This window comes from Zootoca vivipara, chromosome 1 (genome assembly GCF_963506605.1).
Source record: "Zootoca vivipara chromosome 1, rZooViv1.1, whole genome shotgun sequence".
Lineage (NCBI taxonomy): Eukaryota > Metazoa > Chordata > Lepidosauria > Squamata > Lacertidae > Zootoca > Zootoca vivipara.
The window spans coordinates 79407523-79468470 of NC_083276.1; the positions used below are offsets into that span (position 1 = coordinate 79407523).

The 60948-nt window shown below is 42.9% G+C and overlaps 1 protein-coding gene across 1 annotated transcript; it reads left to right on the forward strand.

Annotated features, from left to right (window-relative positions):
- Nucleotides 1–33876: 33876 nt before the first annotated feature.
- On the forward strand, nt 33877–55873 carry LOC118089045 (acyl-CoA (8-3)-desaturase). Its single transcript, XM_060276925.1, has 12 exons — nt 33877–34170; nt 40481–40591; nt 41887–42084; nt 43763–43864; nt 45442–45570; nt 46257–46314; nt 46862–46938; nt 47823–47920; nt 48968–49064; nt 53085–53164; nt 53849–53974; nt 54567–55873. The coding sequence occupies exons 1-12, from the start codon at nt 33940–33942 to the stop codon at nt 54616–54618; spliced, it is 1359 nt and encodes a 452-aa protein (XP_060132908.1). The 5' UTR covers nt 33877–33939; the 3' UTR covers nt 54619–55873.
- Nucleotides 55874–60948: the final 5075 nt, after the last annotated feature.

Here is a 60948-nt window from a genome sequence, read left to right on the forward strand (position 1 = left end):
TAGTCTTTAATAAATACTGGGACAGAATTATGGAAGAAGATATATACACGAATCACTCTCTCATCAATGAAAAAAATATTTTCCAGCAATCACCAAGTCCTCCTTTCACTAGTGGGTGCAGAAACAACATTCCTTACTTCCGTTGGGCGAACGAAAAGGGCGTGGTGCTCCTATTCTCACTGTAATCCTGCAGAGACAACTCTAAAGGGAGGGGAGCCTTTAATATCCAGGCTCAGCAATGTAGCTCCAGCTCTCTTCAGGCAGTGTGCTACAGAAAATGCATGCATATTCATGTTCTGTGACAAAAACTTTGTTCAATGTTCCTGTTTTGGTTTTTCATATATTTCCAAAGTCTAGTTGCCTGGGGAAAACAAGGGTGCTTTTTTTAATTAAGGGATTAGTTGGAGATTCTGGACCGTTTGGGCAACTGTGGCCAAGGGGATCAGAGTTTTGAGAAAGAGAAGAGAAGTGGAATGGTGGGCTAGGCAGGAAGAAGAAAGTGTCATGAGTCTGTGAAGGGCATCCAGTGAGTGGGGACTGGTGGCAAAGTTCTGGGAGTGACTGTGGTTGATAGAGATGGACTGAAACAGTGATGGGGGGCTGAAAGGCTTGTATGGGTTCAGGGGGGTCCAGTAGCCTGTGATGCGAAGCATAAGAAAGTCATCTCACAGGAACACTTGGGCAACACCACCGCATCATAAGGGACTTGACTGACGCGTTGGATTATTCTGCAAGAAAGGATACTGTCTCCTCATTTATATCAAAAGATGTTTTAAGAAAGGTTGTTTGTGTAGGCTTTTTGAAGAAGAAAAAACCCTGTTAAGCTTAAAAACACCTGTTGCCAGTGGGCATTTGCGATACCTGAACATTAAGTCTCTGTCTGGAGGACAATAATTAGTGGTGGCTCAGACAGAAGAAGCAGCTAAAGGGGAAATCGCTCTGTAGCAGAGCCTGACCTGTGAAAATGTGATGCTTCTTTCTGTTACTTGAAGCCGCTTATGTGCTTATTTGCGCTGAGTTAGAGAGGAATGGAATAGAGGGGCCAGAATTCCAAACAGGAGCATTGCAGGTCTTCTGCGTCCTTTATAGCTGCGGAAACGAGGGAAGATTCAGCAGCTTGTCATTAAAGAAGGCTGGTGCAAAACATGGTGTGGCGCTGCTACCACAGCCCTTCCTCCCCACCCCTTACTTTTAAAGCGTTTTGCTGTCAGCACAGGAGCAGCACTGATGGTCTTGCTGCATCCCCCTCCTCTCTCCCTCACTCTGAAGAAAAGGGTACAGTACCTCCGCAGAGTGAGGCATTCTGGGTGACATGGCTTTGGAGAGAGCCTTCACCATCACTGTTATTCTGCAGCAGTAGCTAGAGATTATCTTTTAAATTTAGTTCAAAACACCTTAGTCACTTCAAAGTGTTAGTTAATGTTTAAAAAGAATTTCCAGCCACTGTAGAGAAGCAGGCACTCTCCATGCCTTCCTTTCTCACAATGTTTGAAGTAGCTAGGATTTTCTTTCTATAGTGTTGCCTGATTAACAAACTGGAATCCATATGACATGTTTTAAATTAATTATCATATGCGAAGGGGAAAGAAAATGCTAACCATTTGCACCTCTCCACATTATCTTAAGGACTGCACCCACAGTGAGTGACTTGGTGGAACACAGCTTCCAAACTCTCCTTCTTCCCACAGGTAGCTACAATCCTAGACATAGCTTCCCTCTACACCCCCTTAGTCTTTCCAGCGCCACTTCTGTACTAATGCCACCAGCCTGAAATTCACCTACCCAAACTAGAAAGAAGGATGATCTCTCCCTAAACGGCCTCAGTCCTGTATACCTGAAGGAGCGTCTCCACCCCCACCATTCAGCCCGGACACTGAGATCCAGCACCGAGGGCCTTCTGGCAGTTCCCTCATTGCGAGAAGTGAGGTTACAGGGAACCAGACAGAGGGCCTTCTCGGTAGTGGCACCCGTCCTGTGGAACGCCCTCGCAGCAGATGTCAAGGTAATAAGTAACTATTTTACTTTTAGAAGACAACTGTTTAGGGAAGTTTTTAATGTTTAATGCTGTACTGTTTTAATATTCGGTTGGAAGCCGCCCAGAGTGGCTGGGGAAACCCAGCCAGATGGGTGGGGTATAAATAATAAATTATTATTATTATTATTATTATTATTATTATTATTATTATTATTATCCCTATATTCTGCTGCTATGACAGGGAGACAAACAGAACAAAGTACCCCTGGTCAGGGCAACAACTCACTGGAAAAGAACTAAGGCCCATATTTCTGCACATATATGAGAAGTATTACATGTTTGGCGACAGAGCTTCCCACACTGCTAGGATGAGTCTGCTTTGTGCAGCAAGTCACATCGCTGATTTATTCCTGCCAATTTCAAAATCCCTTCTTTTGAAATACTTTCCAAAGGCTATTTCAAAAATCCAAATACATTACATCCTTTGTTTAGAAATAGGTTCGACGGCTAGCATTACTCAAGCAATTACTGTTGCAAAATTAGAATGAAAGCATTACAAAGAGTGTTTGACTCATGGTAACACAAAACAGCTAGCCCAAAGCAAAGGTGGTATAGCGTTGGGTCAAATACGACAGGTGAGACACCTGAGAATATTTGTTTGATGGGAATGGATCTCAGGCAAAGATAGCATGCAGCAGCACCAGTGGCATAGTTAGGTAATTCTAGACTCTGGACTTAATGAGCTTATTTGGTTATAATGCTCTTATTTAGATCGTAACTTGCATTGCTTCTTCTACTTTGAAAGGCAGTAAGCCAGCTCTGCTGCATTTCAGAGTTCTCTTGCTCATTCTATTACAGTGTTTTGGAGATCTGCCCAAAAGTCATACCCTGAAGCCACCACTGCACCACACAGTCCCCATTGGGCCAAATTTGCCATTGAAGAGAGGCTAAGACTCGGGTTATTTAATATATTATAAAGGTGGTGTTTTACAGAGGAACATGAGAAAAACAGGTTCCTTCCTAAGGAACATAAACTCTACCTCAGGGGTCAGCAACATTTGGGAAAATACTGTGATCACCAACTTCTCTGGTCACTTACCTGCCATTTTGCCTGAGACAGAAGGGGGGGGGAAGCATGCATGCATGCATGCATGCACGCACTTTGATATCCCAAGGGATCTGGGTAAAAATCAGATCCAATGTTCAAGAATGTCGCCAATGTAGGGGCTTCCTGTTTCTGGCGGTGAGAAATGGCTGACTCCCATACGATCAGACCCCAGCAGTGCCAGTAATTCAGGGCTGATATGGGGGTAATTAGCCGTGGCAGACTCCCCAGGGTGGGGGAGGACTGTCTCGTAGACCCGCAGATTGTCCGAGATTGCTAGCTTGCAATGTGCAAGAGGCAGGACACTGGGTCCCAGAGCACGACACGGCCGGCACTCTCCGAAGCCACTCTCATAGCTGGAAATATCTGTTTGATAAAATAATCAGATTTGGACAACAAACAGACATAGTCTGGACCGAAGAAGACTGAGGAAAAACCTGCAGAATTGTACAGTCCTTGGCGTTTAAGAACAGACTTCAAAGAGATTCTCATCATGGTGTTTGGATTATGGAGGATTGGTATGTTCTTTTTTCTTCTTCTTCTTAACACTTATAATTGGTCTTCTACGCCAAGCCTCATTAAGACAGTGTTTTTCAACCTTTTTTGGGCAAAGGCACACTTAATTCATGAAAAAAAATCACGAGGCACACCACCATTAGAAAACATTAAAAAAATTAACTCTGTGCCTATATTGACTAAATATAAAGTAATTCTCTTGAATAGGAAGCAAATAAACACAAAGAAAGTATATGTATATGATAACAATGAAACTTCAAGCTTTTTGTATCCAAGCTGACAGTGGTTTGAGATCTGGACCTGCTAAGCCCAAAGCCCCTGGCCCAGTCCCTGGCGCTGTGCTGCTTAACAAAGGCAACAAAAAGGCCACTTGCCTTGATGTCTCCTGCTGTCCTGGGCCGGGCCTTTTCCTCCTCCTTTTTCTAACAGTCAAGGGGAAGGCGGGACTAGGAGGGAGGTTGCTCGGGGACGCTGTTTTTCGGCTGGCTGACAAGCCAAAACTACAACGTCTTCTGAGGGGGTGGGAGGGGCGGCCACGTGCGCGCGAAGGATCCTGATGAGACGCGAGTCAGCCCCGGCTACGCCTGCCTCGGAACTCCGAGCGAGGCGGGCGGCGGCTCAAGAGAGCGTTAGCTTTTTCCTCAGCAAGGGCGAACCTCCTGACTTGCCAGCGGCCGGACGCAACGCCAGGGACTAGCGCCGTGGCCAGTTTGAAGCGGCTCGCCGAGGAGTTTCTGCGCGCATTCGCCGCCGCTGCAGCGACAACAAAGGAATTGGGGAGGTGCTTTTCGCTGGGCCTCTGGGCGCCGCCCGCCGCCTGCGTTCGGAACGGCACACCAGGCAACATCTCGCAGCACACTAGTGTGCCACGGAACAGTGGTTGAAAAACACTGCATTAAGAAACCTAATTTATTTTGAGAAGTACAGATGGACTTCTATTTATAATTAAGTATTCAACTGCGCAGCTTTACTTGGTTTGAAAAACTTGATAAAGAACAGAAGAAACAAGATGGCGCTTGTGATGCAGCACAGAAAAATGAGAGTTCCTCCCTGTTTCGAGAGAAGTGGGAGATGCTTGCTGGTTGACTTTGTAGTGATTTGAGACAATAATTTGGGACAATATTCAGTGCATCTCTTTGCAGAATTATTCCATTGTGCGAGAGAGAAGACTAAATGGATGTCTAGCAGCCCCCCTCCTAGGGCCGAGGAGGGGGGATTGTGTGGTCTCCGAAAGCTGATCAATCGTCAAATGATTTATAGCTGTGGAATACAGTTCATTTACATTGCAATATGCACAGTATGCCTAACATCAAAGACAGACTTGGACAACAGCCCGGATGAGAGTAACTTAACAATTTGCTGCATCATTAAACTTTAAACGAAGACTTGGATAACAGCCTGGATCGGAAGATTGGAATGAAGTCAGGAAATCTGCGCTGGCAAATAGACAGTTGGGGGGGAAAATATGATTGAGAATCATATAGCCAGGAACGGAGAACTTTAAAGTGTTAAAATCGGAATATGGAAAATAGGGGAACAACAAGAAGAAGGCAGGAACGAGACATGGGAGATACACTTCAAGAGGTCCAGACTATGGGAAGCCGGTGGGGGGATTAACAATTTGGACTGCAGTTTGGTCTTCTTCTTCTTTTAAATTGGATTATTATGATTATATGTTATTGGCTTTTTGTATTGGAATTAATAAAAAAAAATTAAAAAAAGAATGTCCCCAATATAGAGTTCCTAGCTATCTTTGCAGAGGTTCAATAAAATCAACAATAAGTCTATTGACTATTGGCACTCCAGGACATGGGCGTAGTGTCAGGGAGAATTCGGAGGAGGAAGTGACAGAAGAGGCGGAGCAGGGGCTCGAGGATGGTGTGGAGTCTTTCAACTGGCCAGAGACAGAGGAAGCGGAAGAGCAGGAGGAGATTAGCCACGAGGAGGAAGGGCTCAGGGATGTTGCAGAGCCCTTCCACCGCCCAGAGGAGCTCAGAAGGGAGCTCAGACTCTGGAAGGGAGGGGGCTTTCAAATCAGCACAGCCAAGGAGGGAAATGAAATATAAGGGTCAAAGACATCTCGCACGATTCTCCCGCCTACTTTGTTGGTGCGGGGATCGAAGGAAGCCAGTCCCTGAATCTGACTCAATGGGTTCGGACGCGTAATCCTGAACTGTCACTGTTTCTTGTACATATGTAATAAGGACTGTAAATATCAAGCTGACTGTGCCGGGGTGTTAATGTGAAGGGGAGACACCACCTTTACATGTAGCCAGGATTTTTGTGGGGGGGGGGACAGAACCTCAGTTAGCTATGTATTTTTATTGATTGGGGGGCAGCTTCCCTTCCCTGCCCTTCCTTGGCTATGCCCATGCTCCAGGAGACTATTTTGTTCTGCTAGTAAAATCCACAATAACTTCAAGATGTTGCTTACACCTGCATACTTGGAGATCCTTTCCTTCGTGAAGGACAACAGGAGCTGCATCCCAAGCGATATTGTTCTTGAAGAATCCACTGTGGTCAAGACACACTGGCTTTGGAGAAGAGCAGAGTATTTTGAGGGATGCCAAAGTAAGTTGAGTGAGTGTGAGGAGGATCAACATATGCTATGAGAAGAGTTTTCCACCTTGGAATTCAAGAGTATTTGATCAAGGCAGGTAAATATAGTGGCTGTGTTTTAGAAGAAGAAGAAGAAGAAGAAGAAGAAGAAGAAGAAGAAGAAGAAGAAGAAGAAGAAGAAGAAGAAGAAGAAGAAGAAGAAGAAGAAGAGTTTGGATTTGATATCCCACTTTATCACTACCCGAAATTGTCTCAAAGCAGCTAACAATCTCCTTTCCCTTCCTCCCCCACAACAGACACCCTGTGAGGTGGGTGGGGCTGAGAGTCTTCAGAGAAATGTGACTAGCCCAAGGTCACCCAGCAGCTGCATGTGAGGAGCAGATTTGGGAAGGGTCTGGGGCATGCATGGTGGGAAGAGGGAGGGATGGTTCTGTTGCACAGGCATAAATCCCTGCGCTGATGGAATAAGGTAGTTGGATACAGCCCATCATTTGTTAAATGGGAGAAGAAGAGATCAGCAGATAATGTTGTTGATGAAGGTGGGCACATTGGCTTAGATTATGATAGTAATAAGTACTGGTATTCAGCCCTTAACAGAGCCTAGGGATGGTATTGCTGAGTACTGATCTACTTGTGTATGATAATTATTTTGCTGCTTCTAACAGTTCAACACAAAATATGTTCAGTGTGCCACACCATTTTGGAATCTGAATCAATCTATGGCGAGTAAATCTATTTCCCCAGTCTGACTGTTCACCAGTGTAACTTTAAAAATGGGAAGTATGCCTGCACACAGTGACAACATTAATGGGCAACTACTGAAAGCATTCAGAAGAGTATGGGACCAAATCCACGCATGTATTCTGGATGCTACCTTAACGTTCATCCCATTTCATGCTTAGTTGTGCTGCAGGGTAGGACTTACGAAAGAACTGTTTTCAAAATGCCGTTGAAAAAACAATCAACCATCTAACATAATTAAGCTTTGCCAATATCTGTATTTTCCTGCTCACAGTTTCTGAAAACAACTCACCTTGCGACAATTACCTGCAGAGAAGTTAGCTGACAGCTAAGATCCAGAGAAGTTGCAAAGGAGAACAATTCTGAGGTTATGCCATTTGATGAGTTTGGACTTAAATTTATGCTAAGATTTTCTGTACAGTATAATTAAATAGTTTCAGTAACATTAAAAATAGAGAACTAAATAAGTTATCCCCAAAATATTGTATGTAAGAAATCTGTTTTGTGCTTTTAAAAATGTACTTCTTTTGTATTCAAAATGCAATCAGCGTAGGAAAAAGTTTTCTCTCTCTCATTTCAATGGGCTAAAGATATTTCCTGACTCAGTACAGTCATACCTCATGTTATGTCCGCTGCGGGTTACATCTTTTCAAGATACGGATGCGCCGAACCCAGAAGTCCTGGAATGGGTTACTTCCGGGTTCGGCGCGCACGCATGCACAGAAGTGCTAAATTGCACTTTGCGAATGCGCAGAAGCACCGAATTGCAAACGGATCCCGTTCGCAACCAGAGGTACCACTGTACTGCATCAGCTCAGGGTCTGCATCATCATTATTTTTTAATTTAAATATTATTCTGCATGCAGTGCTATCACATTGTAGCAACATACATATATTGAGGTAATTCTGCCGAATCTTTAAGCACCATGATATTAATTATTTTCATATTATGATTGCATTGCTTTAGGGAAAGGGTTGATCCAAGCAATAATGATAAATTATTTTTCCTCTGAGCTGCTAGATTTAATTATCCTTTTGCTGTGATCAGCAAGCTTTTGAAATGAGCCCCATTGCTACTAATTTTCCTCAAAATTAATTGATATGTTGCTCTTTGTATAAATCTTGCTTTATACAGGTGTCTTTATACAGATGTCCATTTAAACAAAAGCATGTTATCTAGGAGGATACTTTTGATACAGTGCTGATATTTGGTGTGTTTTATGAATGAGGGCAAAGAATGAGCATAGAGAGAATCTATAAGCAGGTGAGATAACCAATAGATCATGGATCTTTTGAGTGGGCTCAAATTATATTTGTGAGGGAGACCAATGTCAACATTTCCGTTAGAATTTCTTACTGTGCTTTCTGCCTCTGTGCTTCCTGTTCTCTGACTCTCAAAGCACACCAGGTCCTGGGAGAGAAGGGGTCAGGTATGCTGTCTAAAGACACTGAGTCTGTCGGCTGTCTGTCGGCAGGCTCAGGCAGTATGTGGACCGAGAACTCCCAGAAGTGCAAGCTGGATTTCGAAGGGGCAGAGGAACCAGAGACCAAATAGCAAACATGCGCTGGATTATGGAGAAAGCTAGAGAGTTCCAGAAAAACGTCTACTTCTGCTTCATTGACTATGCAAAAGCCTTTGACTGTGTCGACCACAGCAAACTATGGCAAGTTCTTAAAGAAATGGGAGTGCCTGATCACCTCATCTGTCTCCTGAGAAATCTCTATATGGGACAAGAAGCTACAGTTAGAACTGGATATGGAACAACTGATTGGTTCAAAATTGGGAAAGGAGTACGACAAGGTTGTATATTGTCTCCCTGCTTATTTAACTTATATGCAGAATTCATCATGAGAAAGGCTGGACTAGATGAATCCCAAGCCAGAATTAAGATTGCCAGAAGAAATATCAACAACCTCAGATATGCAGATGACACAACCTTGATGGCAGAAAGTGAGGAGGAATTAAAGAACCTTTTAATGAGGGTGAAAGAGGAGAGCGCAAAATGTGGTCTGAAGCTCAACATAAAAAAAACCAAGATCATGGCCACTGGTCCCATCACCTCCTGGCAAATAGAAGGGGAAGAAATGGAGGCAGTGAGAGATTTTACTTTCTTGGGCTCCTTGATCACTGCAGATGGTGACAGCAGTCACAAAATTAAAAGACGCCTGGTTCTTGGGAGAAAAGCAATGACAAACCTAGACAGCATCTTAAAAAGCAGAGACATCACCTTGCCTACAAAGGTCCGTATAGTTAAAGCTATGGTTTCCCCAGTAGTGATGTATGGAAGTGAGAGCTGGACCATAAAGAAGGCTGATCGCCGAAGAATTGATGCTTTTGAATTATGGTGCTGGAGGAGACTCTTGAGAGTCCCATGGACTGCAAGAAGATCAAACCTATCCATTCTGAAGGAAATCAGCCCCGAGTGCTCACTGGAAGGACAGATCCTGAAGCTGAGGCTCCAATACTTTGGCCACCTCATGAGAAGAGAAGAATCCTTGGAAAAGACCCTGATGTTGGGAAAGATTGAGGGCACTAGGAGAAGGGGACGTCAGAGGACAAGATGGTTGGACAGTGTTCTCGAGGCTACGAACATGAGTTTGACCAAACTGCGGGAGGCAGTGCAAGACAGGAGTGCCTGGCGTGCTGTGGTCCATGGGGTCACGAAGAGTCGGACACGACTAAATGACTAAACAACAACAACAACAATCTGAGTTGAACATCTGTTATGTCAACATGGCATCACAAACACACAAGACCGCACTGACAGATAATAATGAAGTGTATATTTCTGTTGTTGGAACTTTGTGCTTTTGCCGACAAAAACTCCTGGTTTTGGAAGTACAGATTGTGCAGCTGGAATGTCAACCTCATTGCAGAATTAGCCTTTGCATCACAATCGCTGAAGAGGTTGTGGGGGCAGAGAGTGAGCTGTCAATGCAAATGTTGCTTTGCGTGCTTTCTAAAATTGATAGTCACAACAGGTTGGGTGCCCTAAATCCAAGGAACTTCATGCCTGGTCCCATGTCCAATTACTGGACAATCCTCTTTGGACACGGAAGGGAGATTTAGAAGTTTGTGGTAAGGTGTAACTATTTCCTTGCAAAAGAAATCCACTGGGATGTCTAAAGTAGCAAGTTGGATTCAAGTTGGCATATTCTGTCACCCCAGATGATTCTATGGTATCATCTAAAACAGTGATGACCAAACTTGGCCCTCCAGCTGTTTTGGGACTACAACTCCCATCATCTCCAGCTAACAGCACCAGTGGTCAGGGATGATTGGAATAGTAGTCCCAAAACAGTTGGAGGACCAAGTTTGGCCATCACTGATCTAAACTATGGACTTTTTTCTTGTAGAATTCTAAACGTACCGGTAAGTGTTTAGACATAAATGTTGATGGGCTTTGATATTTTGCTCTTAATTTGAATTATATTTTAAATGTTCTTAATTACTTATTTTTAACTATTGTGTATTGATAATCTTAACATTTTAAATCTAAACTACTTAAAGCTTTTATCACTATTATTATTATTATTATTATTATTATTATTTACGTTCCATCTTTTTCCCCAGAACTAGGACTCAAGGTGACTTTACAATCAAGTGGCATATACATTTTGTTTAAAAATAAATACATAACAGTGACACTGACTGCTATTTGGATTTGAGTCTGAACAGCAAGAAGCAATTCACTAGGCTTTGCATGTACCTTATTTTGATGTTGGCAGTACTGCAGAGAGAGAGAGAGAGAGAGAGAGAGAGAGAGAGAGAGAGAGAGAGAGAGAGAGAGAGAGAGAGAGAGAGAGAGAGAGAGAGAACATATGTTCAGAGTGGATACTACAATGAAGCTTATCTGCACATATAGTTGCTTCAATCTCTTTGTTACAGCAGTATTATTATGTGTACTGATTTTGGTTAAAGATGTGTGTCAATAAAAAGAGATACCGTAAGCTAAGGAAACAACAATGAACCGAATTAACAGCTGAACCCCACAAACGCTTCTTTGGTATCCCTGTTGAGATGGGGTGACCAGAAAAAAAATATGCATGCAATATTTTACTTCTGTGAACTTTACGTAGTGGCAGTTGTCAACTAAGATTTGTTTGCACCATGTAGGGGAAAACTGCAGTCAGAACTCCATGTGCCAGGAATATTGCCAGGCATATTCAGATAATTAGCTGTGATAGTGTGGGAAGCTAAACCTTGAAGTGGACTTAGTTTGATGTGGTTGTGATTGTGACGCTAGTCTAAACACGCTTCTCTTAAAAGAAGTTTTATTTTCCACAAGCCTTCCACAGGCATTTGGACACTACAGACTATCCTTGGCAGATAGATATGGTTATATCCAAGTTACATTTAAAACAGTCTGTACTGGTTTTTCTTTGACAATAGGGGGTTGTTGTGTTGTAGAAGACTTGTGAATTGTTTTAAAGGGGAAGTGTATAATTTTGGTTATACATGGACAATATCCTTGGTTTGCTGAATTATCCTCATGACTAGAATCAGTTGCTATTGGTTCTTTCCACTAGCAAGAGCCCCAGCCATGCCTGTCTTGTTCTGTGTGCCATGCAGATATATTCCATTGCAACAGCCGATAAATACTCTAGAACTTTTGTCAGCCTTTCATTTCTCTTCTGGTCATTAGAGCCATCACATCATACCCTCCTCAGAAGAAAATGTGAACATTTTGTTCTACAACAGTGTCATCCCTCACCCTGTGACCCCCTATGTATGCACACTGTTGGTGGAATATAGGAAAAGGGTGGGGCTGGCTGAACTGCCCCAGTGGGACTTATTTTTAAGCAAACACGCATGGTTCAAACTGTAAGCTCATACCCTCCAACATTTCCTGGCTGAAAGGGACTTGCTTGTTGCAACATCTGTTCTCGTACCAAAGAACCATTTTGCAAAACTTCCGTTTTACATGCCGTTTTCATGGTTTGCAGCTAGGTGCTGCAACTGTGCTTACTGTGAAACAGTCTGTTCTCCATGGATTAAAAAGCTCAAAGGGGTAATGTCTCTTTTGTTTAAAGATAGCCTTGAAAAAGGTAGTTGTTCTACAATGGCCTAGTTCAGGGGTCAGCAAACCTTTTCAGCAGGGGGGTGGTCCACTGTCCCTCAGACCTTGTGGGGGAGAAGGACTATATTTTGAAAAAAAATATATGAATGAATTCCTATGCCCCACAAATAACCCAGAGATGCGTTTTAAATAAAAGCACACATTCTACTCATGTAAAAACACCGGGCAGGCCCCACAAGTAACCCAGAGGTGCATTTTAAATAAAAGGACACATTCTACTCATGTAAAAACGTGCTGATTCCCGGACTGTCTGTGGGCTAGATAGAGAAGGTGATTAGGCCGGATCTGGCCCCCGGGCCTTAGTTTGTCTTCCCTTGGACTAGTTCACACATAATGCTGAAGCAAACCAATGGCTTAGTGCAAAGAAGCAATCGTGTGGGTTCCCAGAGCAAAGGGGGGCAAAGGGGAGCAAAGTGCACATTGAATGTGCACCAGACATGCCCCCCCACACTCCAGATCTTCCCAGCTAATACCATGGACCTGGAAAAGGGCACCCAAAATGATTAAGGGTTTGCAGCAACTTGCCTACTAAGGAGAAAGTTCCCCACATGTGGAGCTTCACAGTTTAGAGAAAAGGAGAAGAATGGGGTACGTGACAAAAACATAAAAGTATGCATGGTGTAGAGCATGTGGATAGAAGTTTTTCTCCCTCTTAATACAGGAACTCAAAGCCACGCAATGAATGTTGGAAGTTTCAGGACAGGCAAAATAAAGTACACTGGTACATCGCAAGACGAATTTAATTCATTCCGCGAGTCAATTCGTTTTTCAAAAAATTCGTCTTGCGAATCGCAGTTTCCCATAGGAATGCATTGAAATTTCTTTTTTTGCCCATAGGAACGCATTAATTAAATTTCAATGCATTCCTATGGGAAACCACGATTCGCAAGACAAATTTTTTGCAAAATGAATTCGTCTTGCGAGTCACCATCAGATCGCAAGACGCATTCGTCTTGCAAAAAATCCGTCTTGCAGAGCATTCGTCTTGCAAGGTACCACTGTATTTATTTGTTTAACCGCTTCACATAGCACATAACTGAACTGTGGATTTCTCTCCTGCACAATGTAGTGATGGTCATCAGTGCCCTGGAGGATAAGGCTATGAATGGCTACTAGCCACAAGGGCTACATTTTACTTCCACCATGGAGGCAGTAAGTGCCTCTGAATAACAGCTGCTTAGGAATTGTCAAGTGGGGATAGTCACTGCTGTTGAACTCTGGTCCTGCTGGTGGACTTCCCATTGGGGCATCTGGACGGCCACTGTAAGAACAGGTAGCTGGACTTTATCAGGAAGAACAGGAACAAGGATAGAAAGCTTTGGCCTGATCCAACAGGGCCTGATCCCCAGCTGCCAGAGTCCATAGTCTAAAATTACTTAGTTGCACCACTGGCCATGGTAAAGAGTCAGGAGAAGGGTGTAATCTTTATGCCCTCTTTTGTGAAAGCAGGAGGCACCTGTCTGATTATACTGGATCTTGGTTTGTTCCAGCTTACGTTCTTAGGTTCTTGGTGGCTGACTTCACAGGAACCACAGCAGATGGCAGTGTGAGAAATTATTAGGGAAGTTTTTAATATTTAATGCTGTATTGTTTTTAATATTCGATTAGGAGCCACCCAGAGTGGCTGGGGAAACTCAGCCAGATTGGTGAGGACTATACGAACGAGCACATTATTTCAGTGGTGTTTTTAAGTGAGCCAAACAGAGCTTCGATATGTAGTGAACAATGTCTCTTAAATAAAAGATTGTTTCCGAAAATAGAAAGGGATGAATAAAGCTAAATAACCTATATTTTACTGGGAATTCCACCCCACCCCTGCTACTATGGATCATAATTTAAAATGACTGTTCAAACCTCCATCATGGGGCCATAAAATCTTTATAGAGATTTGGCTAGTTAGAGTAGGAAATGGGTAGATTTCAACGGAGCGATTTATTATGCTATTAAAAACAAAATGCACCACAGCCTGTACTTTGAAGAAACGGAAGAGTAATGATGGCATTCCCTGAAAAACTAAGCAAAGTTGCATTGAGGAGGCGAGGAGGCCAAGTCCTCTGCCCAAATAATTCATCTTTTTTTGGAAAATGGGAGTAGAGGGTCAGGCAGCCACCATGGCTGTCTGACTGGAAGAAGCACATGGAACAACGCCAGCTCATCCACCTCCCTGAGCTTGACAGCAGGGCTGTGAGAGGGAAACAAAGCCTAGTAAGCACCAACTAGGCTTTGGGAAGCAGACTCCTTCACAATGCCACCGCCGCCCCAGGAGCTGCTTCCAGGGGCCCCTTCCACTGGCGGGAGAAATTGGGACTTTCTGTGATCAAGTCAGAAGCTGTGATGGGAATTCCGTGACTGTCCCAGCAAAATTGGGGCACTGAGAAGGCATGTTATATAGCTGGCATAAAAATAATGGGCTATAACAGGATGTAGCAATTTGAGCCTGTAATAAACTTCAGAGCATGGAGCTGGGTTGCTTGTTGCAAGACAATTCCGTCTCATTCAGCAAAAACACATGATGTACCTCCCAAATACAGCATTGGGAGGCTCTGTGATGATATCACCCCTTTAAGACTGCTTTATGGGAATGGGTTAGAACCTCAGAAATAATGAGCTTACATACAGCTGTCTCCTATTAAGGCTTGAAGGCCAGTGTCACAAGGTAATTGGGTGGAAGAGGTGAATGCGCATGGTCTAAATTCCCATAAAGCTGGTTTGGTGGGAACTCTTGGCAGCTAGCCAAGCCAAGGTTAGCGTCTATTTGGGCCCTTGAAAGCATCTTGTTCCTTTGCTCAGCCTACTGAGATTTAAGTGTAAGCGTTTATGTTAATTAGCTGGATAAGTTAGTGTTTGTTGTTTTCTTACCCTCTGAGCTATTTTAATCTATTTTATTATTTGGAGTTTTTTCTCTCTTGTAGAGTTTTGTTTTAGTAAAGTCTGTGTATGGTTTTATGAAATTTGGTCTGTTCTGAGCTCCAGGGATTGTGATCCGAAACTATGGTGTGGCGTTTGCCCATTCCTGGGGAACTACAACTGTGCAGGAGTGGGAAAAGGATTAATAGGCTGACCAATAAGAAGCCGGAGGTGGAGCTTAGGGGCTTTAAAAACTCAGCCCTGAAGCAGTTGAGTTGGGGCAGTAGAGGCTGGTGGTTGTGAGGGTTGGTGTGGAAGTGTAGCTAGAGTGAGATTCAGACAAGGTTATGAGTGAGAAAATGGGGTAACAGTGTAACTAATACCTGAAGCTTGTTGGCATTTAAAATAAACACTTCTTTCTTTGTTTAACTTAAAATCCTGACCGTGACTCAGTGATTTACCAGGGGAATCCTGGTTGGTGGCAGCGGAGCAGAGGTGGCACAGGGTCAATTAGTCCGTGAAACAACTGGGGGCCCTGTGTGAACGCCACATATGGTATTTCCTGTTTGCTTCTAACATCTTACAACATAGACCAGGCGAATACAGAAAAACATCACTTTTTGATGGAGTATTAATACCTTAGAATAAAAGTGTAATCCCTATCATTTGGGTGCGGATGGTGTCCCCAATATATTGGTTAGCTCCTATGCATTTACCGGTAGTCCTATGTCTCTGGGATCAATTACATTGATAAACCAAGGTGATAAATTATCAGTGATAAATGGTGGCTAGGATGAACATATTGATAGCATGATATATGTACCAAATGGGGCTTATACCTGAACAGCACCTGGAGACAGTAAGAAAAGCCTTCAGTACCATCAGCTCAAAAGGGAGTCTCTCTTACCTGTGTCATACAGCTGAGATCTGCTGTAAGGCAACACAGGGGATGGCCTTCTCAGTGCTCCAGCTTTAGACACCCCCCGCTCAAGATATCACTGGCACCTACTCTTTTAACCTTTTAACGCCCACTAAATATGGGTGGACTTCTGTGCTGGTGTATAAGTTTATTTTAGTTGGAGCTATCTGCCTTGTTTTTAGTTCTTGTCTGATGCATCAGGATTTGTTTTAATTTATAACCCACATTGGATTTGGATTTGAAACAGAGTAAATAAACTGTGACCTGCTGGGTGCCAAGATGAATTCACAGGAGGGCTGGCAAAGGGCTGGCAGAACTTTGATAGCCCTTGTGCTAACCTCAGAGTAGCTTTCATGTGGATGCAACATGCACCTGCACGCTCAGCATGTTGTCCCAACCCCATTCATTAGCTTTGGAGATGCTGGGGAAATGAGTAGGTTTGTGGCAGACAAAATGCTTTGAGGCCCAGTCATAAAAGCGGGTGTAGTTGCATGGTCTGAGTGACTCGAGCCAACATGGCACCGGTAGACTCCTAGGTGAGACAAGTAAGCCACCTCATTCCTACAATGCTGCCACTTTTCATCTCCTTCTAAAGGGTTTTGACTGCACATGGGGGTTGCACCAATATAACTGAGCAGCTAAACTTGTGTCTAGAATGGTATATTGATGAGTTGTCCTCAGTTATGTTCACAACTATGTGAGGAAGATAAATTTTCCCCAGGATGGGTTTCATGCCTGAAGACGATTTGAATGTGGGTATCTTCAGTCTGAATGCAGCACATTTCACTACATCACATATCACTGTGGGTACCTTGCTGACTAAATAAATCTTAGCTGATTGATTTTCTTAGTTTAATAGTGCAACTCTATACATGTGTACTGAGAAGTAAAACCCACTGAATTCCATGTTGCAAAGTCCAAAATAAGTGGGTGTAGGATTGCAGCTTTAATTGATTAATGATTTAAAAGAGCACATGCTTTTGCATGTCAGTAAACAATAGTTCTACAGAGGTTGGTGGGTGCTTAATTTTAGATAATATTTTGAAAAAATAAAATAAAAAACACATTAACTACCCAGTTGAACTCGGACAGCTTTTTAATTTATTAACATTGTTTTTAATTGATTGTTCTGACCATGTTATCAACAAACAATGAAATCCTTTGCCCCCCTACACCGAAGTAAGATCCAATGTGTTCAGTTGGTCTTACTTCTATACAGCAGTGATATGCAGTCCCTTCAGGCCTGGACACAAATTGAGGACGTGAAATTGCCATGGGCAGCACAAAATACATAAATCATTATGAAGAAATGGTGAGGCTAATAACACCGCCCCCACAAAAGTTATATAAGATTGGTAAAGGTAATCCCCGGGGGAAGAAAGCCAGTGCTAAACTATGTGTGCTAATTATTTTAAATTAATGACAAATTACAATTGCCAATTGCCTAATGAGGCAATCTTTTCAAGGACTGCATAGCTATTGGGACGTGCTAAAAATGATATATGCAATTTGGCTGGTAACAGATAAATATGAGATGTGAGCACTATTGTCTTACATAAAATATGCTGAACTCTATGAAACACACTGGAAGCTAGACTGGGACAAGTTATAATCTCCTAATCTGAGGTTATCAGATTTAGCAGTGAAACCCTTTGGATATCAGATTTATGCAGAGAAGCAGGGCCAGCCCTAGATATTTTGCAGCTAAAGGCAAAATGGAAAATGGTGCCACTGCTGCATGCCTATGCACCCACTGTCAGGATCACCAAGAGTGGGTTCAGATCTCCCTCTTGTTGCCCCTAGAAATGCAGGGCGCAGCCACTCACCTGTGGTAGAAAGGCCATGCTATGGGACTTCGAGACCCATTCACCTGTGCACACTGTTGCATTGCCTTCAACAGTTGCTTCCAAAATTCCTCACTTGCTTTAGCATAAAAAGAAACCACACATTTGGTAAATTATAAATGGTTTACTTACAAACCCTTCAGAGATCAGATTCATATGCTTTTCCATACAGCAGCAAGAAGCAACAGGCAGTATAATTTAGGTTCCAAAATGTTAAAAGCTTCTAAATTATTTGCATAGAAACACAAAGATGGTTGCTTAAGCCACGTGGTCTAAGCTTGGATCATCCAGTTTAGACCTCCTAAGTGGTAGTGTTCACATGGTGGAAGGGGAAAAAAACCAAAGAGCTTGGTAACCCTTCCTCCCAAGGTAACCTAGCTACCGGTAAGCCTGGCAGAACAGCCTACTCTATGGTCTTAACCCCTTTGTGTATTAATTAGAGTTAGACATGTTGGTTATATGAGGCTGGATATATTCCACAACACACTCCTGCAATTAAGCATCACAAGGCTCCCTAAAATGAGAGAGATGGCATCCCTATCTCTCCACACTAGAGGCCTGTCGCGAATTCCTTCACGGCGCTTTAGCAGAGATGTTAAGGGTTCCAGTTTCTTTCGTGCAGTATATTTATTGTGAGCTATATACAAATATCTACAGGCAGTTCATACACAAGCAGTTCATATGCCCTCTAAACCTCTCACTGACCACACCCTTCTACAACACCACCACACTCACTGCTGGAAAGGTTTTCCTTTTAAACCACTGACAGCCAATCAACTGACAGCACATTACAGCTGGGTCATTCTGACCCAGCACTCCCATAGAAAGTATTGCATCAGCCAGTTTCACTTTACTAGTAAACTCAGGCCTGCAGATAGCATTCTGTGGATCCCAACAAGGCCTGCCCAGCCATGGCAGCCTGTGTTGCAAAATCTATTTCCCGCACACCTCGCCAGCCAGCCTCTCATAGAAGACTCTTCTACAATGGTTATTGTATAATGGTTATCCAATGTGCTATATAAACAGCTTGTCAACAGTCAGCCTGCTTTCCTCTTTCACCACATGGTTTCACACACCCCCACCAAAAAACGTAATTAAAAACCACTCTATTCTCTCCTCCACTCTCTCCCTATGTACATAGATTTATAGAGCCAAGCCTGGTCATGATTATACATATGTTTTCAATGGTATACACCTGACTGAAAGGCAGATGGCTGAGGCATAATAACTCGGCCCACCACTGCCTGGAAGTGGGCATGCAGCAGCAGGGCCGTCTATACCCGGGGGTGCAAGGGGTGTGGGGCACCCAGGCACCGAATTCTGGGGGACGCCAGGTACCTGCTGCTGAAGCCGCCTAAGCTCTTAACTATCTACCTGTTATGAAATAATAAATAATTTTGGTTAAGCTAGAAAAACAAAATACATATATACCTAGGTATTACCAAAATGTATGCCTACTGTTTCACTAAAGGACTTTCGACTTTGTTTTTTTAAAAAATATAAAAAGTCTTTATTTCAATTCTGCAAACAATACAAAAACAATATAGAAAACTTAACAAAAAGGGAAAGAAAATAAAGAGGTAAGAGCAAAGAATAAAGAAGAAACCCTTCAAATAATATCCAATAAGATTAAACAGAAGAAACATAAACATAATATATAACAGAACAAACCAATTCAATATAATTCAAAACAAAACAATAATAACCTATCAATTTTTCACAAACCATATCTTAAGCATCTTAACTAAAACTAATGAGAAAAAAAATATAAAAAGGAAAAAAATTAAAAAGTGACTCCCCACTATTCATGCATCGCTTCCCTTTTCTTAATTTCTTCTATTCTTGCTTCGATTTAAATACCAATCTTTATCTCATTAATTAAATCTTCAAAACTACTAATGTTCCCTGCTTTTCTTTTAATGTAAACAGATCACCAATTCAATATTAAAATTTTCTTTTTTTAGATAATCCTCTACATATTTCCATTCATTTATATATTTATGTTTGTCAATACTTCTAATTGCTGCGGTCATCTTAGCCAGGTTCATAAACTCCACCAATTTTTCTTGCCATTCATAAATTGTCGGTATTTTTTCTCCTTTCCAATTTTTGGCTATAAGTAGTCTAGCTGCTGCACTGGCATATAACAGTATATTCATTTTCTCTTCTGGGACACTATCGGGGACCATGCTCAGTAGAAATAATTCCATATTTTTTCCAAACGTTAATTTCAACATTTTTTTCAATTTTTCATAAATATTATTCCAAAATTCCTGAATTTTTTCGCATTCCCACCAGTAATGATAGAAACTGCCAATCTTATCTTTGCATTTCCAACATTTATTTGAACTATTTTTATATATTTTAGCAATTTTAGCTGGGGTTAAATGCCACCTGTAAACTAATTTTAGGATATTTTCTTTGATTCCTGAGCATGCTGTAAACCTTGTTCCCTCCTTCCATAGCCTATCCTATTGATTACTGTACAGTGGAACCTTGGTTTATGCACACCTCGGTTTACGAATTTTCGGTTTACGAACGCCACTGACCCATCTGGAACAGATTAATTCACTTTCCATTACTTTCAATGGGAAAGTTCGCTTCAGTTTATGAACAGACTTCCGGAACCAATTACACCCATGCTTCGGGTTAAGTACGCTTCAGGTTGAGTATTCCGCAGACCCGTTTGGAACGGATTAATCCACTTTCCATTTCTTTCAATGGGAAAGTTCGCTTCAGTTTATGAACGCTTCAGTTTAAGTACTCCGCGGACCGTCTGGAACAGATTAATCCACTTTCCATTACTTTCAATGGGAAAGTTCGCTTCAGTTTATGAACAGACTTCTGGAACCAATTGTGTTCATAAACCGAGGTACCACTGTATATAGGTCTTCCTATGTCCTGGGCCCACCATATCATTGTGGCCTTCACCACTTCGTCTTTGAGTTCCCACTCAAGGAGGTAATTATATAATTTTGACATTGGCTTATCCATGTTTTCAATTAATAATTCTTGTAACTTTGATTTATTTTCCAAAAACCCAATTCTTTTGTGTTTATCAAAAAGACTCTGAATTTGGCAATAATGTAGCCAGCTCATACATTCTTGTTTTACCTGTTGATATGATTTAAATCTTATTTGTTTTTCTTCTTTTTCCAGGATATCCGAATACGTTGGCCACTTTCTTTGTCTACAATTAATGAACATCGTGGTCATTTCTATGGGAGAGGCCCACCAGGGCGTCTTTGGTTCTAAGATGTTTCTATGCTCTAACCATACTTTTATTAAAGATTTTTTGAAAACATGATTTGTAAATTCTTTATATCCCCCCTTCCTTTCTTCCAACAGATACTTATGCCACCCTTGGGTATTATTCAATCCCTCTAAATCTAGTATTTCTTTATTTTCTAATTCAATCCATTCTTTTACCCAGCACAAGCTTGCTGCAGCATAATATAATCCTAGATCTGGCACACCCCAACCACCTCTTTCTTTGACATCTGTTAGTAATCTATATTGTATTCTGGGGTTTTTCCCTTCCCATATAAATCTACTCAGGCCTTTCCTCCATTTTTCAAATATTTCTTTTCTCTCAATAATTGGAAGCATCTGAAATAAAATAATAATTTGGGCAACACTACCATTTTAATTGCCGCTATTCTTGCAGACAGTGTCAAATGTAGATTGCTCCATCTCTCTAAATCTTTCTCTGTTTCTTTCCATTTCTTCTCATAATTATTTTCGAACAAATTTATATTTTTTGCTGTTATTTCAATTCCTAGATATGTTACCTTCTTCACTATTTCCCATCCTGCCTTTTTTTCTAACTCTTCCCTATCTTTTTCTCTTAATTTTTTTGTAATAATTTTTGTTTTGTTTTTCATGTTTATTTTGAGGCCAGATACTTCTCCATAATTATTTAGAACTTTTTTCAGATGTTGTATTGTTTCTAAAGGATCTTCCAATATTATAATTACATCATCCGCAAAGGCCCGTGTCTTATAGATGCTTTCCCCCACTTTAACTCCTTTGATCTTTCTGTCCTCCTTTATTTCTTTTAACAGACTCTCAATTGTTAGAATAAAGAGGAGGGGGGAGAGTGGGCATCCCTGCTGGGTACCCCTTGATATTTCAATTTCTTCGGAGAGCTCCCCATTTATTATCAATGTCCCCTTCTGTTTTTTATAGATTGTATTTATACCTCTAAAAAATTCCCTTCTATCCCTAATTCCTTCACTACCCTCTTCATATAATCCCAATTCACATTGTCGAAAGCCTTCTCCACGTCTAGAAATATCAAGGCAGTTTCCCGGCCGGGATTCCAATCTAGATATTCTATTAGGTCTACCAAAATCCTAACATTATTGCTCATTTTTCTCCTAGGAAGGAAACCTTGCTGTTCATTTTCTATGATTCTGTTTAGTACTCCCTTCAATCGATTAGCCACGATTCCAGCAAATATCTTATAATCGACGTTTAGCAAAGAAATGGGCCTAAAATTTTCTACTTGGTCTTTTTTTTGCCTCCTTTTGGAATGAGGGTTATAAAAGCTTCTTGCCAAGACTGGGGCATAATTTCCTTTTCCATTATTTTATTTACCAACTCCACATAAACTTCTCCCAGTTCTTCTTTTAGAACTTTATAGTGTTGGCTAGTAAGGCCATCTGTGCCCGGGGACTTCCCTGGTTTTAATTTCCCTATTGTCTCATATACCTCTTGCAAAGATATTGGTCTGTTTAACATCTCCTTTTCTTTATCATTTATCTTATTTAGATTATGGTTTTTAATATATTTTTCTATTTCCCCCATCAATTTGATCTCCTTTATACAATTTCCCATAATATTCAATAAAGCATTTATGTACATCTTCTCTTCTTGTCCAATTCTTTCCATCCATCTTAATATTCGTGACTATTCTTTCATTCTGTTTTTTCTTTAACTGCCAGGCCAATAATTTGCCCACTCTCCCTCCCATTTCAAAGGTTTTTTGTTTGGCCCATTTAATTTTCTTTTCAATTTCCTGCACCACTAATATTGATAACTCTGTTTGTAACATCTTAATTTCAGACGCCACTTTAGGATCCTTGGGATTTTTCGCCAATTCTTTTTCTTTTTCCTCAATTTTTTCCTTGATTTTAGTCTGATTATTTTCTCTTTGCTTTCTCACTTTACTCTTCTTTTGTATGTATATACCTCGAATGAAAGCTTTACTGGCATCCCATACTGTTTCCACCCCCAATTCACCCACTTTATTAATTTGAAAAAATTCTCTCACCAAGCTCTTTATTTTATTTACGAAGTTCTCATCATTTAGGATACCTTCATCTAGCCTCCATCTATTCTTTTTCCTATAATTCTCTTTTAACTTCAACATTATTGGGTTATGGTCCGTCAACGATTTTATCATGATTTCACATTTCTCTAATTTGGTTATTAATCTGTTTGTAAGCCACATATTATCGATTCTCGCCGCAGATTTTTGCACCTCTGAATAGAATGTGTATTTTTTCTCCCCCGGGTTTCTTAGCCTCCAACAATCCTGTAAACCATAACATTCCATTAATTTAAAAAAGACTTCAGGCAATTTCCCTTCATATTTTTCCCCTTATTAGCTCTATCTAATTCCGGTTTTACTACTCCATTGAAATTTCCCACTAACATAATTTCTTCATCCTCAATGCATTCTCCTAATTGATTCCATAATTTCTTGAAAAATTCCATCTTACCCCCATTTGGTACATACACATTTATTACAACAATATTTCCTTCTGGTAGGTATAATTTTACCGCAACTACTCTCCCTTCATCGTCCTGGAGGATTTTTTCTGCTTTAATTTTTGAATCTACATATATCACCACACCTCCCTTTTATTTATTTATTTGAGGAAACATATTCATTACCCAATTGCTTGTTTACCAGAATTCTTTCATGCTTTTTAGATACATGGATTTCTTGGAGACAAATTACTTTCCGCCCGCCTTTTTTCAAAATATGTTCTACCTTATTTCTTTTGAGTTTATTATTTAGGCCATTAATATTCCAATAGATCACATTAAGATTCATTTCTTTATTATTGTACTTTCAACTTATTGTGCCTTTGTCAGACCACAGATCAGATCCAGTCTCTAATTAAAATTAAAATTCCCAAACAAATTAAGCAATCAAATAGGATGACAGATACGGGGAGCCTTGTAAAAAATTCAAACATAAAGATCTCTGCTATCCTTTTACTCCTCCCCCACCACCGCCTGGTCCTCCTCCCCACTATTTCCTCCCTTCTCTCCCAGCAGTTCTTTCCAATTTCTCTTACTAAACCTCTCCACTTCCTCTGGTGACTTTATCGTTTTCTTCTTTCCTTTAAAAGTAAAGGTAAGTCCCTCTGGGTACTCCCAAACGTACCAAGTCTTCTTCTTCCTCAGAATGTCAGTCAGCACCTTATATCTTTGTCTTTTCAGTAGAATTCTTTTTGGCAGCTCTTTATAGAGGCCCACAGTCCGTCCTTCTATTATTAGGTCTCTGGATCTTATCTTTGAGGAGCGCTGAATTTAAATACACCATGCAGTCTCCTATGGCTTTCTCGTTTTTCTTCTTGTCGATTCTTATTCTGTAGATCTTGTCTACATCCAGCCACAGGTCATCCTCTTCGACTTTCAACCAACCAGCTAGCTCCTTTACAATTTTTTCATCCACCCGTTCATTAGATGTCTCTGGGACTCCCCTCAAACAGAGGGTCAAAGCATTTGTTTTCATTTCAAGCATCGCGATCTGGTCTGCTAATTCCTCTTGTAATTTCTTTAATTTGGCTCTTTCTTCTTCCTCCTTTTTCTGCACTTTCTGTATCTCTTTATTTTCCACTGCCAGTTTCTTTATTGAGTCTTCTTGCTTGTTTAATTTCACATTCACTTCTTTCACAGCCTTATCCAATTCTTTATTTTTGCCACTAAGTTCTTTTATTTGACCAGGCATTTCTGCTATTACTTTAGAATTTTGTTCAATCTTTGTTCCCATTGAGTCTAATTTCTCATTTAATGATTTATTCATCTCCGTTATAAGATCTTTAATATCTGCTAATGGATCGCTTTCTGGCGTTGTTGACTGTCTCCTTTGATTGCCTGCTGAATTTGCCGCCATTGTTGTTGTTTGTGCTCTTCTTGTTGTCATGTGTCCTGTCATAGCTTATTCTCTCTGATTCAACTCCTTTCACTGTGATTTCCCCCTCCTGAGGTTTCTCTTTTATTTTGGGAGTTCCCTTCTGGGTTAGTTACAGATTCATTCCAAACTGCAATTTTCCTTTTATCCACTAGGTGTCAGTCCTCCACACACTCAGTCTCTTATTACCCCTCTCTTGTATCCTCTCGTTAGTCCCTTAACTTCCGTGGGGAAGGAGGAAGCAAGCGAGCTCTGGTGACTTTGCAAATCTCAATCCTCCATTTCCCCTGGTCGTCTCCCCCTTCTTCAACTTCAATGGTAAAATAAAGCAGTCTTTATTCTTTTTATACGTGTGTCTGTTAATATGTCTGTTAGAATTTAGCGATTTTCAAGCTATCCCCTTCCCCCTAGGTATTACCAAAATGTATGCCTACTGTTTCACTAAAGGACTTTCGACTTTGTGCGCTCATTTACCAAAGACGTGCTGCGCTTGTCATTCACAACGGCGGCACTTGTCATTCACAACAAGAGATAAGACGTAAGCGTGGTGTCTGACATAAGCATGATAAGAGTTAATATGGGGGCTAAACTAAATTTGAGGGTGCTGGGCGGATCTTTGCACCCCAGCGGTGCATATGCTAAAGACAGGGCGGTGCAGCAGTGGAAGAAGAGGAGGCTGGCATGCAGCAGAGGAGATAATAGCTATGGCCCACAAGCGAGGGAGGTGGATTTGCCACCTCTTCCAGACTGTCACTCAAGGCAACTGCCTCATCTTGCTTCATGGGCGGGCCTGCTCTATCTTTACTGTCATGTGCTAAGGGATGTTGTGACACCTCTAGCACCAATTGGCTGCAGCTGGTGTGATAATCAGTAATATAAAATCTGCTGAGGAAGTAGAATGCAACAATGTCAGTTGAAGGGAAAGGTCTATTTGGTGAAGGAAATCCATCACATGGGCTGAGACAGGAGCAGAGGACGAAGTGGGAGGTGGCCCCAGGAGGCAGGGATTTTTTGTGATTGATATGGAAATATAGAGAACTGAAGACTGGAAAAAAGGGGGGAAAGGGAAACAGAAAATGCATCCGAATTTGACAGCTTCATCAATCCCCATTGCCAGTCTCCTTTAATCCTATTTCCCAAAACTTACTGACACCTGCCTAATTAAGAAGAAGAAACTTAAAAGAAAAAGAATGCAGTTTCCAATGATTCCGTCAATAGCAGGGGCTTCAAAGCAGCCTCAGAAGTCTCATTACCCTCAGGACCTAATATAGTTGACAGTTGGTCTTTGTTGCCCCTCTACTGATGAAGTTTGAAGAAACTCCCCAGATACTCCTACACTGAAGCAACATGTAGTTGCATGTTGATAACAAAAGGTTAGTTTGCACAGTTGCCATTTTGCAAGCCATTTCCACTCCAAATCACCGCTGTAGTTGCAGCCCTGTGCACAATTTTGTGAGAGTAAGTTCCATTCAAACAATTAGACCTGAGTAGACATGCATAGGCTGTGTTAATTAATTTAATTAAGGTTAAGTTTCTACTTACCTGGGGAACTTAACCTTTTCTCCCTTTCCTGTAATTTTCTTCTTTTTTGTCACCTCCTCTGAATGTTTTTATTTCTCTCGCACAATCACCTATCTGCCCTCTTCTTGTGTCAACTTGCCTTGTACAGAAAATAAACCTGGGAAAGTTTCAGTACTCTCGGAACTTAATACTGGCAGCTGTTGTCCTAAACCCGCTTAATTTGGAAAAGTCCCATTTAAATGAATGGCTCTTCCATCTAAACAAGAACTGTGCCTGGATGGTGGGTAGTAAATTACTGAGTGAGCAGAAAGGCAGGCAGGCAGGGTGGCCAGTCAGTGTGCAAGCAAGTTTTCCAATGAAACCGGAGGCAGATGCTACGGATGGCAATGTGAGTGCTGGCCTGCTCAGTGCTGGCTCCCTGACTGTGGAATGCTTTCCCTAGAAAGATGCACCTAGCACCATCACTATCAATTTTTAGTTGCCAGGTGAATGTTGGTATTCACTCAAGCCTTTGCCCTTAATAAGTGTGATAGGGTCACACTTCCCCTATCCTGTTCTTGATAAAGGTAATCCACCAGAGTGACCAAGGCTAATTCAGTCCCCAAACCAGACCTGAACCCAGATTTAAGTGGATCCAGATAATCAGTGTCATCTAGGAATTCTTCTACTGCTCCACTACTACCCCCTCGACCGCCTTCTCTAGAAAAAAACAGCATTGGTAACTAGCCAGTAGTTTTCATGTACCATTGTAATTATCAATTGCAGGTGGGAATAACTGCCTCAAGACCACCAAGAGGTGGTCAAACCATGACGCAGTATCAAAACCCACAACTTCCAGATTATCAGCTCCCCCCAAAGACCAGATCAAGTATGTGTACTGCTCTGTGTATTGTGCAGATACTGTAACTGTATGAGAGAGGCCCTATGGTTGCTCTGGAAGCTATGAAATCCCAAGCCGAACCCAAGGTTCCTTAGCATAGATTAAGCGGAAGTCACTCACCATTCCAGACTGCTCCAGCACCACACCAGGGACCACCTTGATCAGCTTGGTCAGGGAGGCCACTAGGCGGCAGGGAGAGCAGAACACCACAATCACATCTTTAGCCTGTCTCATTGGTCCAGCACTGGGTGGAGGCCCACTAGGCCCGCTCCAAGGAGGGGTTTCCTGGTGATGGACAGCAAACCCTGGTGGACTGCAGCAATTCCTCCACTCTGCTGCTGCAGTTTGGCTTGGTGCTGCAACAAGTACCCAAGCATGCAGTGCTAAGTCAGGTCTAGTCCCACCAACCCCCCGCCCCAGATACATCTCAGTAGGACACACACGTCATTTGACTTGATTGACACCTCTTTTTGGACTACTCTGATACTGTATAATCCTCTGTAATTTGTAAATAAATCTCTTAGCAATATCTAAGGATTTCTAGGAAAGCGTTTTCTGTGCCTTTGAAATTTGCAGCTTTCCCTTGTGGTTTGTTTTTCTGATGATATTGTTCTTCATATGTAAGAGTACAAGATCAGACTTGAAAAATTTGCTTACTCGTTGCTGTGGATTAATCTGGTCACAGACCTGTTGCTAAATTTTAAATCCTTCATAATGACAACAATTTGGGAAACCAAAGCTACAGAGATGCTATTTCAGAATGTCCTAATCCTCTCCTGATGAGAAACTTGGAATATATTTGATGGGATTTAGTAAAAGCCCTAAAGGAGATGTTGGAGTTTTCCCTCATATATAATGCTGTACCTCCTGTTTATCAGATCACAGCAGTACTAGTCATGTATAATAAGAAGAAAAGAAGAACAGAAGGAAAGATAGAATCTTGACTCTAAACAAAGCATTGCTGAAGTCCCAGAGAATCAGGGATTAGGTAGTCTGACTGTTGTTTCTTGGAAAGAAAACAAACTCCAGTGACAGAAATACAAAGCTCTGAGTGGTTGCTGCTGCAACTGTTAAGAGAGGAAACGGCAACGAAGGATTAGTGGTCATATAGGAAGCCTTATATATGTCTATTACTGGCTTAATGTCCAAAGGTTTTTCCAGTCTTTCTGATGGATCTGCTCCTTTAAACCTCATCCCCCTTATCACCACGTTTACAGTTTTTTCAGTCCACCTCTTAAAGCTTTGCAAGTGCCTCTTTAAGCTTAGTTAACCTAAAGCCAGTATTAAACTTTATTCCACACCTGTCTTCTCTAGTAGTCAATCAGCTGAACCCCAGCAGCTATGGATAGATAACATATACATGGCTACGGTCAATTAGGCTGTATTAGAATTAGTAAGAAGTACATTTAATGTGGGATGCGGGTGGCGCTGTGGGTTAAACCGCAGAGCCTAGGGCTTGCTGATCAGAAGGTCAGTGGTTCGAATCCCCGCGATGGGGTGAGCTCCTGTTGCTTGTTCCCAGCTCCTGCCCGCCTAGCAGTTCGAAAGCATGTCAAAGTGCAAGTAGATAAATAGGTACCGCTCCGATGGGAAGGTAAACAGCGTTTCCATGTGTTGCTCTGGTTCGCCAGAAGTGCATAGCTGCCAAGTTTTCCCTTTTCTCACGAGGAAGCCTATTGAGCATAAGGGAAAATCCCTTAAAAAAGGGATAACTTGGCAGCTATGCAGAAGTGGCTTAGTCATGCTGGCCACATGACCCGGAAGCTGTACACCAGCTCCCTCGGCCAATAGAGTGAGATGAGCACCGCAATCCCAGAGTTGGTCACAACTGGACCAAATGGTCAGGGGTCCCTTTACCTTTACCTTTACATTTAATGTTGGTGAATAACCAAGGTTGTACAGCTGGGTTCAGGTTTTTCTGTATGCTGTTTAGTATACTATCAACAGCAATACACATTTAGAAATAGGAATTGCAGTAGGGATCCTCTATTATAGCAACTTTTTGCTAGGGGTGTTCACTGCCCACAAGAATTGGTAAAGACTCTACTTCAGCACTTGAGGAAACAGCAAGATTTGGTTTGAAGTGCTTCAGAGGCTGACTGGTTTGTCTTGAGGTCCAAATCTGATTCCGAACTGGGAAAAGCAATGCTTTCTGCTGCTCTCCATTATGAGAAAAATTAAAAACTGCTACATAAATATATAGTATATTTTTGGCAGCATTGGATGAAATTTGCAGGAATATTCATATGTTTGGAACAAAAGCGGGAAACCTGATTTTAAGAAATTGCATTGAATTAAATTAATTTGGTTTGCTTTGTAATAATTTGGATAATTAATTAATTAATTTTTTTTTAAAAAAAAAAACTTTTTTTGGGGGGGGGGGAAGCAGGAAGGATGAAGCCGAGACATTCAGCTGAGAAGGTGACTCCTTCTCAGATAGGGAATGCTGTCTCCAGCATTTTTACCACAGTTGCTGAGATGGGCATAGTGTAGATTGACCCAGAGCTAACAGGGTGCACCTAGGCCAAAGGATACTTGGGCTCACAAGGACACATCTGACAAGGAGACCTGAGTGTCTTTAAAAAAAAACATTTTTATTAAGTTTCCATTTTATATAAATATAACATATTCAATTTTTTCACATTATATTCCACTCTCGCAAGCATACGACTCTCCAACACCCCCCCCAGTCCCTGATTACCTTAAATTATATCTTTAATTGCATTTCATATTTCCCCTCTTTACTCTCTATTCAATTCTGATAATCACAAAATGTTAAATGTAAATTGGTGCTTTCTATAAACTATCAAGCTTTAGATCAGTCCGGACAGTGTTGTTAAATGGTTACAATTATCTTTCAAATACTCTATGAACTTATTTTCCCAGTCAATTTCGCCAACTCAGCATATTCCACCATCTTTATCTGCCAGTCCTGGATCGTTGGTAAGTCCTGTTGTTTCCATCTCTGTGCTAGTAAAACTCTTGCTGCAACAGTTGCATACCTAAACAGTTTGAGGTCTTTCTTGAGTATTTCCTCATTGATTATTCCTAATAAAAATGCTTCTGGTTTCCTTACAAATGTAACCTTGAACATTTTCTTCAATTCATTATATATCATATCTCAAAAGATTTTGACTTTATTACAAGTCCCCCACATATGGAAAAAGTTGCCTTCCTTTACTTTGCATTTCCAGCATTCCTTATTTTTACATTTTAGATAACTTAGTTGCTGTTATATACCATCTATACATCTTTTTTTTTTCGATGCCGTACATGCTGTAAAGCTAAGTCCCTCTTTCCATAATTTCCCCAGTCTTCTAACTGAATATTATAGCCAAAATCTTTTGCCCATTTAATCATAGCCACTCTAACTTCCTCATATTTGGTATGCCATTCTAATAGTAATTTGCGTGGACAGGCGGAGTCCCCCCAAACCCCCTTGCGACCCACTGAGCAGAATAAAGACGCATAACAACATGCTAAGGGATTCAAATTGGCCACAACTTTATTAAGATTCAGATGTAGGGAGACCTTGGCTCAGGCATTGGGCATTTATCCTTCCCAGTCCCCAGCCAGGGTTCTGGGAGGCTTCGGGGTTATCTACATGTATGGGGGTGGGGGCTGGCTCTGGAGAACATATGTTCAAGCAGAGAGAGCCCGCCCCCTGTTCGCTGCCGCTGGAAGTGATGACGCCTATTGGCATGGTCAAGGCTTCCCCCAATACCCCGCTCTTGTTGCCGCAAAGGGGGTGAGGTCTCCACCTCATGCCCCTCCCTCTAGGAAAATCGCCAAAGAATTCCGCCCAAGGCCTGACACCGCCACCCGAGGCCACAAAATCGCAGTCTCGCCGCCAAGACTACCTACACCTGAAAAGACGCTTCGCCATCCGCCAGCCATTCCAAAAGGCCATGCCTAATGTCGCTTAGCCAGTCATCATTGCCGATGTCTGAAAGGTGCACACCGTTGGGCCTAAAGAGTTCTTTTTTGAATATCTTGATGCTGGGATGCTTCGTGGCCGGCATCTTGGCACGCTGCAGGAATTACACGCGACTTAACATTTCTCGAGTTCTTCCCAATCTTAGTAGCACTACGCATCTGGGGGCGCCACCTCAGGAACACCAGGGTGTGCTTCTGGTCGGACAACCAGGCAGTGGTAAGGATCATCGCAAAACAGTCTGCAAAGTCCAACAGGGTGATCCGCATTCTGCACCTATTCGTGTTAGAATGTCTCAGAGGTAACATCTCATTTCCCACAAGATATATTCCGAGCCTCAATAATGATATCGCGGGTGCCTTGTCTCGTTTTCAGACGGAGCACTTTCCCGACCTGGCGCCCGAGGCCGATCAGCTCCCGGAAGGCTTTCCCCCTGCAATCCTACAGCAGAGCTTGGTCACAGTTCGAGCGGTTTAGAGCCAAGTCTAGTTCACGACATAGACGCACGCCAAAAGAGTCAGACGTGCTAAAATATCTGGCCCACTTAAAGCAGAGAGGCATGGCCCTCAGGACCATCAGGCTACACAAGGCTGCTATCTCCTACCTCAGTAATTGTTTGAGGCACCAGGATCCTCGTAACACATTCCACATAAGATAGCTGATTGCAGGCTGGCGTCGCACACATCCTCCCACACCAGACAAGAGAAAGCCAATCACCATTGAAACCCTCCGACTGATATGGGAGGTGCTTCCCAGTGTGTGCTGGTCCACCTATGAGGCCAGACTTTTTCGGGCCGCCTTCTCTTTAGCCTTCTTTGGTGCCCTCCGGATCGGAGAATGCCTTGGCGGCACCCCATCAACACAGCACAGGGGTCTGACAATGGCAGGTGTCAGTTTTAGCAATCGCAAGCTACTCATTTGAATACTCATATCAAAGACTGACCAACTAGACAAGGGTACTGTCCTTTCACAGGCACCATCCACTGAGGCCGGCCCCTGCCCGGTCTCTGACATGCGCAAATTTCTAAAAATGCGCCCCCCTGGGCAGGGCCCCTTCTTGACGCATGCAATGGGTTGCCCTCTGACCCGCGGTCAATTCACTGCAGTGTTATGGAAGGCCATCCATGCCTATGGGGGTGACCCAGCACAATTCTCGGGTCATTCTAATAGTAACTTATACATTTTTGATAATATTTTCTTCTTATCCAACAATTCTGTCTCTAGCTTTGATCTCATCTTTTCAAAGCCCTTGCTTAACTTGTCCTCACTGAATATTTTATTTACCTGGTGCTGTTGCAACCAGTCCGTCATCATATCTTTAACCTTCTCATAAGATTTTAGCCTTAATTTATTATCTACTTCCATCAATAGATCTCTGTATGTTGCCCAGTCTCCTTTCATATTTACTTTCTTAACTGCTATTGCTTCTAATGTCTCGGAGGGAGATTGTTCCACTGTCAAACACCTCTTACTGTCAGAAAGTTTTTTTATAGGTCTAGTCGGAATCTACTTTCCTGCAACTTGAATCCATTGGTTCGAGTCCTACCTTCCAGAGCAAGAGAAAACAAGTTTGCTCCATCCTCCATGTGACAGCCCTTCAGATATTTGAAGACGCTTATCATATCTCCTCTTTTCCAGGCTAAACATTCCCAGCTCCTTCAACCATTCCGACTTGGCTTCTAGACCCTTGATCTTCCTAGTTGCCCTCCTCTGCACACATTCCAGCTTGATAACATCCTTCTTAAATTCTGGCGCCCAGAACTGGACACAGTATTCCAGGTTTGGTCTGACCAAGGCAGAATAGAGTAGAACTATTACTTCCCTTGATCTGGGCACTATATTTCTGTTGCAGCATTCACTTTTATTTTCTGCTGCTGCTGCACCACACTGTTGACTCATGTTAAGCTTGTGGTCCACCAAGACCCCTAGATCCTTTTCATATGTACTGGTAGTAAGCCAGAGGTCCCCCATCCTATATTTGTGCATCTGGTTCTTCCTGCCTAAGAACTAAGATTCTGCAGCACAGGATTAAAATAGTAATGTCATCAACAAGACTGTCAAATCAAAATTGTCAAGTGGTTTCTTGACATTGCCATGTCTTCATTGTGAATGGGGACAAATGAAAATATTCTCATTACTACTTAGTCAAGGAGGAGGTTGCTGGTATCACTATCAGCCATATACTGTTCCTCTACCATACTTATCCCTATAGTTCCTCCAAATCTCTGCCTTTGGGGCTACCACTCAAGTGAGGGAAGCAATTCTTTTGAACGACTAGAGTGAGGGCCTAATGCTGTGAAGTAGGGGTTACCACAATATAGAGCTACAGCAGACCATTCAGTTTTGCACCCTCATCACAAAGCCTAGGAATTCTAGACCAATACTCAAGGCTGTATCAGAGCAGAGATCACTAGTGGTTAGTTTGATTGTCATTACACAACATACAATCATGGGCAGTGTGTGGTATAGATGAAGCAGGCAAGAAATTCAAAGCGGTGATGAGGATTACAGCACTTCACTTCTGAATAGAGACTTTGTTGAAATGGGCTGTAGCTCTTGCACAATGCATAGCCCCAAAGGATAAAACGTTATGCACACTGATGTGTCTATTGAACTCTCATAAGAATAATCATGAGCTGACATGACTGGTGAAGGGTGACTCCTATGAAGCGTTGCCGAAGAGCAAAAGAGGATTACTTTGAATGAAAATGCCTGGAGCAATAGAATGGAAAGGGTGGTGTGAGCTGATGACAATAGGTCTCTATAAAAGCGGCTCATAGAGCAGAGCACAGGTGCACCAACCTGTCCACTTGACAGAGTGGAAGTAGAGTAGTTAGCTGGAAAACTGAGCTGTACGTACTCAGTGGATGGTCAGGATGCCTCCAGAGTCAGGCACTAGTGTGGGAAAGCCAGAACGTGTCTCAGGTGCCCCACAGTTCTTCACCTGGGAGGAGATAGGACTCCGCACAGGCAAAGGAGAATTCAAGGAGGAGAGATGGCTGGTAATCAGAAGGAAGATCTATGATATCAGCCAATTCCATTTGCGACACCCTGGAGGAACCCGTGTCATCAGCCATTATGCGGGACAAGATGCCACGGTGAGAGCTTGTAGTGGGGCCTGGGGACCCAGAGCATTTGGGAAGAACCATAGCGTAATGGCCAAACATCTGCTTTGTTTGCATGATGTCCCAGGTTCAATCTTGGCACTGCCTATTATCTCAGTGGATTTCAAGTAGGTGTCAGAGAAAAGGTACCTGCCTGGTTCCCTGGAGAACCACTGCCAGGCAAAATGGGCAGGATTGGGTGAGATGGACAATGGTCAGACTTAATGTAAGGCAGCCTCAGATGATCATATGATATGGTGCTTACTTGTCAACGTTGTCTAACACTGGGGAACATTTTTTCCCCCATTTTCTGTTGCATGAGATTTTTCAACTGTTCTTATATTTTTTTCAATGCTGATTTCATATCTGAAGTCGGTTCTGTTCTGTAAGCTCTAGTTTTTTTGCAATTCATGTTTTTCACTTTTCACCTGAATATTCGTTTTTCACAATGCAAGAATTAAATATTTTATTCAGCACAGAGCCAAAGTAGTACAATATGATTATGAATGTAAGTGACTTATATAGCATTGAACATGACATGTATAGCATTGAAAATGACATGTATATCTATGTACAGTTGGAGGTATGCAAAAAAATGTATTCCCTTGAGGAATATATACAAGCTGTTGTTATTCAGTTAAGAGTTTGCGCTTGTATTTGAAAACATTTACCTTCAGTATTTAATGCCTTCACAAACTGTTTCATCAAGCCATCTTTTTTCATGTCTCCTATGCCAAATACGGACAGCTATATGTTCAGTAAAGCTTAATTCAACCACATAAAGGCAAAAGGCCTTGAGGTCAATATTGGCTTATGAGATCCTGAACTTTAATAATCTGCAAGATCTCATCCTTACCTCCTATGTCGCTTTTCAAACTCCAAATTAATTCTTTTAAATCCATCTCAGAATCAAATCCAGAATTCCTCCTTCAACGAGCCACGCCCCCTGGTGCGTCCTGATTGGATGCGCCAAGGGAGCGCCGCGGCTGGGTGCCAGCCAATGGGCTGGGGGGGGGAAAAGAATGGCAACCATTCCCCCACCATGTGTAGGCTTTGTGGTGCCCACAGTCTCCCCTCCTCCTACAGCGGGAGGGACTATTCTGGATTTGATTCTGAGATGGATTTAAAAGAATTAATTTGGAGTTTGAAAAGCGACATAGGAGGTAAGGATGAGATCTTGCAGATTATTACAGTTCGATTGGCGGTAGGCATTGGATTATCTCTGAAAGGTTACAGGTGGGGGGGAGGTTGCTGCCATCACCTCCCCCAAAATGCTGAAGGGTACTCCCTTAAGGAGTCCGGGGCGTGGCCATGTCCGAAGCTGTGGTAGGTGAGGGCCTAAGGCACGCCCCTAGTGGTGGCCCCGGGGTGAGTTCCTGGTTGATCTGCATCGCAGGGCTCACCCAATGGTGGTTAACCCTTCACAGACTGCCAGCAGAGCGGGCTGGAGTCGGATATAGATGGTTAGATCCAATGCCTAAGCCAATACCTCTCTACATCCGTAATCAATAAAGTTGTGGCCCATTAACCTTATGCAATGTCTCCTGTGTCTTTATTTATTCCGGGGAGGGTTTGGGGTATCGCCACAAATCCTCCTTCCATGTCACAATCAACCAAAAAGATGGCTTGATGAAACAGTTTGTGAAGGCATTCAAAGGTAAATGTTTTCAACATATAGTTGCAGCTTTTCCCGCTTTGTCTTTCGAGAAGATCAAAGCAGGTGTGTTCGATGAACCTCAAATTCGTGCCCTTGTTCGAGATGAGGAATTTGTCAGGAAGATGAATCAAAGAGAAGAAAGTGTGGCAGTCTTTCATGGCAGTTATGAAAAACTTCCTTGGCAACAAAAAAGCAGACTACTACAGTGGTACCTCTACTTACGAATGTTTCTACTTACGAACGGAGCTCCATCCGCCATCTTGGATGCGGTTTAGATAGGATTTTTTCTACTTACGAATTTTTAGATAGGGTTGCTTCTACTTACGAATTTTTTCTCCCAATGCATTCCTATGGGATTCGACTTACAATTTTTTTCAACTTACAAATGTGTGTTCGGAACGCATTAAATTCGTAAGTAGAGGTACCACTGTATGAGGTTGTGGTTTAAAAAAAGTTGTTGGTTTTCCACAATCTTGGGTGCAATATGAGTTTGAAGCTCCATTTCCTGAACAGTCACCTAGATCAGTTCCCCAAAAACCTTGGGGCAGTCAGTTATGAACAGGGAGAGCGCTTTCATCAAGACCTGAAGACAATGGAAGAGCGTTATCAAGGGCGATGGGACAAAACTATGATGTCAGACTACTGCTGGACCATCAAATGAGAATCCCCTGTGCAACTCCACAAATGCAAGAGCTATAAGCGCAAATTCTTACCTGAATAACAGCAGCTTGTATACTGTAGTGTATCCCAAAGGAATACATTTTGTGCGTGGTTTTTTTTTTTGCATTTTTTGCATAGATAGACATGTCATTTTCAATGCTATATACTGTATGTCATGTTTAATGCTATATAAGTCACTTGCATTTATAATCATATTGTGCTACATTGGCTATGTGTTTAATAAAATATTGAAAAATGATTGCATTGCGAAAAACGAAGATTATGGTGAAAAGTGAAAAACATGAATTGCAAAAAAACTAGAGCTTACAGAACAAAACTGACTTCAAATATGAAATCAGCAAGTTGAAATTAGGTTAGAACAACTGCAGGTGTCAATGCCACAATAATTTTGTTCCCCAGTGTATATGAGGGTGCTAAAAAGATTTAGACCAAAGGGAGAAGGATCTGAAGGGACAGAAAAGGAAATTCCAGAAGTCACAGGCTATTCAGAAAAGAATTTGGGTTATATCTGTGAATGGATGAATGAAGCAAGAGTTTGCAACTCCTCTTTCAGACATGGAAATGGGGCAAATAGTAGATTAGAACATTATATAATGTTAGCCTGCTTAAATCCCACAGCATTTCAATCTCAGGGGATCTAAGCTGCCTAATAATGTGCGAGATCGCAACCTTAAGCTTCAAAGCGTCTTCAAAAGATGCTTGCTCAGAAGCACCACCTAAATTTTGTCTGGGTGATATTCAAGTGGATTTGAGGGTTTCTCCTCAGACAAAATATCAATAATTATGGGGAGCCTCAAGGAATTTCAGAAACATCAGTGAGATCTCTCATGTTTGGGTGTGTAGGTAGGTGTGGTTTCTTGTTCAGTTATGCTTAGGATTTCATCTTTCTCTGTGTATTTGCACAGCCTTATACACTCACAATAGCTTTCCAACCAAATTCATTCAGTGGTGTTTTCAGTGAAGTTGGAATTCATGATCAAGGGTAGTCTAGGAAAAGGCTATTTGGGTGGCATTCAGCTAAGCTTTACTCAGGGTAGACCCAATGAAATTAATGAACATGACTAGTTAGGTAAATTCATTTTAGTGGGTCTACTTGGTGAGTTTGAAAGAAAACTTGTTTTCATTGAGCATTCTTGGTAAGGGGCATAATTTATGTTGCACCATTGAGTTGGATTTGTGGTGCTGTAGAGGGGTTGTTTTGTGCTTGTTGGTGCAGCACTATGGTTTTTTGGATGTTGAGCCAAGCTTTTTGTAAGCTTCTGTGAAGATATTTAGGATGGAGTTCATCCTCTGAGTGTGCACACACTACGTTGTCATCCAGCATACCAAAGCTCTATGACGGAAGTTACAGTAACCTTACTCTTTGCTTTCAGCCTGCTCATATTAAAGAGCTTTCCACCTGTTCGATATATGATTTCTACTCCGGAGGGAGTAGAACTTTTAAGAGTTTTTAGAGTTGAGTTATGGTGCACAGAACAAGTCTGTCACTGACTGATGCTCCTCAGATGCCAGGATCAAAAATGCTTGCCGCGAGTGCATCTTTTTTTGTGGGTACTCAAGCCTATATACCTTTTTTCCTAGAAGAAAAGCACTAATTAAAAATGTGGCACTTGCTTAACAACTTCATGGTGAGTGCTGGCACCCTTTTTCCAGAAGAAAAGCACTAATTGCCACCTGTTCATCATGTTTAGGGACGACAACTGAGCTATTATGACCAATAACTGTTGCTACAACTCCCCTCCAACCATTTGTCTGAATTTCTTCCAAAACAATTTAAACCAGAAGTCATCAGCTTGTCTTTTTTCCCCTCTGCGTCTTCGAGGAGGTAGAAAAGATGAAGAATGTGACCATTACTAGTCCATTACTAGTGCTTAAGTTCATTTCACTCAGGCCAAGCGGGAAGGTTGAAAGCAGTTCAGTTGCAGTCCAAAGGCCAGGGCAAGCTGGAACGGAGAAGGAAATCTAAGTCCCCTGAGAGAGATATTCTCCTCCACACAAGGTACACATTCCCAAATGCAGAGTGCCACAGCCACACAGGACCACAACAGTCAGTCATGCACAAACTCCCACAACAAGAATCTCGTCACAGCACATGAAGAAATGCCCTAACTACATCTCTGGTTTCTGGGGTCTTCCCAGCATTGCGCCAGACTCTGCTTTTCTCAGCCACGCAAACCAAATCAGTGGAGGACCTGGCTCAGCTGAGCTTGAAAGATCCAGAATATATCTGGGTTCACCAGAAGGCAAAGTTCAGTACTCCAGCAACTTTGGAACAGAACTATGTTGCTTGTGAGCTGCACGAGAAAATCAATATGCTGTATTCCTTTTTGAGAAGTCATCTGAATGAGAAAAGTATTGTACTTTTTGCAAGCTGTAAAGAGGTTCAGTATTTGTTTAGATTAGATTAGATTTCTTTATTGTCATTGTGTAATTACAATGAAATTGGATGATTAGAGTCTTCTGCCATCTTCGACCTGGGCTCACTATACTGGCTCTTCGTGGCAGACAGCAGCACATGAATAGAATGGAAGTCTACATTGATTTTGTGGCAAGAAATCAGCAGTTCTCTTTGCTACTGATCTTGTGGTTCGGGGACCTTGATTTCCCTGCTGTGAATTGGGTCATTCAGTTTGACTGTCCAGAGGACAGAATACTCAACGTTCACTGCGTTGGCAGAACAGCCTGGTACCAAGAAGGTGAGGAAGCTCTCCTTGTGCTGCTTTCTTTGGAGGAAAAGTTTTTACTCCCTTAAATCCGCCTCTGGTGGATGTTCAGGTGTGAGAGTGAGAGTGCAGAAATGCAGCTGGGTAATTTTAGAACCTGGAGTCAGTGGTCTTACTTTGGGTGGTGGGGAGAGGAGGTTTTAGACAGCCATCCTTTAATGGATCCATCCACACCCAGTTCTGACTCTGTTTGAGAGAGAATAAGATCGAAAGAGCATAGGGTAGGGTGTGTGTGATAATCTTAAAATAGCCAGCACCCCTCACTACTCCCCTGGACAGCTCCCTGTTTCACTTTTAAGAGAGAGTCAGAGACAGAATGGTGTGGCTCTGGCCCTAACTATTGCTGATATGCAGGCCCAGAAACAATTGTCCCCAAGGGAATGCAAAAGAGAAAAAAAGCATTCCCCACCTGTTATCTTTACACCAGTCTTGGAGTGCTTGGACTTACAGAATGATAACAGCAGGCACACCCACACTTGAGAGAGGGAAGTATCAGCAAACTCAGGGGAAACTCAAGGGTGGGGTGGGAGAATTGTGTGAGGAACCACTAATGAGAACCAGAACCAGCGGAGAAATTCTGTATGGAGTGGCCTTCATATGTGCCTTATTTGACTTAACAGTGAACGGGTGATACCGGTATGTATGTCACACCCAAATGTGCCACTGGGATTTTCTTTCATCGTACATCTGCAAGAGGGAATTGCCCAAAGTCACACCCACCCCAGGCAAAATTCTCAGTATGTTGTCCTTTCTTAAGCTTCTTTTTTCACCTAGTTTACCTCTATTCTCATTTCTCTCAGTCTTTCGCAACAGTTCCTCCCCCTCATTTTACTGCTGCTTCTTCTCCCCCACCCCTCACTGGCCCACAGAGGTCCAGTTACTTCCCCTTCCAAATGTCAAGTCATATCTCCTTCCTTGTTCAGAATTTGTATTTATTTATTTAATAAAAATTATACACCACTTGACTGCTTAAAAAACAAAAAAACCCTCATTGCACCTCCCTCCCCTCACTTGACCCCCAATCCCAGCTGTCCAACAAACCGTAATTCCAAAACCACCCATCAACCTGCCACTGAGACTATTTTTCCACCATTGATCTCAGCCCTCAAGGAAGAGAACCAGCCGGCACCTTGTATCATTTGTTGCTGAGCTCAAAACGAACTTCCCAGAATATCAGCTCCATCACTTCAGCATAGTAGCTTCCTCCGTTTTACACCCTATTTTGTTCTCTCTGTGGTTTTAGGATGCTTTCACCGCTTTCCACAAGGATGAGGACTTAGTCAAGAAATACCTGAGCTCCCTACTAATTGGGGAACTGGCACCTGATCAACCCAGCTGTGAACCAACCAAAAATGTGAGTTTCCCTCGCAACTTTCTTTTAAGGATATGTGTGGTGTGGCCAGTGGCCTCAAGACATTTTGCTGCCTGGGAGGAAGGATAAGATGGCACCCTCTCCATTACACATACTGAAGACTGCTGGTCTGGAATCTGACCCGTAAGTTCAGTGCTGGTGATGCTGGTGTCAGGATAGTGTCATCTTCACACCTGAGACCAGCTGGCTATCTTAAGGGACAGAGAGTAGGCTGCATGACATACACAGTTTTGTCTTCTGATAGAGGGGAGTTGCTGGGGGACTTAGGAGGAAATATGGGGGTCTGGTATTGCCCTCCCTCATCAACTCTGCCTAATGGTAGGAATAACGCTGTATATAACAAATACAGGAAATATACGGTAGCTTGCAACCAGGGGCAGCTTGCCCATTGGACCTAGTGGCGCAGGGCGCTGAGGGGCGCCCCAGCTAGTGGGGGAGCTGCGCGGCGGCCTCCCTTTCCCTCTTCCTGGACGCCCGCCAGCCGCGCCGCTCGGAGGAGAGAGGTAAACAAGCAGAGCAGGGGCACTAGGACCCTGTTCCGCTCTGCAGCGGAGCTTTCCTTTTTTAAAAAAAGAGTGGGGGGCGCCCGAGGGATCTGCACCAGGGCGCCCGATGACCTTAAGACGCTACTGCAGGCATCCCCAAACTGTGGCCCTCCAGATGTTTTGGCCTACAACTCCCATGATCCCTAACTAACAGGACCAGTGGTCAGGGATGATGGGAATTGTAGTCTAAAACATCTGGAGGGCCGAAGTTTGGGGATGCCTGCGCTACTGCTTGCAACTACAATCCTGTAACATGCTTAGCACATGTTCTAGTTGTGGCACCTAACACTGTGTGTAGGACTCCCTCTGTGACCCTATAACCTTGCTCTCAACATTTTAAGTAATTGTGTCCTAGAGATCACTGAAAAATAGAAAACACACACCGGGCATGTGATTTTTCATGATGCTGCAGAAGCTCAGTATTTCAAATTATTAGAATGTGGCCAGCTGTTCTTTTGCAGACAATCCAAGCTACAAAGACGCCCACCCCTATGGCGAATCCACTTGCTACGGCTTCCTCTTCATCCCTCATTGAAATGAAGATGGGGAGATAGTGGAGATGTGATTGTTTGCTCTTTTAACATGTCCCTGGTTAGGACACAGAGCTAAAGGAGATCCCCTGGTCTCACAGTCCCCTTGCTGGCTGGGTGCCTTCCAGAGTATGTTTCTATGATGAGTCTGCATCACATATAACCACAGATGAGAGATATTAACTTTAGGCACCTCTCACAGGCAACGCTGGTAAATGATTTTCATGAGCTGCGCACCACAGTGAAGAGGATGGGACTCCTCCAACCCAGTTTTCTCTTCTTCGGCTTCATGTTTCTACATGCTTTCCTGCTGGATACTGCATCCTGGCTGACTATCTGGTATTTTGGAGCATCCTGGGTGCCCTTCCTTGTTGGCGTGGCACTGTTCACCATTGCACAGGTAATGTGTTTGTGTCATGAAGATCTCTGGGGTGTTTCTCAGCACCTCCAGGACCAATGAACTGCTTTATGATTCATAGCATTCTCCCTAGCCACAATGCTGGAATTTTAATTATGTCAGTGGAATTTCAGCCTCTTTGTTGGCGTTCTGGCCAATAAATTTGCATTGATGCTCCTGGGTTTATCCTGTAAAGCAGTAGCAGGATTAGTAACAACTAATCCAGAATGCGGCAGCTAGACTGGTGACTGGGAGCGGCCGCTCCCAGTACGTTTCCGAGCACAATTCAAAGTGTTGGTGCTGACCTTTAAAGCCCTAAATGGGCTCGGTCCAGTATACCTGAAGGAGTGTCTCCACCTCCATCATTCTGCCCGGACACTGAGGTCCAGCACCGAGGGCCTTCTGGCGGTTCCCTCGTTGCGAGAAGCCAAGTTGCAGGGAACTAGGCAGAGGGCCTTCTCGGTGGTGGCGCCTGCCCTGTGGAACGCCCTCCCAACAGATGTCAAAAAGGAAAACTACCAGACTATTAGAAGACATCTGAAGGCAGCCCTGTTCAGGGAGGCTTTTAATGTTTAATAGATTACTGTGTTTTATTTTTCTGTTGGAAGCCACCCAGAGTGGCTGGGGAAACCCAGCCAGATGGGCAGGGTATAAATAATAATAAATTATTATTATTATTATTATTATTATTATTATTATTATTATTATTATTCACCGTTTCTCAAATATATGGTGCCATACTGCAGAGACAGCTCAAACGTGTGGGTGATGTGAGTTGGATGGAGAATGTGAAAGAACTCTAGTGATTGTGCACATTGTCGTGGAACCATGGCGGATGGGCACGATTTGATTGCTTCCGTGGGGAATTTTGTGCACTGCCTAGTCAGTATGCTACTAGGGATAGAGGTGGAATTCAGTTCAGTTCACATTTAAAAGCGAACCAACCAAATCTGCACTTTTCTAAATGATACACAAACTGAAACACAACCTCCATTCAAAATTCACACTCCCGCACTGGCCTCCAGTTCCTCGCAGGCTGCATACACCACCTGCTCTGCATAAGGTACTATGCAGGAGCTCCCATTTACTGACTGCAGTGCTGGAGGCACATACATTGCATACAACCAGTGCTTTTTTCTAGGGGGGGCACAGGGAGAGGCATACCCCTACACATTTTGTGAATCTTTGTACTTTTGTCCATTTACTGTATTTATTTTCCCCGATTTGAACTATAAAATGGTGGTTTTCTTGAGTCAAAATGAGAGTACCCATAAACATTTTTTAAAGAAAAAAAAAGCATTGCATACAACAATGTGTATATTAGGAGCAATTCATGCTAAAAGAAACCTTTTTTACCCCAAGTGATATGGAAATGTGGAGAACTGAACATTAGAGAAATGAAAAACTGAGATAAGCTGAAATTGACAAATTCACCCATCCCTAGTTTTGGCCTACAACTCCCATATCCCTAGCTAAGAGGACCAGTGGTCAGGGATGATGGGAATTGTAGTCCAAAACATCTGGAGGGCCGAAGTTTGGGGATGCCTGCACTAGACATATACGGTAGATAGCAAGGCCAGACAATGAGTAAGAAAAGTGACATTATGAAAGGTCCAGTTACATGTTGGGGGGGGGCAAAATATCACATCACATTGTCTTAGTGTTGCTTTTCCCCTTCCAGATCCAGTATGGATTTTTACAGCATGATCTTGGGCATCTTTCAGTCTTTCAGAAGACCAAGTGGAACAGACCGTTTCACTTCATTGTGATGGGAATATGTAAGGTAAAATGATGTGCAAATGACAATGTCCACTGACAATGTCCCAATAGCAGTGCCCTCTTTGCACTTCACTGGGGGAAGAAGGACCATTTCTTGGGCTTGCCTGGTGTGATGATAACAAGGATAATGAAAATAGCATTGATGGTATGATGTTTCAAGCATTCAGTGTGGTTCAGATACGGGATCTCACTCATTCTTACAACTCTATTAGTATTGCCTCAGTCCATACTGCAGGGGGCAAAGTGATGAAAAGCATGGTTTAAGGCTATCTTACCGGTAGTGGTTTCATGGCTTTGGTAAGATTTGAACAGCTTGTTACACAACACCAGCTGCTGGGGCTAAAAATCTCAGGTGAAGGACTATGGCAACTCTTTCCCCTCACTTTGGCAGCAAGGGGGCTGTTCATCATGGCTAAATAATAATTTGGGTACTACCTAGCAGTGGATCCTGGTTCACTAGGAAGTAAAGAACAAATAAAGTCAAGGCACTAAATAAACACTACGTATCTCTGTAACATAGATATGGTCTTCAAACTTTACAAGAGTCTTTGGCCAATAGAATACACTGTTTCATGCCATCCTAATCTCTGAGCGGTGCAAGATTCCAGTGATTTCAGGCGCTTACTCAGGGTTCATGTTTCCATTTGGAAATGAGGCACAACAGAGACTGTGTTGTCTTTAGGATATATGCTTTATTTACACACACAATGGAGAGGTTCACAGCATTAGCATCACAAGAGGGTCTTGTTTCTCCCATAGCCACAGCCTTGGATTCAGCATGACTCTCTCTCTCTCTTTGCTGCTTTGCTTCTAGGTCATATCACTGCAAACTCCACTCTAAACTCAAGCCTTGTTCTTCTAACTAACCGTTTGCTGTCCCACACGGAGCGCCTTTCCTTTGTTTCCCTTAATGGCCCGTCAGCCAGGCAACACAGGAAGCTGGCCTGGCTTATATTTAAAAACTTGCTGGATACAGGGGGCACACAGCTGTCTAGGTCCACCAGTGAGTGAGTTGGCAGTAGGCCAGGCCAGGGAGATGCTCTTCTGAAATGGAGAGGGCCATTACAGATCTGGAGTCTTCTGTAAGGACATACATTCAGCTGAGACAGATGGCACATCCTCCTTACTTCCAAAGTGAAACAATGTAATGCAATGTGTTTTTAATGTTCTACACTGCTCTGGGATCTTCTGATACAGGGAGGTATATAAATCAAATATACAACAACAAAAACAATGGGGGAGGGTTTTTTCTTCCCTCTCACACATTATTATTTAGGATCAGAGAGTGAATTTTGAATGCTTGCCTTTAGATTGAAATCTCGGAACTGTCTAGTAACTCAACATGGCAGGAGGTAAACTCACACGTGATGGTAGGAAAGGGGAGGGTACAGGATGGTAAAGTTGTATCATGTGTCCCCATCTTTAAAAAATAATAAAATCAGCTGTAGTTGAGCAAATGTATACACCTAGATTTATTAATCTTTTATATTCTGCAATCTTTATACAGCAGGAATGAGTACAGTATGTAGCTCTACCCATGAATAAGTGATATATATGTGTGTATTTTCATTATGTGTGAAGGGTGGACCACCAAGCCAATGGAACCATATGCATAATCAGCATCATGCCAAACCCAACTGCTTCCGCAAGGACCCTGATCTCAATATGCACCCATTTTTGTTCAGCCTGGGAAAGGCACTCTCTGTGGAGGTGAGCAGAAGACCTGGGAGTGACTCAAATAATAGAAGAGGGAACACCAAATTAACAGAATTCATACTCTTAGTGAGCAACCTGGGAAGAAAGGAAGCACGCCATCTCCAGGACACAGCTTTAGTGTTCCTTCCTACAGCTCATGTTGTCGATGGGCTGGTTATACCATTAGATTAGTTTCTTATTTTCCTTATTCCTAGATGGCATCTGTTCTGCTCATGACAGGCTGGCCTGGAGCGGAAGTACAGAAATGGATATGGCCTTCAGGCCATCCCTCCACAAGTCCCTTTGACAGGCAAAGCTGTTGGTCACCTGATGGCAGGTGACAGCAGATGATTTAAAGTTTCAGCTGTGGCTGAAGGAACAAAGATTCTTTCTTTGTGTCCCTGGATTCAGGCCACAGCTGTGAAGTCATAAGGATGACATGTCTTTGTTGTTTGCCCAGAACTGCTTAACAGGCCAACCTCTGAGGCCTGGTGGGCTCAATGGTGAAGAACCTCTGGCCTGTGGGCTCCCAAAATAGGGTGCCACCACTGAGAAGACCCTAGTATGTATAATGTCTCCTCCGCAATTGTACTCATTAGAGCTAACACAAGGATCCCTATTGTAAAGAATGGAAGTTGGCACTCAGAAAGTTTATATATGGTTGTCAGCTTAACCATGTTGCTTCTCCTCTCCATCTGCAGCTTGGCAAGAAGAAGAAGAAATACATGCCCTACCAGCACCAACACATATACTTCGCCCGTGAGTATCCCTGCCATTTTATAATAATTTTATAATATTATTTTATAATAATAAAAACACGATAAAACATCAAACATTAAAATCTTCCTTAAACAGGGTTGCCTTCAGATGTCTTCTAAACGTCAGATAGTTGTTTATTTCCTTGACATCTGATGGGAGGACATTCCACAGGGAGGGTGCCACTACCAAGAAGGCCCTCTGCCTGGTTCCCTGTAATCTCAGTTATCATAGTGAAGGAACCACCAGAAGGCCCCCGAAGCTGGAGCTCAGGAGTATGGATCTGGAAATTGCAACCCTTAGTAAAGCCATGCCTTGTGGTGGATGAGAACAATGGCATTATTATTGGGCAGCATAATTTTTTTTGACAATAGTTTTAGATGGATGATTTGATGAAAATATGGAATTCTATATTAAGTTGTTGTTATTTTATTATTATTTTTTACTACTACTATTTTGCCAGTATGACCAGAGATGGATGGATAGACAGACTCTATTGCGTTTGGGTGATTTACATCTTTGTAATGTTCTTGTTTTCTGATTTCACTAGTCTTAGCCCCGTTGACCTTTGTTATATTCGTCCAGGGTGTTGTATTGCGTTTCGCATTTCAAAGGAAAAAATGGCTGGTAAGTCATCTGCAGATTTGCAGTGCTTTCTCCTCTGAATAAGTCTATTTGGGGATGGGTATAAGACAGAGCAGGAACAGTGGCAGTATGCAGGGAGCGGGGAGAAAGGTAGGGTCCTGACACTTCCTTTTGCTCTCTGGTGCTATTGTATGCTGCCGTGCGGTGAGCTAAGGCAACTGGGAAGATGTCGTTCTCTGTATACCTTGGAAGATCTACATTTCCTATGAGCCAGCTTTGGGCCTGTTGACTATGTAGTGCATCGGGACACCAGAGAAACATGGGAAGAGGCAGATCTCCCTCCCCTGCATTCCATGTTGCTCATGGGCTGGTAATGCTTTAGGGAGAAGTGGGAAGATTTGGAGGCTGGTGGGGAGGGTGGGTGAGAATATGGGAATTCTTCTCTGGCTTTGAGTTTTATCTGAGCTTGAGAAGAACTTCTGGTTCCTGAAGATCCTTTGACAAACCTCTGAATTTTGTATCTGAGCCTGAGATTAGTGAGCTTCACTGGGATCTCTGATTTGAACACCCTCCCAACAAAAAGCTTGGGTGACATCAGCAGATGAGAGGGATAAAATCCCTCCAATGAATTATTCCGGGAATTATTTTCACTTTGAAGAGAAATGTAGCTTCCTGGCAGAAAATCTACCTGGCTCATCAGATTCAGTATTGTCCCATCTTGACTATTACTGATCCCCTTCATGCCCTTTCCTTTTATCATGACAGCATCCCTGGATGTTCACATGCAAACAGTGCTGTTCATCTATATTTCATTATGGCCTTTGTGATCTCCATAGTTGTTGCATACAGTTAGTAGATCTGAAATGAAGGACCTGGCAACTGTTTTCTAACCTTCCCCACCCCCCTAACACTGTTTTCTTTGGCAGGAGTTTGCTTTCATCATACTTTACAATGTCCGCGTCTGTCTCATGTATGTTCCTTTAATGGGATTTAAGAGCTTCATGGCATACTACTGGTTGGCCAGGTAATAGTTCTTCTGGCTTCTGCTTTTTCTGCTCTACAGGCTTTCCTTAATTTATAAGCTGTGTGTTCAGAATACATGCTCTCTTCATGTAGAAACTGGCTCCTACATGTGTCAAAGCCTCATACCACAATGACACAAAAGCAGCCCAGGAAGGTGCCCCACAGGAGAGACTGTGCCTCCTCTAGTCGGTGGTTACTCTAAACTGGTGGTTTTTAGATGCCCCCGTGCCCCCCATGGACCACTTGAAAATTGTTGAGTGTCTTCGATGATCACTTAATGAATATTCTGCCTGTTATAATAATTGGCGTGCTATGGTCCATGGGGTCACGAAGAGTCGGACACGACTAAACAACAACATATAATAATTGTAATACACTGTGTGAGGTCCCGAGTGGTTTTTAATTTCATTTTACAGTCATGTTGCAAACCACCTAATTGAAGCTTATGGACCACTGTTTGGAAACCCCTGCTCTAAATGTCTTTTGGTCTCATGTAGGGTTGAGAAAGGGACCCAGGTGGCACTGTGGTTAAACCACTGAGCCTAGGGCTTGCTGATCAGAAGGTCAGCGGTTCGAATCCCTGTGACGGGGTGAGCTCCTGTTGCTTGGTCCCAGCTTCTGCCAACCTAGCAGTTCGAAAGCACGTCAGAATGCAAGTAGATAAATAGGAACCGCTACAGCGGGAAGGTAAACGACGTTTCCATGTGCTGCTCTGGTTTGCCAGAAGCGGCTTTGTCATGCTGGCCACATGACCTGGAAGCTATACACCGGCTCCCTCGGCCAATAATGCGAGATGAGCGCGCAACCCCAGAGTCGGTCACGACTGGACCTAATGGTCAGGGGTCCCTTTACCTTTACCTTTAGGGTTGAGAAACCAGTGGGCTTCTGGATTTCACTGGACTCCAACTCCCATCATTCCATGCTGGTTGAGGCTCATGGGAGTTAGAGTCCAACAGCATGTTTCCCATCCCTGATCTTTTAATGGTGATTGTTAGTGCCTTTAGCTTATTTGAATGGTGATTGTTAGTGTTGTTGCTTGTCTGCCTAGGTTCCTAGAAAGCTCTTGGTTTCTCTGGATCTCGCAGATGAACCACATTCCAATGAACATTAACTATGACCAGAATTTAGACTGGGTGTCTGCCCAGGTAAGATAACTACTGCTTTTATCTTCATCTTTCTTTCATATAACAAGCTCATTCCTGAATATATTTGGGCACAGGGAAGGAGACACCTAACGAACCACATCAGCTAAAGCCCTGCACAAGGATTTTGGCTTGTGCAGTGGCGCTTTCCCATTCCCCCCACCCCATCCCACATATCCTGAAATTGGCTGAAGGGGGCTGGGAACAGTGGGCTAGCAGCGGGAGAAGAGGGGAGATTATTCCATTTGGCAAGCTTGTGCAAACAGAATGTTTGGAAGAGCATCATGTTGAAGCCCACTCTTAGTATCGTATATTGTTGGAACCTGCCCTGGAATCTTAGGGTGAAGGGTGGGTTAATAATACAGTGGTACCTTGGTTTACAACCACAATTGGTTCCGGAAGTCTGTACTTAACCTGAAGCGTACTTAACCTGAAGTGAATTTTCCCATTGAAAGTAATGGAAAGTGGATTAATCCGTTCCAGACGGGTCCACGGCGCTTGTAAACCGAGGCGGTTGTAAACCAAGGTATGACTGTAATAATATGGGCAACTCTCTATGTTTCCAGGGGTTATGGTCCAGGGATTGTGCACAAGCCAAAATTGTGTTGTCAAAACACATTGGGTGCAATGACTGGTGGAATTGCCAAAGTCCTGTCCCCCCTGATGTCCACCTTCTTTCTAACCCCAATATATATATATATATATATATATATATATATATGGAAGAACATAAAGCTGAATGTGCACAAGTTAAATGCATGTAAGTTACAAGTTACCTGTAAGTTGCAAGTTACCTAGAGTGGCTGGGGAAACCCAGTGAGATGGGCGGGGTATAAATAATAAATTACTACTATTACTACTACTACCGTGTTTCTCATATTTTAAGGCATCCCTAAAAAATAAGGCATGGCAGGATTTTGAAGACCTGGCGAAATATAAGGCATACCCCGAAAATAAGACATGCTGGTACGGTATGGCAGGGCACGCCGCGCCAAGTACCGACCCAGCGGGAGCCGGCAAAGGCAGCAGCGCGCGCTTTGCCAAGCTCCAAGCCGGCGGCGGGCTGCTGCTTTTGCTGGTTCCCGCTCCGTTGGGGCTCAGCAAAGCGCGCGGGAGCCGACTTCCAGTTTCCTCGCGCTCGCATCGGACGCGCTCTGCGGGAGCTCCGAGAAAAGCTCCGTGCACAAAGCCGCTGCCTAAGGGGTCTAGGGGCAACGCGAGGCTACCGTAAGCGACCCCCTAAAAGCCCTGGGGTGAACCAGGGCGAAACAATAGCCTGCAGCACGGCTGGAGGAGAAGCCCCTGAAGCCTACATCTCCGACGAGGTGAGACGACGGGGGGCGGGACTCGTGGCGCTAGGCTAAGAGCGACCCAAGGCAAGCAAGCCTCAAAGTCCGAGGGAGCAAAGCGGGGGGATATCCAATACAATAACCCCAAAGGACAAAGACAAGCCAATAGAAAGGAAAAAAAAGGAGAGGGGGAGCGGGGGAAAAATACAGACGCTGAATTCAGCTCAGCATAATAAGCCCACCCACCCCACTTCAAGGAAGAGGCGCCGGTGGAGTTTATATCGGGGACCAGAAGGGAGAAAACAAAGGAAGCCCTTCTAGTTATACAGAAGAGGATAACGTCGGAGAGACATTGAATTTTAAACTCCAACCTCCAAATCTTGAATAAAATGGACAATACCTTTATGTGCAATTAATGAGTAAGAACAGAAAAATGGAGTAGCGTGCTTCTGAGCTGGGCTGGGCTGATTAACAACCAGGAAGGAAGACGACAGAGTGCATAGTATTGCAAAGCGGGAGGAGAGAGAGGAGGAGAAAGAGAGACTGACGTGAGTGAGTGATAGCGACGCCAAGAGGTGAAAGAACAGACTCACAAGGAAGGCAAACCCCAGCCCAGCGGGCTGCTGCCTTTGCTGGTTCCCGCTCAGTCGGGGCTCGGCAAAAAATAAGACATCCCCGAAAATAAGCCATAGGCTTATTTTCTTGAGTTAAAATTAATATAAGACATGTCTTAAAATATGAGAAACACGGTACTACTACTACTACTACTATCAACTACTACTATCTTATGGGACAGGCTGCTGGGCCTGGGCAATGTATTGATACATCACCTAGAACTGGTTTGGGAGCCAGAGTGTGATGGCGCCTTCACCTGGCAGTATATCATGGGTGGGGCTTGCCTGCACCTGGCTCCATCTTCTGCCAGCACCTGATGGAAGAAACAACCTGCACTGGCCCCGGCCCTGTGAGGCACCCAGGTGAAATTGCTGCCGCTCCCACCGAGGTTCCTGAGGCAGTTTCACCCTGGTGCCTCGTGGGGCTGGGGCCAATGCAGCTTGTTCCTCTGCTTTTCAACATTGTGATGTATCACTATACAGTGGTACCTCGGTTGTCGATCGCTTCGAAAGTTGAACGTTTTGGCTTTTGAACACCGACAACCTGGAAGTGAATGTTTCTGTTTTTTAACGTGCCTTTGAAGTTGAACGGCTTCTGAGGCACGCTTCTCCGTTTTTTCAATGGATTTTGCCAACCGCCCATTGCGCCTCGGTTGTCAAACGTTTCGGAAGCCAAACGGTCTTCCAGAACGGATTACATTCGACAACCGAGATGCCACTGTATTGTGATGTTTGGCTGGTGATACATCGCGTTGTTGAAAAGCTGACAACACCCAGCCCTACAGGCTGTATTGCAAATCCTTCCTTTCCATTGTCTACTAAGGCCTATAATTTAGCCTATAAAGACAGGGATCAAAAGATGATAGAGACACTAATGCCAGATCTGTTTTCTGATCTGACACAAGCAGAGAAGGAGAAAGTGTGGACAAGAGGGAAGCATAGCTTGTGGTGCTAATCTTGTTTCTTAATAGCCAGTTATTTATCATCTTGCTTGCTCCCTATGGCTAAGCAAATGCCAAATCTTTATGTCGTGGTTTCCCCATACAGCTTATATAGCTGAAGACTATAATCAGATGAATGAACTGAACCTTTGCCCTCTAGGAATCCATTTATGGGTTCTTGGTAAGGATAAGGGAAGAATTTGATTCAGTTCACATTTCAAGTTAACCTACCTAATTTGCACTTTCTGAAACAACAGGAAAACCAAAAAAGTCATCTTTCAAAATCCACACTTTTCTGAATTTTTCAATGCAGTTCTCCAGCCGAATAATGGGTACAAAAATGAATTTACTGCGATAAAAGTGTCCATTAAAAGGCATGTGTTCGTGAAAATAACATACAAAACTGCATCGTATTACAGGAAATTGCATTGCAAAATGTGTATATTAAGTAGAATTGCATACAAATGTGGATATTAAGAGAAATTTGTATTAAAATGCTGGTGAATGTCCATGAGGACTTTTTCCAAAATAAAAATCACAAACTGATATGGAAATAGGGGAAATTGAACTTAAGAATGAGAAAATAAGAAACAGAAAGAAGCCAAAATTGGCAGATTCACCTATTCCTACTTCCCAGTGCAATTAATTCACTGTAAAGGTTATTTTCCTTGTTGTATAAGAAAATTTTGTGTGTGTGGGTGGGTATAACAAATTGCAAATGTGTTGATCAGTGGCTCTTAATGCTGCTTTTATAGTGCTTAAATGGATCTGTTTGGTGCACTCTCAGGTCACCAATAATATAGTGGAATTAACAGAGGAACATGGGAAAGAGTCCAAAGTTTCTCTGAAGTTTCTTCAACCTGCTACAGAGAAAACACACTTTCCAGTTGAAGAACAACTTGCCTCTTCAGCAGTGCAAACACCAAAATTCCAATGTGCATAGCTCTCCACTCATGATTATAGCATATTTTCATCATGGTCACACAACACAGATGTAGTTGCTGAGTTCTGATTCAGAAGTCTTTTTAGTGGCTTCACATGTGGTACCAACAAGGAAAGGAAAACCCACAAATAAAAATTAAAAACAGTAGTCTGCAGAACAACAAAGGTTAAATGAAGGAATGTGGTGTGTTGAAAATGAAAGAAGTGGGATTCAGCACATTCCTCTTTCTCACTTAGCTTGCAGCAACGTGTAATGTGGATCAATCCCTGTTCAATGACTGGTACACGGGGCACCTGAACTTCCAGATTGAGCATCAGTGAGTAAAAATATACCCTTTTATGAATGTATTTGGGAGAGCCCCTAATGGAACTGATGGACCACCCCCAAACCCTGAATGTTACTTCGCACCTGGAAAGACAGGTGGTGGCCAGGAGTGCTTTTTGCACTGCTTAATAAACTAACAATTTAATAGGCTAAACCAGCCTTGGGCAGCCAAATACCCTCCAACATTTTGAAGCCAAAATCCAGGGCGCCATCTTCCCAGAGGCCATCTTCCTGTCTTTTTATCACAAGAGCACAGTGGTCCATTTCAGTTGCCAGGATCTTATGTGATTTTGCCCCACGGTTACCCCCCCCAACCCCAACCCCCCACTTTTCCCAGGCACAGTACCCAAAAATGTGTGTTCTGGGGCACAGTGTAAGATCACGGCCCCAGAAAAAGTGCTTTTTTTCAGGGGAAAATCATGCCTCAAAATCACGCAAGAGCACAGCAGCCAAAATGGCCGCCATTCTCTCGTGATAAAAAATGGGATGTCCCTGCTTTTCTGGGACACTTGCATTTACACAGCCACGTTATCTGGAGCTGAGGGAAGTTGTAATCCTAAACATCTGGAGAGCACCAGTTCGTGGAAGGCTGAACTGGGCATAACTGGGATGCTTTTGGCTCACTTAAGATTCTCTGCTAGCTGCTTGATCCCATTTCTCCCTCTTTTCATCACAGCCTTTTCCCAACGATGCCTCGCCACAATTATTGGAAGGTCGCTCCTCTGGTGAAATCCCTCTGTGCCAAGCATGGCATTGAGTACCAATGCAAGCCCTTGCTCACGGCTTTTGCGGATATATTGCAGTAAGTGTCAATTAACTGAAGGAGGACCAGGGAGGTAGGCTCAATTGGGGATGAGAATATCAAGAGTGAGGGAAATCCTACTGGGCTTGGCGCCTACAGTTAAAGTGGAAGCAATAAACAGCTTATTCCAGTCAGGGCAAGTGCCTGAACAGCTTTCAGTGGGTCCCACTGGCAACCCTGTGAAAGATGTTGTCTCAGCAAGGTTAAAAATGACTGTCAGGGAACCCCCCACCCCACCCCACGGAACTTTAAGCAATCCTTAAAGGTCGCAAAGTTGGTTCTGTGATCACATGCTCCTACATGGCTGTAGAGCAACAGAAGCTCCAGGGAAGTTATCCTTGGGGTCTGAGGGTGATGGGAGAGCCACATCCTTAGGCCAGGAGGGTACAGAAGGGGTTTCTGAAGTTTTCCCTCCCCAGGTTGGGCAACCTGTGAATTGCCCAAGTCTGAATCCGCCTTAGTCAGGGCAATGCTGGGGCCCAGATTTAGAGGACATGACAGACAGCAGCACTGGTAGGGTATGGAAGAGAGAACTCTTGTGAAATGTTGCTGTCTGTGATTCATGAGGCCTTTCCCCCCTTTCCCTCTGCAGCTCTCTGAAGTCGTCAGGGGAGCACTGGCAAGATGCCTATCTCCATGCATAAGAAGAGGAAGGTCCTCAGGAGCGAAGCTTCTCCTGCCACTATCTGATGCTGCTGGGAAAATGGAAAAAAAGCAGCCTTGGGAAAGCATAATTTTGAGTGGGGATTAGCTAGATCCTAATGAGACTGTGAATGGGTGTTTTTCTCTTTCTTTTGCACAGGCAGGGGTGAGCTGAACCTGGGGCATTTAGCTCTAGAAACTTGGAGAAACTCCAAAGAGATTGGGAAAGGCAAATCAGTGCAGAGGGTACTTTGCTTTTAGCGTTTTAGTCAGCCTGCATGGCACAGATACACCACTGACACAGCAGCTGATCAGCCTCAAGCCACTCTGGGTGCATCCACCCTGAAGCTTTCCTTCTGCAGCCAATCCTTGGGAAGACTTTGCATGGATAATCCTTTCAGAACGACATGTTCTGGACAGATGTACTCTCCTGGCAGGCTGGCACTGATCCACCAAGTTGCAGAGGCACCTTGCAAATCAGTTTGCCCAAGAACATTTTGGCTTGTGTTGACACAGAGCTAGCACTTAAACGACAGGTAATGTCAAGGATACCATGTAGAATGCACTCCGTTTCCATACCTGAAACATACTGCCCAAACCAAATTAAAAGCACAACTTCCTCTCCTTCAGGCACGTAACATTACTGAACTAAGGCAGATTCATAAATGACTTGTTGCTGTATAGTAGATAGGACCTACTGACTCTTACAGAGAAGCTGTCCCTGATATGCAGTGTAAGCCAGGAGCAGAGGACACTTTGTGTTCATTTGCCTTTTTTATTTTAAGTGTGGGGTATCTGATGAAGATTTTGCACAGTTGGAAAATCTGGGAAATCTGCTTTAAAAAAGAAGAAGCCCTACCTACCTGGAGATGCCAGGGATTATTAAAAATGACAGCCTTTGCCGTTTTCTTGATAAGAGGTGCATTGCTTCTTAAGCATGAAGAAAGGCCTGTGGAGAAGATCGTGGACAACATTAGTTTTGGAAACCTTCTGTGCTGGCATGTGAGATGTCCTGATGATGGATCCAGCCTCCTGGTCCCCCAGAGGCCGCATGCTGCTTCTCCAGAGCATCAACCTGGACAATGAGGGCACAAAAAAGGCCATGTGTTTGGGCCTTGCCCAAAGCCACCAAGAACCCCTGCTCTTGATAGTGCATCACTCTGTTGTATGTAAGATTTCCATGGTTATCAGTAAATGAAGTCACATGATATAAATACGACTGCCACAACCACATGTAAAAGTGGATTCCATATTCATCACATCCAGTAATAAATCAGGACCTGTGGCTGTTATTTAAATGCATAACAGTGCTTTGATAATTTGTAATCATGAAACAATTTCCAATTTCAATTAAACAGAATATTCATGAGCAGTTGCATGTGGGTTTTGTTCTTCACACTATCTATTTAAAACTGATTTGAGGGCATGCATGATGGAGTTATGCTTCATCAAGTTAATATTCCTATTAAATTATGAAGCACCATTCATGTTGAATCAATAGTGTCAAACAATGCATCCCTTTCCAGTAATTTTATTGGGAACTCCTTCCAAAAATGTTCTCTTGTTCAGTTACATTGCCCTCCTTTGCAACATCATGTAGCCCAAACCTGATTAACTTTGCTATGTGGCATCATTCCAGTCAAGTTGTGATCCCTGCCTGGCTGAATCATACATCAGATAAGCCAGGAAAGATGGAAAAGAAGCCAAAACAGGCAGCAGGGCAGTCTCGAGCAGGTCGCGCGCCCTGGTGCTGAGGGGCGGAGATCGCTCTGGCGCCCCCGCCCTCGCAGGGCGCAGCATGGTTTCCGCGCGGCTTCGTCGCGCGGCGCCCAGCCTACCAGCCCGGCGCCCTGGCGCACCACGCCACCGGGGGTCTACCTAGAGCCGGCCCTGAAGCAGTATACACTCCCATAATCCAAGCCATTTCTTTGAAAATGAAAATGAAATAAAATAATTTCCATATGCAATTCCATATACATGCAGGTCCCACTATCAAACATTTGTTATAAAAAAATTCATTCCCTATGTACACCACAGATTCAGATATCCAAAACCAATGGAGATCATTGAATCGCTATGCATCCATTCACCTAACAAACCGTTTCCTTGAAAACACATTGTGTTCGGATAGCAGGACATTTAGAAACAATTCTATATTTAAAAAACACTTTAAAATATTCCCAGTACAGACTTATGCCCTCTCAATTCTTGTTTGGGTACTTTGAACTTGCCATGTTTCCACCCCACCTCCAGCAATTGCTAGTCCCACCCAAAAAAACTCCATATTATTTTTAAGATTAATATGCTCTGGTTTTTCTCAACATTACCTGCTCTTCTTCATAATCTTGGGCTGGACAAGGGTGTCCCCTACCTTTTTTTTTTTTAGCTCTTGCCCAGCCTGAGACTCTGAAGTAAAAGAATGCAATCTAGATGACCCTGGCTAGGAACTCATGTCACAGCAGTCACAGCTGCATTTACAGTCGGATCCTGTGCATATTCTCCCACTGCATTAAATGTGTGCAGTGCTAGATTACCAAATAGCCAGAGAAGGCACTGGCCTATGGGCCCCACACTATTTGAAGTGCCCCACAACACCTGATCTTGAAAGAAAATTACAACCAAGCTTTATTAGTTCAATGTTACCCCACTAGAGTGGAGGGTCCCAAGATTTCAACTGCCCAGGGGTCTCCCCAGGCCCAGAGTTTCATCCGGCTGTGTGTGTACGCAAGCAGACATATAAAAGGAGGGTGGCGTTTTCTTTTTCAGCCGCACCATCTTGCAGACCCTCCAAGTGTCCCTATTTTCCAGGGATATTATCGGATTTACAGAAGCTGTCCCAAATTCTGATTTGATCCCAGAATGCCTCGCTTTTAATTGGGACGTCTCTATTTTCATCAGAGAAATGTTGGCGTGTATGCATCTTGCTCTTTTCTCACACTCTCGTCCTTCCCCATCTTAGTTCTTCTGAATCATGGGGTCAGGGGTGTGAGTGAGCTCCAGTTAATAGAAATAGTGGCTTAAAGTGGTGCTTTAAGAGGAGGGAGGAGGGGTGAGCAGTTTGCTTGGCCTGAAGGCACAGCTCTCCTCCACCTTCTAGCTTGCAAGCGCCATCTCCTATGCAGTCGTGAGTAGATTCCCATTCCTGAAAGGTCCCCCTTACAGTGTACAGTGGTACCTTGGTTTGCAACCGTTTTGGATTACAACTGAAATATACTCGGAGTCGAGAGTGAATTTCATGCTCTTTATTCAGCTCGTAGTCATCAAGGAGAAGAATAGAAGAAGAATGCCCTTTTCCCAAAACCATCTGCTTATATACATTATTTACACAATGGGCTTTGCGTGATTGGCTACTTCAGGGCTACACCTGTGGGCCAATCAGTTTGTGGATTGACTCCTGCCAGCAGCCTGATTGGCTGCTCCTGCAGGCCAATCAGGTTGCAGATTCACTTCTGCCAGCCGCCTGATTGGCTGCTCCTGCAGGCCAATCAGGTTGCGGATTCACTTCCACCTGGAGTTGGATTGGGTGGCTCCTGCAGACCAATCAGACTGCTGATTCTGGATCCTATTGTTCTATGAGTCAGCTCAGTACAATAACACCAACCATTTTGGATTATAACCACATCAAACCCGGAAGTGCTTGTCCCCTTTTTTTGGATTACAACCCATTTTGGGGGATTACAACCTTTTTTTTGGGGGGGGGGAGGCCACATTGGCGAAAGCGCACCTTGGGTTAGAGCCTGTTTTGGTTTACAACTGGACTTCCAGAATGGATTATGGTTGTAAGCCAAGGTACCACTGTATCTGACTTAAAACAGTAAGTAAAGATGAAATACATGTTTGGGAGGCCTACCCACGCCTCCAAATTTAAATTAGCATGAATGCACCCACACAATTTCTTTAAAAAAAAGTTAGTTTTAATCTTTCTGGGTCTAACAACAGGCATCAAGAATCAGGAGTGGCTGTATTTTATTTTATTTTTTTTAAAAAGCTTTATTTAGAGGAATAAAGTCCTCAGATTGCCAAGCCCTTAACATTAAGGGAGTGTCAACAAATCACAAGCTCATCCATTACAGTTGTGCTAATTTTTGTGACATAGCAGGAAGGAAATAACAAAAATAAATAAAACCAAGAGTCTAAAGCACATGACTGCAGCATCGAAGTCAAACCCCATGCATTTGTATGAGGAGGAGGCACTCAGAGGGGAATTCCTTCATTTGCACGGTGCTTTCCCTGGCTCAGTGATAGAGCGACTGCTTTGCATGCAGAGCATCCCAGGTTCAAGTCATAGTGCAGAGGATTCCAGGCATCTCCAGGTAGGGCTGAGATAGATCTCTGTCTGGAGATCTGGAGAGACCTGCTTCAAGTTGTTGTTGTTGTTGTTTAGTCGTTTAGTCGTGTCCGACTCTTCGTGACCCCATGGACCATAGCACGCCAGGCACTCCTGTCTTGCACTGCCTCCCGTAGTTTGGTCAAACTCATGTTCGTAGCTTCGAGAACACTGTCCAACCATCTTGTCCTCTGTCGTCCCCTTCTCCTAGTGCCCTCAATCTTTCCCAACATCAGGGTCTTTTCCAAGGATTCTTCTCTTCTCATGAGGTGGCCAAAGTATTGGAGCCTCAGCTTCACGATCTGTCCTTCCAGGGAGCACTCAGGGCTGATTTCCTTAAGAATTGATAGGTTTGATCTTCTAGCAGTCCATGGGACTCTCAAGAGTCTCCTCCAGCACCATAATTCAAAAGCATCAATTCTTCGGCGATCAGCCTTCTTTATGGTCCAGCTCTCACTTCCATACATCACTACTGGGAAAACCATAGCTTTAACTGCTTCAAGTAAGTGTAGATAATACAGAGCAGGATGAACCAGTGGTCTGATTCAGCATAACAAAGCTTCCTATGTTTCTCTGATGGGGGGAAATTCCTTTTAGGAAACCTAACTAATTGTATTTCCTGAAACTGTATATGAAGTGAAATGCAGCTCTCCTTCAAACATTTGCACTTGCCCCATCTTCCATGTGATATTGGAAGATGGCTGCCATATCTCCTCTCAGTCTCCTCTTTCCCAGGCTAAACAGACCCAACTCCATCAACCATTCCTCATAAGGCTTGGTTTCCAGACCCTTGATCAATTCGGTACCTGCTTCTGCATCCATTTCAGCTTATCAATATCCTTCTTAAATTGAGGTGCCCAGGACTCTCTTTTTTAATGTTTATTTATGATTTTCAATTTTATACATTTCAATAATTATACAATCATTTTAACATTTCGAAACTCAACTTCCTTCCCCCTCTTTCTGCAGTTCCTTCAATTTATTTTATATCTTTTTTGCATATTCTAAATTAACTTAACTTAATCATTTATTCATCTACTTTAAATGTATACTCTAATAAAACTGCAGGTTATTACCATAATCCTGCCAATGTTCTTATCTGTTTACAGTTTGTTTGTAAATATTCAATAAACCATTCCCATTCTTTTTATAAAAAGTTTGTCATCTTGATTTCTTTTTTCCCTGGTAGGTTTCACCATTTCTGCGTATTCCATAAGTTTTTGTATCCAATCTTCTTTCGTTGGGACTGCTTCTTTCCATTTTGGGGCAAATAACACTCTTGCCACTGTAGTCACATACACGAATAAATTTCTATACAGTTTGGGTAGTTCTGCCCCTATAATTCCCAAAAAGAAAGTTTCTGGGTTTTTAACAAATGTTATTTTAAATATCTTTTTCAATACATTATATATCATTTCCCAATAAGCTTTAAACTTACTACAAGATCACCACATATGATAAAAAGAACCTTCTTTCTCTTTACATTTCCAACACTTATTTGATTTGGATTTATACATTTTTGCCAATTTACTCAGTGTTAGGTACCTTCGATATAACATTTTCATACAATAGCATGCTGTGAATTTTATATCCATATTCCACAATCATTCCCATGCTTCCATATCTATAGTATAGCAAATATCTACTGCCCAATGTATCATTGAGGATTTTACTTGCTCATCCTTTGTCTCCCATTCTAATAGAATCTTACACATTTTAGATAGCACTTTTACATTACATTCCAACAGATTTCTCTCCAATTGTGATGTTTGTTTCCCAAACTCTCATATCTTTTTTAAATATTTCAAAGTTTTCCTAATTATATAATTTGTAAATCCTTTATGTACAGTGGTACCTCGGTTTATGAACACAATTGGTTCCGGAAGTCTGTTCATAAACTGAAGCATTCATAAACTGAAGCGAACTTTCCCATTGAAAGTAATGGAAAGTGAATTAATCCGTTCCAGATGGATCCGCGGCGTTTGTAAACTGAAAATTCATAAAC

Bases quoted from the DNA above. Each gene is read 5' to 3' on its own strand.
- LOC118089045 (XM_060276925.1), top strand. From the start codon at position 33,940: ATGGTCAGGATGCCTCCAGAGTCAGGCACTAGTGTGGGAAAGCCAGAA. The intron at 34,171-40,480 runs GTGAGAGCTTGT...CTGTGGTTTTAG, and splicing joins ATGCGGGACAAGATGCCACG to GATGCTTTCACCGCTTTCCA. The intron at 46,939-47,822 runs GTAAGTCATCTG...TTTCTTTGGCAG, and splicing joins TTCAAAGGAAAAAATGGCTG to GAGTTTGCTTTCATCATACT.